General features: G+C 36.3%; 1 pseudogene; it reads left to right on the top strand.

Annotated features, from left to right (window-relative positions):
• Positions 1 to 22,319: 22,319 nt before the first annotated feature.
• Positions 22,320 to 27,745, top strand: LOC113911109 (annotated as a pseudogene).
• Positions 27,746 to 72,089: the final 44,344 nt, after the last annotated feature.

Here is a 72,089-nt window from a genome sequence, read left to right as displayed (position 1 = left end):
TAAATGGGATTGATTCTCTGATTTTTCGTTTTCTGCTGCTTCATTATTGGTGTATAGAGATGCAGCATATTTCTGTATGTTGATTTTTTTTTTTGTATTCTATGACTTTACTGAATTTGTGTATTAGTTCTAACAATTTTTTTGGTGGAGTCTTTCAGTTTTCTACATAGTATCATGTTGTCTGAAATGGTGGAAGTTTGACTTCTTTCTTGCTGATTTGGATGCCTTTTACTTCTTTTTGTTGTGTGATTGCTGAGGCTGAGCTCCTATAAATTCTTAAAGACAGATGCAGTATCACCTCCTCTGTGAAATCTCTACTCATGTCTCCGGGGGCATATTGTTTCCTTTCCAGTGTGCCTTCACTGGAACTACAGTGTACTTATTTGAGCAAATCTCATATTCCATTGTACTTCCTGTTCTCTATTTTTCCCACTACTAGGTTGTGAGCTTCTGGAAAGAAAGGATTGTATTTTACTTAGTTTGTTGGTTCAAAGAGTATGTACTCAATTAAATGAATAAATATAGAAAATTACATGATCTTTTAAACAAATGTTTTTATCCTGGAAAATTTCAAAAACAAAAAAAAGTAGAGAAACTCATACAATGAACCATCGTATACCCCAAATGTAGCTTCAGCCATAAACATAGTACTATTTTTGTTTTTTCTATTTTTTTAATCGAATATTTTAAAGCAAATCTCATATTTTTTTTTTAAAGATTTTATTTATTTATTTGACACAGTGAGAGAGGGAACACAAGCAGGGGGAGTGGGAAAGGGAGACTCAGGCTTCCCGCGGAGCAGGGAGCCTGATGCGGGGCTTGATCCCAGGGCCCTGGGATCATGACGTGAGCCGAAGGCAGATGCTTAATTGACTGAGCCTCCCAGGCGCCCTGCAAATCTCATATTTTTATTTATAAATCCGTAGATACCGTTAATATGTAAGGACTTAGTTTAAACAAAACCACAATGAATGAACTGGCAATAACTCCTTTATTATGTAATGCCCATTTTGTCTTTAGTTTTCCCCAATTGTTTAAAAAATATCTTTGAATTGTTGGTTTAGGATCCTTCCTGCCAAAATCTAGGTTATAGCATTTACTTCATGTGTCTCTAAACTCTTAATGTCAAAGAGCATTCCCTCTTACACCATTTAATTTTTAAATAAAATAGATGATTTTTCCTTGAGCATTTCCCACATTTTGGATTTGGCTGACTCTATTACTGTATTATTTAACATGTTCCTCTATTCCTATATCCTGTAAAATTACATCCAGAGAATTGATTAAATTGAGTTTCAGGTTTTGTAGAATATTTCGTAGGTCCTAGTATGTATCTTCTATTACATAATATCAGTAACATGATGTCAGATTGTTCAATTTTAGTTATAAGATTTCTCAGTGGGGTTTGGGTGGTATCAATCTCATTGTCCATTTTAAAAAATTTCCTCATCATCCTTTAGCTTAGTATTTTAGCAGCCAATGATGACCATTGCCTTGACCCATTATTTCATTAGGAGTTGCAAAATGGTGATTTTTTTTAATTCTCCCATGTCTTCTGCATGTCTTAGCTGTGATTCTTATATAAAGAAGGTTGTCCCTCATTGATTTTTTTTTCCAGTTACCTTAAAATAAAATTCATAAAGGAAGGTAAAGTTAAATGCATCACCTTTCCTTTTGTAAATTTTTACTATGCTAGTATTGTCTAAAGGTGTTTAAGTACAATTTTTTCAACCATGATGTTGACCCCATGGGATTTTATATATTTACTATATTTCATTCAATTGCAATCAGTATTCTTTATGATACTCAGGTTGTTTTAGCATTGGACTATGGGAGCTGTCCAAGGTACTCCTGAATCATTTTGATAGGTTTTCAGAAGTCTTTTTACCCTTGCTTTTAGGTACAGCAAGATAGCCTCTTATTCATTTCTTGTTCCAGATCTGGAATCATTCAATTGTCACATTGTACTTATTTCCTTTGTGCATGAAATGGTATTTAGATATGATAATCTGAGTCCTACAGTGAGATACCATTGCTTCCAGGCTCTTTCAGTTGGCTGGAAGTAGGAAATGTATATTTTATTGAAAAAGTAAAATAAATCATGAGATCATACTTATATTTCCAATTTAAATGAAAGATTACAGGGTTTTTAACCACTTTACTTTTGTTAATAACTCTTGTTCTGAAAACTATGGTTCCTAACTGTTAGTGTAATTATGTAAGTGATTTAATTTAATATTTTATAGTGGTTTTACTTATAAAATGCCTGTAGTACTAATAAAAAAAAACCGAATACATTCTGTTTACCTTTCTGTGTCTGTGCATGTGTATATTTGGTCTTCAGGATATTCAATCGAAATTCTGTGTCTTAAAGCCATTTACAACTATTCATCTACTTTTTTTTTTTTTTAAAGATTTTATTTATTTGACAGAGAGAGACACAGCGAGAGAGGGAGCACAAGCAGGGGGAGTGGGAGAGGGAGAAGCGGGCTTCCCGCTGAGCAGGAAGCCCGATGTGGGGCTTGATCCCAGGACCCTGAGATCATGACCTGAGCCGAAGGCAGACGCTTAACAACTGAGCCACCCAGCCGCCCCATTCATCTACTTCTGATTATGCCTTAACCATCATAAGTTAGATTTTTCTTCAGGTGATTTTTTTTTCCGTTTTTGGTGACCATTGTTTTTCTAAATTTATTTTAAAAATTATGAGGATAGTTTCGTGGTTTGAAACTTGAATTTATAAAGCAAGGAACATTTAAAGATACCTAGGTTCTACCCTTGCCTTTCTCCTCCTTCCACCTTTCTCTTTCTCTATTAGTAGTAATTTTGAAAATATAGGCAAATCTATTCATGTATTTGTCTACTCTTTCACACAAGTAGCATGCATATACTTTTTCAAAAAATATTTACCTTTTTTCCTTTTTTAAAAATTTAAACTCAATTAGCATATAGTGTGTTATTAGTTTCAGAGGTGAAGTTCAGGGATTCATCAATCTTATGTAACACCCAGTGCTCATTACATCACATGCCCTGCTCAATGCCCATCATACAGTTGCCCCATCCCCCCACCCCATTCCCCTCCAGCAACCCTCAGTTCATTGCCTATGATTAAGAGTCTCTTATGGTTTGTCTCCCTCTCTGGTTTCATCTTGTTTTATTTTTCCTTCCCTTCCTCTATGGTCCTATCTTCTGTTTCTTAAATTCCACATATGAGTGAGATCATATGATAATTATTTTTCTCTGATTGACTTATTTCGCTTAGCATAATACCCTCTAGTTCCATTCACATTGCAAATGGTAAGATGTCATTTTTAGAAAATTTTTATTTTATTCTATTATGTTAGTCACCATACAATACATCATTAGTTTTTGATGTAGTGATCCACGATTCATTGTTTTCATATAACACCCAATGCTCCATGCGGTAGTGCCCGCCTCCCATCACCGGGCCAACCCATTCCCCCCAAACCCCTCCCCTCCAAAACCCTCAGTCTGTTTCTCGGAGTCCATAATCTCTCATGGTTCGTCTCCCCCTCTGATATCCCCCCCTTCATTTTCCCCTTCCTTCTCCTAATGTCCTCCATGCTGTTCCTTATGCTCCACAAATAAGTGAAACCATATGATAATTGACTTTCTCTGCTTGACTTATTTCACTTAGCATAATCTCCTCCAGTCCCATCCATGTTGATGTAAAAGTTGGGTATTCATCCTTTCTGATGGCTGAGTAGTATTCCATTGTATATATGGACCACATCTTCTTTATCCATTCATCTGTTGAAGGGCATCTCGGCTCTTTCCACAGTTTGGCTATTGTGGACATTGCTGCTATGAACATTGGGGTGCAACGGCCCTTCTTTTCACTACATCTGTGTCTTTGGGGTAAATACCCAGTAGTGCAATTGCTGGGTCATAGGGTAGCTCTATTTTTAAATTTTTGAGGCACCTCCACACTGTTTTCCAAAGTGGCTGTACCAGCTTGCATTTCCACCAACAGTATAAGAGGGTTCCCCTTTCTTCACAACCTCTCCAACATTTGTTGTTTCTTGCCTTGTCAGTTTTTGCCATTCTGACTGGTGTAAGGTGGTATCTCAATGTGGTTTTGATTTGAATTTCCCTGATGGCTAATGATGATGAACATTTTTTCATTGTCTGTTGGCCATTTGGATGTCTTCTTTGGAAAAATGTCTGTTCATGTCTTCTGCCCATTTCTTGACTGGATTATTCGTTCTTTGGGTGTTGAGTTTGATAAGTTCTTTGTAGATCTTGCATACTAGGCCTTTATCTGATAAGATGTTTGCAAATATCTTCTCCCATTCTGTTGGTTGTCTTTTGTTTTTGTCAACTGTTTCATTTGCTGGGCAAAAGCTTTTTATCTTGATGAAGTCCTAATAGTTCAGTTTTGCTTTTGTTTCCCTTGCCTTTGGAGACCTGTCTAGCCAGAAGTTGCTGTGGCCAAGGTTAAAGGTTTGCTGCCAGTGTTCTCCTCTAAGATTTTGGTGGATTCCTGTGTCACTTTTAGGTCTTTCATCCATTTTTGAGCGTATTTTTGTGAATCGTGTAAGAAAATGATCCAATTTGATTCTTCTGCATGTGGCTGTCCAATTTCCCCAGCACCATTTGTTGAAGAGACTGTCTTTTTTCCATTGGATAGTCTTTCCTGCTTTGTGAAAGATTAGCTGAGATAGAGTTGAGGTCCTTTTCTGGGTTCTCTGTTCTGTTCCATTGATCTCTGTGTCTGTTTTTGTGCCAGTACCATATTGTCTTGATGACAGCTTTGTAATATAGCTTGAAGTCTGGAATTGTGATGCCTCTACACTTTCTATTTTAAGATAATAGTTGATTCACATGTATTTGTAAGAAAGCATACAGAACGATCCCATGTATCCTTTATTCAGTTTCTGCCAATGGAAACATCTAGTAAAACTATGTGACAAAAAAACATCCAGGGTACGGACATTAGTACAGAATATCCCCATCAGTACAGAAATTCTTCAAGTTGCCTTTTATAGCCACACTCACTTCCTTCCTGCTCCTACCTTCATCCTTACCCTCTGGCAGTCATTTATCTCTTCTCTATTTCTATAATTTTGTCATTTAAAAATGTTATCTAAAGGAAATCCTATAGTACATTAACTTTTAGGATTCGCACTTTTCCACTCAGTATAATTCTCTGGAGATTCATCCTCGTTCTTGAATGTATCAATTGTTCATTCCTTTTTTATTGGTGAGTAGTAATCTGTGATAGGGATGCACTGTAGTTTGGTTAACCATTCACCCTTTGGAGGACATCTAGGTTATTCCCAGGTTGTTCATGAATAAAGCTTCTGTAAACATTTATATACAGGTTTTTAGGTGAACCTAAATTTTCCTTTCCCTAGGATAAATTTCAGAGTGCAATTGCTGGGTCAAACTTAGTTGCATATTTAGTTTTTAAAGAAATGTTGTCCAGGTTGGTTGTACCATTGTATATTCCCACCAGCAATATAAGAGTAATCCGGTACTAGCATCCTCATTAGCATTTGGTGTTAATACTGTTTTTTTTGTTGAAGCCATTTTGTGAACTCTCATTGTGATGTCAACTTGGATTTCCCTAATGGCTAATGAATGTTGAACATCTTTTCATGTGTGTACTTGGTGTGTTGGTCTGTTTGGGCTACTATAACAAAATACCACAGACTAGGTAGCTTATAAACAACAAAAATTTATTCCTCATAATTCTGGAAGCTGGGAGTCCTAGGTCAAGGTGCCAGTATGGTCACATTCTGATAAAAGCCCTCTTCCTGGTTCAAAGCTGGTACCTTATCACTGTGTACTCCCATGGTAGAGAGGCTGTAGTGCTCTGTGGGTTCTCTTTAATAATAACACTAATTTTGTTCTTGTGGACTCCACCTTCATGATATAAGCACACCCCAAAGTCTTTACTTTTCTAATACCATCACATTGGGCATCAGGATTCCAGCTTTTGAGTTGAGAGAACACAAACATTCAGATCATAGCACTTGCCATCTGTTTCTATACTGATCAGTTTGTTTTTTGCTCATTTTCTAATTAGATTATTTGTTTTTTTACTGTTCAGTTTTGAGTGTTCTCTGTATATTGCAGATACTGGTCCTTTTATTTTACAAATATTTTATCCCACTCTATAGTTTGTCTTTTCATTCTCATAACAGAATATTTTGCAGAGTAAAAGTTAACTTTGAAGGCAAAATTTATTAGCTTTTTCTTTTATGGATTGTACTTTTACTATCCCATCAAAGAACCCCCTTGTCTAACCCTAGGTACCCCCCCAATTTTCTCTTCCTAAACATTTTTATAGTTTTATAATTTAGATTTAAGTCTAGGATCCATTTTGAGTTTTTGTTTATTTAAGGTGTGAGACTTAGGTAAAGGGTTGTTTGTTTTCTACAGATGTCTAATTGTTCCAGAACCATTTGTTGAAAAGGCTAGCTTTCTTCTACTGAATCACATCAGCACTTTTCTCAGTCAGTTGTTGATAATTGTTTGCATCTGTTTCTGTTCCATTGGTCTAAATGTTAATCCTTTGGTTAATACCATATCATCTTGGTTCCTTGTCTTGAAATCAGGTAGACCTACTCCTACCACTTTATTCTTTCTCAAAATTGTGTTAGGTATTCTAATTCTTTGTCTTCCCATACAAAATTCAAAACTAATTGTCTATATTGACAAAAAAATCTTAGATTTTCATGCAAATTGCTTTAAAGCATATATAAATTTGAGGAAGAATTCCCTTCTATGCTAGGTTGAGTCTTCCAACCCATAAACACATATGCTTCTCCATTTATTTAGCTCTTACTGTTTTGCAGTTTTTGGCATTCAAGTCCCATATCTTTGGTTGTAATTAAATGTATTGTTACATTTAAATCTATTTTTTAAAAAGATTTTATGTATTTATTTGACAGAGAGAGACACAGCGAGAGAGGGAACACAAGCAGGGGGAGTGGGAGAGGGAGAAGCAGGCTTCCCGTGGAGCAGGGAGCCCAATGTGGGGCTTGATACCAGGACCCTGGGATCATGACCTGAGCCGAAGGCAGACGCTTAACGACTGAACCACCCAGGAGCCCCTAAATCTATTTTTTTTTTTAATAGAGCATACATGAGATGAGAGAGCATGAGCAGGTGGCAGGGTGCAGAGGGAGAGGAAGACAATCTTAAGCAGGCTCCATGCCCAGCATGGAGCCCTACACCAGGCTCAGTCTAATGACCCTGAGGTCATGACGTGAGTCAAAGTCGAATTGGATGCTTAACCGACTGAGCCACCCAGGTGCCCCTCTACTTCATTTTTTTGGAAGGGGGGGATTATAAATGTTATTTTTGTTTCTATGTGTTCATTATTAATAGAACTACAGTTGATTTTTTTACTTTGATCTTGTATCATTTGACCTTTAATGAAGTTACTCATTAGTTCCAGAAATTTTTGCTGTTGGTTTTTTGGGATTTTTCTTTATGTAGATAATCATGCCATTTGCCAGGAGGGATAGTTTCCCTAACCACCCCCTTTCTGATTTGTTATTTCATTTTCTGGACTTTCTAGGACTGACTAGGATTTCCACTACAATGTTAAATACGAGTGGTGAGAGCATACATTCTTGCATTGTTTGCAATGGAAACAAGGGAGAAAATATGCAGTCTATCACTATTGAGTGTACTGTTAGCAGTAGGATTTTGTATATATTCCTCATCACATCGAGGGAGTTCCCCTTTGTTTGTACTTTTCAGAGCACTTTTGTCATGAGTGAAGTTGAAATTTGTTAAATGCCTTTTCTACATTGACCTATTTTTCTTTTCATCCTGTCATTTGGTGAATTTTTTTTGTTTGTGGAGAATCTGTACATCTCCTAACAATGGTTAACTGAGTAAAGAAAGTAATGAAATTGTTGAGCTTAGATTTCTACTAATTAAAGTACGTGATGTAATTGTTGTGGTGGATCTCTGCTGAAAATAGAGGATTATAGATTTAGGGGTTAGAGTCAGACCTTATTCTTACAGTAAGAATTTAGGTAGACAGTCTGGTATGTAGGAGTATGTGTATTTCTCTATTTATTGATTTTTTTTTTTTTATGTAACCAAAGCACAAGAACATGTAGTAACAAACTTGTAATGCCTGCCTCTTCCTCTTTTTATTCTTCCTTTTCTCCCTTATCCACTTATTTCTTTAATGAGTAAATGGTACTGCTCTAAAGCATTGCAGACCCTCACCCTAACTGCACTGTTGCCCCTTTCTCCTCAAGAACATGAAATTTTCCCCATTTGCCCACTGATGCTACTTCATTGAAGGTGCTGAAAAGTAATTCTCATTCTTACTAAATAGGTGTTCTGTAAGAACAGTTATCAGTGCTCATGTCTATTTTGCTCACTGTTGTATTGTGAAGTAATAGCCTAGTATTTGGTATATAATAAATGCTTAATTAATACTTGATTAATGGATGAAATAATCCAGGGGTAGCTAGATATGAAGCACTGTGCTAGCCCCTAAAAGTAATTTATTATCAGAAATAGTTTTTGTTTTCTAGGAGCTTATGATTTTGTTACAGAGGTAAAGTGCATTTTCTTAGTTTAATAGGTTATAAAAAAAATGATTGCCATAATTAGTGGGCTGGGATTCAGAGATGGAGCAGAGCCTGTGGGTTGTTCCATAGGGGGATGAGAGAGTGGAATTTGAATGGGAGGGAAAAAAAAAAAGGAAAAATGTGGCAGAAGAGCAGTAGTTATGTGCGGCTCACCTCAGTAGATTCATGCCAAAAAATAGTGATAAGAAAATTTGGATTAGAGGGTTGAATTCCACCCCCCACCCCCGGCCACCAAATATTGAACCAGACTTGCATACCTGGAATAAACTCCACTTGGTCATGGTATATAATAATTTTGATGTTTTGCTGAATCCTATACTTTAACAAAGTTTTTTTGCATGTATATTCTTGAGAGGTATTGGTATATAGTTTTCTTAGTACTGTCTTTCTCTGGTTTGGTTTTAGAGTAATGCTAACTTCGTAAAATTAATTGAAGTATACCCTCTGTTTTCTGGAAGAGATTGTATAGAATTAGTGCTAATTCTTTTCCTTTCTCTTTAATTCTAGAAAAAAAACAAAAACAGATGGACCAGAATATCCTCTTCTGGGAAGTCTTTAAATTATAAATTCAACTTCCTCTATCAATTCTTTTTAGGATAGGTATGCTGGTAATAAGTTCTTTTAGTTTTCTTTCATTTGAGAATATTTTTATTTCCCCTTAATTGCTGAGAGCTATTTTCATTCGATGGAGGATTCTGGGCTGACAATTCATTTCTTTAAGCATTTGAAAAATGCTGTGCCACTTATTTCTGGATTCTGTGTTTTCTCATAAGAAATAAACTGTCATGCAAATGTTTTTCTCCTACAAGTAGGTGTCATTTCTCTCATGCAGCTTTCCAGAACTCTTCTTTGTTCTACTTTTTCAGAATATATAGGTTTATGTTTCTTTTTTTTAATTTTATTTTAATCACCATACATTATATCATTAGTTTTTGATTTAGTATTCCATGATTCATTGTTTGCGTATAACACCCAGTGCTCCCTTCAGTACGTGCCCTCTTTAATACCCATCACCAGGCTAACCCATCCCCCCACACTCCTCCCCTCTAGAACCCTCAGTTTGTTTCTCAGAGTCCATAGTCTCTCATGGTTTGTCTCCCCCTCTAATTTCCCCCCCTTCATTTTTCCCTTCCTACTATCTTCTTTTTCTTTTTTAAACATATAATGTATTATTTGTTTCAGAGGTACAGATTCAACAGTCTTACACAATTCACAGCACTCACCATAGCACATACCCTCCCTAATGTCTATCACTCAGCCACCCCATCCCTCCCACCCCCCGCTTCTCCAGCAACCCTCAGTTTCTTTCCTGAGATTAAGAATTCCTCATATCCGTGAGGTCATATGATACATGTCTTTCTCTGATTGACTTATTTCACTCAGCATAACACCCTCCAGTTCCATCCACGTTGTTGCAAATGTCAAGATTTCATTCCTTTTCATGGCTGCATAATACTCCGTTGTGTATATATACCACATCTTCTTTATCCATTCATCTGTCGATGGACATCTTGGCTCTTTCCATAGTTTAGCTGTTGTGGACATTGCTGCTGTAAACATTGGGGTACACGTACCCCTTCAGATCCCTACATTTGTATCTCTGGGGTAAATACCCAGTAGTGCAATTGCTGGGTCATATGGTAGCTCTATTTTCAACTTTTTGAGGAACCTCCATACTGTTTTCCAGAGTGGCTGCACCAGCTTGCATTCCCACCAAGAGTGTAGGAGGCTTCCCCTTTCTCTGCATCCCTGCCAACATGTGTTATTTCCAGACTTGTTAATTCTAGCCATTCTGACTGGTGTGAGGTGGTATCTCATTGAAGTTTTGATTTGAATTTTCCTGATGATGAGTGATGTTGAGCAGTTTTTTATCTGTCTGTTGGCCATTTGGATGTCTACTTTGCAGAAATGTCTGTTCATGTTTTCTGCCCATGTTTTGAATGGATCATTTGTTCTTTGGGTGTTGAGTTTGATAAGTTCTTTATAGATTTTGGATACTAGCCCTTTATCTGATATGTCATTTGCAAATATCTTCTCCCATTCTGTCGGTTGTCTTTTGGTTTTGTGGACTGTTTCTTTTGCTGTGCAAAAGCTTTTGATCTTGATGAAGTCCCAATAGTTCATTTTTCCCCTTGCTTCCCTTGCCTTTGGCGATGTTTCTAGGAAGAAGTTGCTGCGGCTGAGGTCAAAGAGGTTGCTGCCTGTGTTCTCCTTTAGGATTTTGATGGACTCCTGTCTCACGTTTAGGTCTTTCAACCATTTGGAGTCTATTTTTGTGTGGGGTGTAAGGAAATGGTCCAGTTTCATTCTTCTGCATGTGGCTATCTGATTTTCCCAACACCATTTGTTGAAGAGACTGTCTTATTTCCATGGAATATTCTTTCCTGCTTTGTCGAATATTAGTTGACCATAGAGTTGAGGGTCCATTTCTGGGCTCTCCATTCTGTTCCATTGATCTATGTGTCTGTTTTTGTGCCAGTACCATAATGTCTTGATGGTGACAGCTTTGTAATAGAGCTTGAAGTCTGAAATTGTGATGCCACCAGCTTTGCTTTTCTTTTTCAACATTCCTCTGGCTATTCAGGTCTTTTCTGGTTCCATAAAAATTTTAGGATTATTTGTTCCATTTCTTTGAAAAAAGTTCATGGTGTTTTGATAGGGATTGCATTGAATGTGTAGATTGCTCTAGGGAGCATTGGCATCTTCACAATATTTGTTCTTCCAATCCATGAGCATGGAACGTTTCTCCATTTTTTTGGGTCTTCCTCAATTTCTTTCATGAGTATTTTATAGTTTTCTCAATACGGATTCTTTGCCTCTTTGGTTAGATTTATTCCTAGGTATCTTATGGTTTTGGGTGCAATTGTAAATGGGATCAACTCCTTCATTTCTCTTTCTTCTGTCTTGTTGTTGGTGTATAGGAATGCCACTGATTTCTGTGCATTGATTTTATATCCTGCCACTTGACTGAATTTCTGTATGAGTTCTAGTGGTTTTGGGGTGGAGTTTTTGGGTTTTCCACATAATGTGTCATATCGTCTGCAAAGAGTGAGAGTTTGACGACTTTGCCGATTTGGGTGCCTTTTATTTTCTTGTTCTCTGATTGCTGTGGCTAGGACTTCTAATACTATGTTGAATAGCAGTGGTGAGAGTGGACATCCCTGCCGTGTCCCTAACCTTAGGGGGAAAGCTCTCAGTTTTTCCCCATTGAGAATGATATTTGCTGTGTGTTTTTCATAGATGGCTTTTATGATATTGAAGCATGTATCCTCTGTCCCTATATTCTGAAGAGTTTTGATCAAGAAAGGATGCTGTACTTTGTCAAATGCTTTTTCTGCATCGATTGAGAGGATCATATGATTCTTATTCTTTTGTTAATGTATTGTATCATATTGATTTTGCAGATGTTGAACCAACCTTGCAGCCCAGGGATAAATCCCACTTGGTCGTGGTGAATAATCCTTTTAATGTACTGTTGGATCCTATTGACTATTATTTTGGTGAGAATTTTTGCATCCATGTTCATCAAGGTTATTGGTCTGTAATTCTCCTTTTTGATGGGGTCTTTGTCTGGTTTGGGGATCAAGCTAATGGTGACCTCATAAAACGAGTTTGGAAGTTTCCTACCATTTCTATTTTTTGGAACAGTTTCAGAAGAATAGGTATTAATTCTTCTTTAAATATTTGGTAGAATTCCCCTGGGAAGCCCTTTGGCCCTGGGCTTTTGTTTTTTGGGAGATTTTTGATGACTGCTTCCATTTCCTTAGTGGTTACAGGTCTGTTCATGTTTTCTCTTCCTAGTTCAGTTTTGGTAGTTGATACATCTCTAGGAATGCATCCATTTCTTCCAGGTCATCTAATTTGCTGACTCATAATTTTTGCTCATAATATGTTCTTACAATTGTTTTTCTTTGGTGTCGGTTGTGATGTCTCCTCTCTCTTTCATGATTTTATTTATTTGGGTCATTTCTCTTTAATAAGTCTGGTCAGGGGTTTATCAATCTTATTAATTCCTTCAAAGAACTAGCTCCTAGTTTCGTTGATCTGTTCTACTGTTCTATTGGTTTCTATTTCATTGATTTCTGTTCTGATCTTTATTATTTCTCTTCTGCTGGTTTTGGCTTTATTTGCTGTTCTTTCTCCTACTCCTTTAGGTGTAGGATTAGGTTGTGAATTTGAGACCTTTCTTGTTTCTTGAGAAAGGCTTGTATTGCTACATATTTTCCTCTTAGGACTGCCTTTGCTGCATCCCAAAGATTTTGAACAGTTGTGTTTTCATTTTCATTGGTTTCCATGAATTTTTAAAGTTATTTTCTAATTTCCTCGTTGACCTATTCATTCTTTAGTAGGATGCTCTTTCGTCTCCATGTATTTGAGTTCTTTCCGACATTCCTCTTGTGATTGAGTTCTAGTTTCAAAGCATTGTGGTCTGAAAATATGCAGTGAATGTTCCCAATCTCTTGGTACCATTTGAGACCTGATTTGTGACCTAGGATGTGATCTGTTCTGGAGAATGTTCCATGGGCACTAGAGAAGAATGTGTATTCTGTTGCTTTGGGATGGAATGTTCTGAATTTATCTGTGAAGTCCATTTGGTCCAGTGTGTCATTTAAAGTCTTTATTTTCTTGTTGATCTTCCGCTTAGATGATCTGTCCATTTTAGTGAGGAGGGTGTAAAAGTCCCCTACTATTATTGTATTGTTGTCGATGTGTCTTTGCTTTTGTTATTATTTGGCTTTTATAATTGGCTGCTCCCATGTTAGGGGCATAGATATTTACAATTGTTAGATATTCTTGTTGGATAGACCCTTTAAGTAGGACATAGTGTCCTTACTCATCTCTTATTATAGTCTCTGGTTTAAAATCTAATTTGTCTGATACAAGGATTGCCACCCCAGCTTTCTTTTGGTGTCCATTAGCATGGTAAATTGTTTTCCACCCCCTCACTTTCAATCTGGAGGTTTCTTTGGGTCTAAAATGGGTCTCTTGCAGACAGCATATCTTGGGTCTTGTTTTTTATTCAATATGGTAGCCTGTGTCTTTTGATTGGGGCATTTAGCCCATTTACATTCAGGAAACTATTGAAAGATATGAATTTAGTGCCACTGTATTGCCTGTAAGGTGACTGTTACTGTATATTCTCTGTGTTCCTTTCTGGTCTGTGTTACTTTTAGGCTGTCTGTTTGTTTAGAGGACCCTTTTCAATATTTCTTGTAGGGCTGGTTTCGTGTTTGCAAATTCCTTTAGTTTTTGTTTGTTTTGGAAGCTTTTTATCTCTCCTTCTATTTTCAGTGATAGCCCAGCTGGATAGAGTATTCTTGGCTGCATATTTTTCTTGTTTAGTGCTCTGAATATATCATTCCAGTCCTTTCTGGCTGCCAGGTCTCTGTGGATAGGTATGTTGCCAATCTCATGTTTCTACCGTTGTAGGTTACAGACCTCTTGTCCTGAGCTGCTTTCAGGATTTTCTCTTTGTCTCTGAGACTTACACGTTTTATTATTAGATGTTGGGGTGTTGACCTATTTTTATTGATTTTTGAGGGTGGTTCTCTGTGCCTCCTGGAATTTGATGCCTGTTTCCTTCTCCACATTAGGGATGTTCTCTGCTATAATTTGCTCCTATATACCTTCTGTCCCTCTCTCTCTTTCTTCTTCTTCTGGCATCCCAGTTATTCTAATATTGTTTCATCTTATGGTATCGTTTATCTCTTGAATTCTGCCCTCATGATCCAGTAGTTGTTCATCTCTCTTTTTCTCAGCTTCTTTATTTTCCATTGTTTGGTCTTCTATATCACTAATTCTCTTTTCTGCCTCATTTATCCTAGCAGTTAGAGCTTCCATTTTTGATTGCATCTCATTAATAGCCTTTTTGATTTCGACTTGGTTAGATTTTAGTTCCTTTATTTCTCCAGAATGGGTTTTTCTAATCTTCCATGCTTTCTGCAAACCCAGTTAGTATCTTTAAAATTGTCTCTCTGAACTCTAGTTCCGACATCTTACGAATGTTCGTATTGATTAGGGCCTGGCAGTTAGTACTGCCTCTTTTGTTTTTTTCTCTTTTTCTTTTTTATTATGTTATCGTTTTCTTTGAGGTGATTTTTTTCCATCTTTTCATTTTGTCCAGAGGATAATAGATGAGAGAACAAAATGCTAACAGGATAACAACGACCCCAGAAAAATATACACTAAACGAATCAGAAGAGACCTGAAACTGGGGGAAAAGAATGGGAAAGAAAGAAAAAAAGAAAAAGAAAAAAGATTAAAAAAATATGGTTAAATATGATCAGCCTTGTGCATAGATCAGTGTCACATACTAGATTTTGGCTGTATTTTGGTTAGAAGAACGTGTCTCACAAAATTTTAAAGAAAAACGTATGTGCGAAAATAAGGTGAAGGGAGGGAATATGACTGTAAAGATGAAAATTATAAAGGATTTTATAAAAGGAATTAAGATAAGTTGAATAAAAGAGGAATTAAAAAAAAAGGTAGAGAATGTCATCAGGCAGGAGACTAGAACAACACCATACACTAGAGACTTAGGGTATATTTTGGTCTCTTAGAAGAAACTGTATCCCCAAATTTTAAGAGAACAACTTAAATATATACCAAATGTAAGGTTAGCTATTATGAAGGGATAGAATATGATTGTAAAAATGAAAAATGAGAAAGATTTTTTAAAGGAATTGATAAGATGTTGGTTGAAAAAGGGAAAAGGAAAAATTAAAAAAAGGTCAAGAAAATTAACTTTGAAAGACTAAAGAATCATGATAAAAAAGCAATGAATTGTATGTGCAGTATTCCCATAGCACTGGAATTCTGACGTTCTCATTGATCGGTAAACTTGGTCTTGGCCCGCGGATCTTGCTGATCTGCTGGGGGTGGGGACTGTTGCCGTGGTTCTCAAATGTCTTTGCCTGAGGCAGAATTTCTCCACCCTTCCCTGTCTGGGGTAAGTAATCTGCTTGGGTTTGCTCTTGGGAGCTTTTTTCCCCTGCAAGCCCTCCGTGTACAGGTTTGGGGGATAAGCGTGTAAATGGAGCCTCCCAGTCTCCGCCCCAGAGGAGCGGAGACCTCGGGGCCCTGCTCTTCAGTGCACCGCCAGAGAAAAGTAGTCAATCACTCTGGTCTTCCCGGTCTCTGGCCGCACTCTGTGCTCACCTGGCCTGTGACCGAGCGCTTCTATCTCTGGCACATGACCTCGTGTGGAGTTTCCAAACCCAGCAGATCCCTGTGGTGTGCTCCTGCACTGCTCCTCCCCGGGGAGCAAGGGTGTCTCCCTGGATCTGCCCCTTGTTGGGTCCCTTCTGGAGGAGCAGTGGCTGAACTGTGCCGCGGATCATGGTTTATGGCACCCCCGAGCTGAGAGTCCGCTCCTCGGCTCCATCTTGGCAGCCGGCTTCCCTGCTCCAATCCCTGGGAGCTCTGCCGCACTCAGGTACCCCCGGTCTTTCAGTGACCCCGAAGGTCCTAAGACCACAATGTCCCAGTGAGGGTCCCACCCCCCCACCCCCCCCACCCCCCCTACCTCCCCTACCTCCCCCACCTCCCCCAACCCCGCTTAGCCACTGGAGCGACATCCCTCAGTGGACCCGACTTCTAAAAGTTCCGATTTCGTGCTCCACGTCTTTATCACTTGCCAGAAGTGGGCGACGGAGGGCCCCCTCCCCCGCCGTCTATCCTCCCGAATATTGCCTCGGATTCACTTCTCCGCATGTCCTACCTTCCAGAAAGTGGTCGCTTTTCTGTTCAGAGAGTTGCTGCTATTCTTTTCTTCGATCTCCTGTTGAGTTCGTAGGTGTTCAGAATGGTTCGATCACTATCTAGCTGAATTCCTGGTACCAGACGAAAGTTAGATCTCCACTCCTCCTATAAGTTTATGTTTCTTGTCAACTCAGTAAAGTTTTCAGCCATTATTTTTTCAAATAATTTTAATATTTTCTTTTTTTTAAATTAAAGTCAATTAACATGTAGTATATTATTAGTTTCAGAGGTAGAGTTCAGTGATTCATCAGTTGTTCAGCCATTATTTTACTACTATTTTAGCCTTATTCTTTCTCCTCTGATTCGGGGACTAGACTTCTTGAATGTTAAATATTTTGCAATAGTCCCAGAGATACCTGAATATAATTTTCTTTCCTTTTTGATCAAAGTTGGCAGTTGCAAACAACAGAAACTCTTTGAATTTCTGAAAGAGAATTGTTTTTCCTTTTTTCTTCTCCATCTCACAGAATTATTGGGAGGACTAGAGATAGGAGCTCTGGGGTAAGCTTCCAGAACCACTCCCAGATCTACACTGCAGATTTGTCCCATTCATGAAAGTGTGGTTGTCCCTGACATGAGAAACCACAGAGCCTTTGCTTCCCCTGGACTAGCGAAATGGATGCCCCGTATCCATTGTGAGTCCCTACATATCTTACTTCTGAATTAAAGTCTCATATTAGTGTATTAGGTTAATATACCTATGCATCTCTCTGGTCCCCAAGCAGATAGTGCCCAAATGCAAGGGGGCCTTGGAAATGTAGGCTTTCCTCCCCCAGAAAGTGCTTTGAGATATAATTGATATATAACAATGTAAGTTTAAGGTGTACAATGTGTTCATTTCATAGACTTAAATATTGTGAAATGATTACCATAGTAAGGTCAGTTACCATCTCCATAACATCATATAATTATCACTTTATTTTTGTGGTGAAAATGTTTAAGATTACTCTTTTAACTACAATTGCCATGTGTAAGTTACCAACTTAGTCATCTTTTAACTGAAAGTTTGTAGTATTTGACCAGCATCTCCTATTTCCCTCACACCCACCCTGCCCCAGCCTCTGGCAACCATCATTTTACTCTCTGAATTTAGCTTTGCTTTCTTAGATTTCACATATAAGTGATAGCATACAATATTTGATTGTCTCTTTCTGACTTAATTCACTTAGGATAATGCCCTCAAGTTCCATCCTTGTTGTTGCAAATGGCAGAATTTCCTTCTTTCTTTTGGCTGAATAACCTACCATTGTACCACATTGTACTACATCCTTTTTAATCATTCATCCATATTTGGATACTAGGTTATTTCAATAACTTGGCTATTATGAATAATGCTGTAGTGAGGTTGGGCATGCAGATATGTCTTGAAGGTGCTTTGAAGATTTCCTTTGGTTATATACCCAAAAGTGGGATTGTTAGATCATATGGTAGTTCAATTTTTAAGTTTTTGAGGAATTTTCATATTGTTTCCGTAGTGATTGTATCAACTTAAATTCCAACCAACAGTGCACAAGGGTTCCCTTTTCTCCACATCCTTGCCAATACTTATCTTTTGTCTTTTCTATGATATAACCTCACCCTGTTAGAATGGCTATCTCCTATCACTGGTTTTAATTTGAATTTAACTGATGATTAGTGATGTTGAGAATCTTTTCTTGTGCTTGTTGGCCATTGTCATCTTTGGAAAAAAATATCTGTTTAGTTCTTCTACTCATTTATTAATCAGATTGTGTTTTGCTTGTTTTTCTTCTAAGCTGTAGTAGTTCCTTATGTATTATGGATATTAGCTATTTATCAGATATATAGCTGGTAAATACAGTCTGCCATCATCTGTATGGGAGACTTTGTATGGTTGTAAGGATACAACTGTATGGTTGTTTTTTCACTTTGTTAATTTTTTTCTGTGTAGAACTTTTTAATTTGATACAGTCCCACTTACTAATTTTTACTTTTATTGCCTTTGCTGTGGTGTCCTATCCAAAAAATCATTTCCAAGACTAATTTTAATGCATCTGAATTGGAAAGGCGGAAGTAAAATTGTCTGTTTGCAGATATGATCTTCTATAGAAAATTGTAAGGATTCCACCAAAAAAACTGTTAACTAATCAAAAATTCAATAAAGTTGCAGGATTCAACCTCAACATACAGAAATCCATTATGTTTCTCGTATACTAACAATGAAATATTTTAAAGAAAAACAATCCTGTTCACAGATAGCATTAAAAACAATGAAATATTTAGGAATAAACTTGACCGAAGTGAAAAATCTGTACACTGAAAGCTACAAGAAATTGAAGACACAAAGTGGAAAGGTCTCTCCTGTTTGTGGATTTGAAAAATGCATATTGTTTCCATCTTAGATTTTGTTAATTTGTCCATACTACCAAAGGCCACTTATAGATTCAATGCAATCCCTATAAAAATTCCAAAGGCATTTTTCAGAGAAATAGCAAAAAAAAATTCTAATATTTATATAGAACTGCAAAACACTTTGAATAGCCAAATCAGTCCCAACAAAGAAAAACAAGGCTTAGAGGTACCATGCTTCATGATCTCAAACTGTACAAAGCTATAGTAATCAAATCTGTATGATACTGGCATAAAATAGACACATGGACCAATGGCACAGAATCAAGAGCCTTGAAATAAGTCCTTGCATATATGGCCAACTAATATTTGACTAAAGATACAAGAATACTTAATGGGAAAAGGATAAATAAATGTGTTGGGAAAACTGGATAAATTCAGAATAATAAAATAGGGCCCTTATTTGACACCACTCACAAAAATTAATTTGGAATAAATTAAAAACTTAAACACAACTATTTATTTTTAAAGTATTTTTCTCTCTGTTCACGTTGAATAATTTCTATTCTATATTTCAGTTTACTGGTTGTTTTTCTTTTCCCTCCATTCTACTGTGGGATCCATCCATCAAGTTTTTTTTTTTTTTTTTTTAGTTTTGGTGGTTGTGTTTTTCAGTTCTTAAAAAAAAAATTTTTTTTTTAAGTACGCTCCACGCTGGATGTAGAGCTCAATGTGGGGCTTGAACTCATGACCTTGAGATCAAGACCTGAGCTAAAATCAAGAGTCGGATGCTTAGCCCATTGAGCTACCCAGGCATCCCAGTTTGAAAAATTATGTCTGATTCCTGTTAATGTTCTTTAAATATTAGAGTTTGTTCTCTCTATTCCAGGAAAGTTTCCTTCCATCATAGTTGTCAGTATTTTGTTCCACTGATTGTGTTTTCTTTTAAGAATTTCTTCGATATCTTCGTTGCATGTTTTTTGCTTGTCTTCTGTAGTTATTACTTTCTCCAATTTTTAAAATTCATTCCTTTATTACATTCTTATTTTGTCCTCTTTATTTCTGCAGAGGTTCATTCTATGATATCTGGTTCTTTTTGTATGCCTTATGGTTTAATCTACAATTCTCTGCGTACATCTACATCTGTTCCTTAAACATCCTTAAATGCCTCAACATTTATGATGGAAAATTCAGATTTGTTTCATTTGACAGCTTCTATAATTTTTTTTTTTGTAATAGAATCTCACTTTTTGTTCTCTAGTCATGTTTTTTTCTGATGTGATTTCATTTTTATAAGTATGTAATTTAGATTCCATCTTAGGTCTTGCAATATTTTTAATTGGGTTTAACTGCAATTTTTTTCATTGTTTATATTAAAGACAGTTTCCTGTATTTTAGGAGGAAGTGCCTGTTTAGCAGAAATGAAGGTCAGGATTGCTTTCCCAGCTTCAAAACTAGGTTTCCTCTTTGGTTTCACTGTAATAAACTTTAGAAAATATTTATCCGCATAGCTATATTTTTCTGAGATGACATTTGCAGCTTTTTTCTTTGGTTAGAATATAAGTCTCTTTCTTATACACAATATATATTTTTTTTTTTTAACCTCGAACAAATAGCTCTGAATGTACTCTGACCAGTTTCCGTTCATTGCAGGGTTTTGACTATTTTGACATCCTGGATGGTTCAGGCTGCCCCAACACCTTCAGAGTTGTGCAGTCCTCTTATACATATCTACAAATAGGAAACTGGGAAGCTTCCCAGTGCTTATGACTATCCCATGTGTGGCCATTTGAGTTCTCTACTTTGAGTGGAGACCTTCTCTTTGAGAATGAATGTGTGTTGGCAATTCCTGGCTTTCTTGGTTTTTAGAGCCCACCAAATTCCCTTTGTATTCCCTTTTGCTTGTTCTAGCGTAGCTGCTGTTTTCTTTAGGGTCTTGCTGCTGTCAGTGTTTTAAATATACTTGCTCTTTTACTGGGATTTATGGGATAATTTATCATCTTGTTTTGCAATCTCTTCTGTTTATTGCTGCCTAACATATGTCCAAAGTATATTGCCTTAGAACAACAATTTATTGATATTTCTGGGTCATGGATTGAGGTGTGGCACAGTATGGGTGTTTTGTTTCTGTTTCACGTTGTTGCAACTCCAGGTGAGATGACTGGAATGGTTGAGAGTTGGAACGGCGGGGCGGGGTGGGGGGCTTGCCAAGCCTCTTTCTCTCTCCACATGGCTCAATAGGCTTCCTCAGACTAGAGTGGCCTCAAGATATTTGAAGTTCTTGCATAGCAGCTGAAGTCTCCAGGAGATCAAGATGAAAGCATCCAGATCTCTTAAAAGCTAGGCCTGGAAATGGCATAGTGTCTTTTTTGCCTACTGTTATTCAAAGCATTCACAGACTCAAGGGCAAGGCAAATGGATCTGTCTCTTGATGGCAGGAATGCCTAAGAACTGTGTCCTCCTTTAACTCACCATAATAACCTAGTTAGCCTTTTAAAAATAACAGCTCTGTTGAGATCTAATTCATATATCCTGTAATTCATCCATTTAAAATGCACAATGTAGTGATTTTTGGTATGTGAACAGAGTTGTGCAACTTTTGCACAATTTTAGAACATTTTAATCACCCCCAAAAGAAACCCTGAACCAATTTAACAGTAACTTTCATTTCTGTTGGTTTTTTAAAAGGGAGTGGGAGATTCAAAAAATATGACACAGGACCACCACCATTTTGTTCAAACTTGTGATGTTTTTATTTAAAGGGAATATTTCTGGTTTGAGATATGTATTATTGAGACCAAGGCACAGATGCAATTTTAAAAATACATCAGTAATATGAGATTTTATCTTTCCTATTTTCTACCAGATGTTATAGGGAACAAATGATGAAAATAAAAACTGTTTTAGAAAGTTGAAAGTCTATTCTAAATGTATTATTTATTATTCCTTAAATATTAAACAGAGGAAAACAAAGTATTTTGAGAACATATTACCGTAGATTTTGTATATTTCTCAGTAGTTATAGTATCAATCTTCCTGTATTAAATTATGAATATATATATTCCTCACATTTAAAGGAGTGAAAGCTAAAAATTTTTCCAGCAAAGTGAATGAATATTCACCTATATAGTTCTGTTTTTTCTTGAGAACCAATTTTAAAACTGAACTTAGGAATGGAGAAAACACATAAGAACAGAGTTGGAGTATGGGTTGTATAGCAGAGCCTCGGTAGTAAGAACTTGATCCTCTAATGCCGCTGCCCCTACCGTGTCTTCTCCTACACCTTCTCCTTATCCCAGCCTGGACCTCTGCGGCAAGGCTGCCTCGGTCCCAGGGATGGATACTGTATGACTGCCAACTTTCCTAAATTGGGGGTTCCCAAAAGGGAAAAACTTGATCTTCTCTCACTTATGATTGGGGTGATCATACGATAGATACTACCAAGTGGTGATGCATTTGTCTTGGAGAGATGTTAAACAGGACAGGCCATTGGGATAGCAGGGGTACACTGGGCTACTCCTGAGCAATCAAGGTGTTTGGTCCCTACCTAAAGATAACATCTTACTTGTCTTTGAAACTTTCTCTGAGTCACTTGGTAACTGAAGAATTGGGTGCTTTTCTCTCTGGGTATTGTCTTTCAACAAAGACTAGTCTAGTTGAGCAATGGCAGCTTGGGAGGAAGATGGATTTATAGTGAGGTATGCCTCCACCAATATGTAATGTAAATACAACATACTAATTTGAAGAGAGAGGGTCAGTGACATGCACCTTCCAAACCTGACTAATTGAAGGACTCTTTTTTTTTCTCTTAAATGGATTCACATATAAGTTATTTGGTTTTCCTTAAAATTATGCATAAAAATCCCTCATAAAACATGAGAGAGTGTCTACTATGAGCAGTTTAAATTCTCTACCCAAACTTGATTCTCCATTTCTCTAATGCTGGAGATTATCATGGGTTTAACCTTAGTTAAACGTTAGTGTCTAACCTTAGTTTCTTTTCTTAAACAGTAAGGATGATACTAGTCCCTACCTCTCAGGGTTGTTTGAAGGCATACTAAGGTAAAATATGCAAAATGCCTTCTATATACTTAGTCTTATTTAAAGTCTTATATTAATCATATAGCAGGTATTACTGTTCACTGGTAAAGCATTTGGGCTCCAAAATGAAGATTCTTGGTTCTAAATTGCTGTTTCATAACTTACTTAGTGTGTGGCTTATATACTAACCTCACTAAACCTACGTTCTAGCTATAAGATGAGGATAAAACCAATACCTTCTTCTCAGGATTGTTTTAAGAATTGAAGTATAATAATATATATATAAATATTGTAGCCTAGTGCCTGGAAAATGCTAAGCAATGATAGATGTTAGTTATTATTAATAGGATGACTGGTCATATTAATGCTGACAGTAGAAAACTGGATAAGAACATTTACTTCAACAGGGTTTAATCGAGATTGTTCTTTGTGACTTTTTTTCTACAGAAGTCTGACAAAGATTTGAGGGTTTTTTTTTTTTTTAAGGCTCTGTGTCTTCTTTTCATGTATAAATATGGTTTTCTTTGCTACATTAGCATCTTAAATTCTGAAGTATTAAGAGACCAGTTGGTGAGGAAAGGCTTATCTCTTCGTTCTTTCCTCAAACTGTGCATGAAGCCCTGCTCTGTCAGGGCCCCCGGGCTTGTTGGATTTACTGGCAGAGGACAGTGTACTTGCTCTGTCTCCACTCCTGGACCCAGCACATATTTTGCCCCTGAACCTGCACAAGCCTGGACTCTTGGCCCAGACAGGATCCAATTCCCAGAAGGAAGAGGTGCCACTGACCTAGAATTCTGGCATTGTGATGTTCGGCTGTTTGATCCTCTGATTTTTCTCAGCTATGTCATGAGCATCTCCTGTTTGATGGTCATTCCTGCAGTGTGGTTTCATCTGTTTTGTGCCAATGACCTGGATCTTCTTCAAAACAGACCATAATGTCGGAACTCTGTTTTTAATTGAAGATTCGAGACTGATAACATAGCTGGGGTAAGGCTAATCTGGACTCACCTGTCTATAAAGGAATCTATAACTCTCTATAAAGATATTTTCCTTTTTTGTTTAAGCACTCAGTGTATGCTCTGCCTTCTGATGTCTAAAGAAACAACTTGTTCATTTCTTACAAGTGATCTGATCTTTGTCACAAGCTACTTGGCTGGGTTAAAACTGTCCTCTTCAGGTTTATGTTCAGTTTTTCAGAATTCTGCTTTTTTTAATTTCTCCCCAAGATGGAGTCTGCATGTGAAAAGGAGCTCCTGGTCCCCCTTGGCTTCAGAGAGAGGGCTGAAGTTGTGTGTGTGTGCGCTCTTGTGTTGCTCTCTGGATCTTTGCTGGGTTCCGTAACAGTTCTTATCAGCCTGTCGTAGCTAGATGTGTCGGCATCCTCTGCTGGAGTTCGAGCCTGAAGAACATGGGATCTCTCCCTTTCTTGGCCTGGACAGAACTTATGGTCCTATCTGCCATCTTGACCCAACTTCCGTTCTTCTAAGTAGAGTGGCTGCCGCAGAGGTCTGGCTGTGATTCTCTTTTGCTTACTAGCCTATATGCTCTGCTAGTAAAGTGTTAACCCCTGCTAGTCATCCCATCAATTACCAGACATCTCATCCATTAATTTCCACGACTCTCGTTAGGGCATGTGAGAATTTCTGGATTCCTTCCATGACCTTACAGCCAAACTGGAGATGTCCACTCAGGCTCTTTCTCTACCCAACCCTGCTATGTCTCTGACTTGACACTGAAATGGCTTCCCTGGGTTGGCTGCTCTCCCTCCCAACTGCCAAAGCAAACGTGGAGAAAAAGCCCTCCAGAGTTCCTGAGAATGAAGAAAAGTAGGGCTTTCCTTAGCTCCTTATTGGTGGATATAGACTATTTTCCTTCCCTCCTACCTAAAGAAAGGAACTCCAAGTTTTGAATCTCCTGTTATACATTTTAACACTTATTAATTCTGCTTTTTTAAAAAGTCATCTACGTATTTCATTTCTCTTTTCCTGAAAAATTCAGCTCCTGTGTATTAATTTCTTCTTCCAGCACCACAACTGTCCTAATTCTTGGTGATGCCAGCATCACCGAGATCCTCCAGTATCTCTGGCCTCATATCCTTCAGTGATAATGGCCTTATTTCTGCCACTCACGCCTGTTTACAGCCTAGATTTTTTTGTCCTTATTATTAATGATATCTCTTCAATCATTTCTATTTCCAGCTTCTCCTTCTCTGACCATCACTTTTTCTCTCCAGCTGGCTCCCTTTAATGGTCCAGCTCCAGCAATCCTTTTACGCTCAGGGACTTGAAACTAGCTCATCTCCCACCTTTTCCATGTCCTTAAAATATGTCCTTATACCCTTTCTTCTGTTACAGGTCCATGTTTCATCATTATAATCATTCCTTTGCTATAAAACCACCGCTCCCTGTATCTCTCTTGTTTTATTATACTGCCTGGCTATAAGACTGTTTATAGCACCCATGCCCATGCATGAAAACTTGAACATGGCTGGAGAAAAACTTGCCATCATGCTGATTGGTCTCATTTTAAATTTATGACACCCTCAAGTAGGCCCTAATGATGCCCAACAACCATTTATATTTCTCTTGTGTATTCACTTCCTCAGGCCTCAGATAACTTTTCAGACCTTTTCTTTCCTCTAGAACCTTTACCACATCTTCTCTTACTCTCATTCTCTGCTAATGATAATAAAATAAAAGCAATCAGAAGACAGTTTGCCTTGGTTTACCCTTCTCGTATTTCTACCAATGTATATCAAAGCTTGCGTGTTCTCCCTTAACTCCTTTATATGAATGAACTGTCTAAATTCCTAGCAAAGAACATGCCTCTTTTAGTGCTCAAGGTCTCATGCCCTTATCCTTTTAAGAACTTTATGGTTATTCTCCTTTCTCATTCTTGCATCATCCGTTCTCTTCCTGTTGAACTTTTGCACGAGCATATTAGTGATTTCTCTTAACAAAACAAACTGCCTCTATTTTTTTTTTTCCAGTTACTCCCCTCATTTCTCTGATTTATTGGAAAGCTCCTAAACATTTGACTCTGTGCATTTACTCCAATTCTTCTCTTCTGGACTGAACCTACTTAAGTCAGATTTCACACCTAGACCTCTTAAGAATGCTTGTGGTGTTCACCAGTGATCTCCAGGTTGGCTAAATCCAGTGCGTTTCTTTGGATGTCTTAAAGATGATTCAGAACTAACATATCTCAATCTGAACTCTTCATCTTGTTCCCATCTCAAAATCAACATCCTCCTTTACTTCTTCAAAATAACTTTTCTACATGTACTGGAGTGGTGGATACATGACTATGATTTGTTAAAATTCATACAAAGCATTTTTTTCTTTTTCTTTTTTTTTTCAAAGCATTTGTTTTTTAATTTCATAGGATAAAATACAAAGCTATAAAAATTCAGTGATGGCACTTCTTTATTCAAACTCTCCAAAGTTTGAGCCAAAGTCCTTACAATGGCCTACGAGTCCATTCTGCTTTAGTTATAGTGCACCGTCTGTACCTCAAACATGTAAGACACACTCTCGTTTCAGGATCATTGTACCATAGTCAAAGAATGTAGACTAATATTGTTAATTTAAAAAAAAAGACCAATTTTCATAATTGGTCTAATATGTGGCCAGTTTTTTTAATGGTCAAGGGACATTTTAAAAGAAGTATTATCTCTAGCATAAATTTTCAAAACCAAATTTATTATTAGTCGTTCTCTTACCTAGCATCATTTTACTTTTGCTACTTAATCTGTCAGATAATGAGAAAGGATAAAATATGTCACAACAGTGGAAGTGTATTATCCAACATGACCAGGACTGGAATGAATCAGTTAACCCAAAAGATCTATTAAGACTGGGGATAGAGGGCGCCTGGGTGGCTCAGTCATTAAGCCTCTGCCTTCGGCTGGGGTCATAATCCCAGGGTCCTGGGATCGAGTCCCACATCGGGCTCCCTGCTCAGTGGGAAGCCTGCTTCTCCCTCTCCCACTCCCCCCCTGCTTGTGTTCCTTCTCTCTCTTTGTCTCTCTCTGTCAAATAAATAAATAAAAAAGACTGGGGATAGAGTTCGAACGGGAGGGGGAGTGGAGAGCGGACCCCAGTGAGCCCTGAAGCTGCCCTCCCCGCTTTCCCCCTCCGCCCCCACTTCCCTAGTTTCCATCACACCCTGGGAAGCGGCCGCAGCTGCAGCTCCCTCGGCCTCACATCCGGGTACCTGCCGTTGGGGACAAGAAGGTCATCGCAAGGAAGGTTTTGGGAACAGTAAAATGGTTCAATGTGAGAAACGGATATGGCTTCATCAACAGGAATGACCCCAAGGAGGGTGTATTTGTACACCAGCCTGCCAGAAAGAACAGCAACCCCGGGCAGCGCCTTCACAGTGTAGGAGATGGAGAAACGGTGGAGTTGATGTTGTTGAAGGAGAAAAGGGTGCGGGGGCAGCAGTGGTGACAGGCCTTGGTGGAGTTCCAGTGCAAGGCAGTAAATATGCAGCGGACCGGAGCCATTATAGACACTGTCACGGCGCAGGCGTCCTCTATGCAATTCCCAGCAGAATTCCCAGAATAGTGAGAGTGGGGAAAAGAAGAAAGGATCAGAAAGTGCTCCAAAGGCCTGGCCTCGAGAGCAGCGGCCCTGTTGCAGGCGACAGTTCTCACCTTACTACATGCAGAGACCCTCTGGGCGGCGCCACAGTATTCCGGCCCTCCTGTGCAGGGGGAAGGGATGGAAGGTGCTGACAACCAGGGTGCGGGAGAGCAAGATGGACCAGTGAGACAGAATGTGTATTGGGGTTGGAGACCATGATTCCGCAGGGGTCCTCCTCGGCAAGGACAGCCTAGAGGGGATTGCAAGGAGGAGGATAAGGAAAATCAAGGAGATGAGACCCAAGGTCAGCAGCCACCTCCGTGTCGGTACCGCCACAACTTCAGTTGCCAACGCAGACGCCCAGAAAACCCTAAACCACAAGATGGCAGAGAGACAAAAGCAGCCGATCCAGCAGCTGAGAATTCCTCCACTCCTGAGGCTGAGCAGGGCCAGGCTGAGTAAATGGCCAGTTTGTCATCTCTACCATCACTACCATCATCCAGCATGAAGGAATGAAGATGATATTCCAGCAATAAGTAATAAACAAAAGTTGGTACTGAAGACCTTAAGTGCTTGCTTTTTTGCCCATTGTCCAGAGAAATAGAACTATCTGCATTATCTATGTAGCATGGGGTTTTTATTATTTTTGCCTAAAGACGTCTCTTTTTGGTAATGACAAACGTGTTTTTTAAAAAAGCCTGGTTTTTCTCAATACACCTTTAAAAGTTTTTAAATTGTTTTGGGTATCTGGTCGAGTTGAGATTTTTAAAAACTTCATTTTTAATTCATAATAAAAGTTTACAATTTGAATTTTTTTTCCCAAAAAAGTCAACAAATGGCAAGCAGCCATTAATAAAGGTCTTAATTAAAAAAAAAAAAAAAAGGACTGGGGATAAAGAGAAATAATGTATACATATTGAAAACTTTTTTTTGGTTTTGTTTTTGGTTGAAAACATTACCTGTATTTACTTGTTAATCTCTTGATGCAGGGCCAAAGCCTTAGAATGTGGGCCCTAAATTGGAGTTCTATTATTTGTGTGGCTTAACCACACCTCTTAGGTAAGTTCTGTCATTTTAAATGAATTTTTAAAGTGGAGAGTTCAGAGACGTTTTTGAAAGTCATCTGAGCATAGAATAGTATGTCTAGGTTTTTACAATTAATATTTGATCTAATAATTTACATTTGTGTCCCCACACTTAATTTGACAAGACTGTTGAGAGTCACATTGATTGAGCCTTTACAAACTCATTAAGTTTTAATTAAGTATAAACTTTCTACATATATTCAATACATAGTATTTAATATGCAGTAGCAGGTTCAGTATCAAGTACTACAGATGTAAGCATGTCTGGGAACAAATATGACTGACCCTTGGTAAGCGTACAGTTCAGTTTGTGGGAATGGAAGGATATGAGCAGTGGGAGCAACCCATCCGTGGTTAGTGTTTGCAATGCTGTGGATATGTCAGCATGTTTTGCAGAGGAATGGAAATTGTTAATTTAGAGAGTCAGTTAAGAGAGCTCTTACTGCATTACTGTGTTTCTGTTAATGTCAGCTTTTATTTTCAACCCATTTTTTTTGCTTTGTTTTATCCTTCATTTGATGCATAAAAGTTGATGACAGTTATAGCCTTTGAGCTTTGCTATTTCATACATAAAAGTAACATTCTTCTTTTGAAGCTTTCACCTTAGATTTGAATTTATCTCTTACTGTAACCTTTCTTTAGTACTCCTTATCTCTTTGTTTTCTGTTGTAGCTAGAGTTTCTTTGATATTTTTCCCTTTTGTAGCTTGGAAGGCCTCCAAATTGCTAGAGATCAATTTTAAGAATTTAAAAAACTTTCTGGATTCTGGATTACTCGAAAGTATCAGTTTTAATAACTCTTGGCTTTCCTTTTTGAGATGAAGTGTTGGCAAACTTTCAATTTTTTTCACTCTCCTATCTAACTTATATTTTGTAATATATTTTCCATAATCATTCTTCACAAATATTTATATATACATGCACACGTACACGTATATGCATGCTTAAACACACATGCACACACTCAAACATATTTAATGCCCACTAACAAATTCCTCTTTTATTGGCTACTTACTTGGATTAGTTTACTCGTGTATGACTTCAAATAGCTTCCTCCCCCTGCAGTGGCACATAAACAGTGTACTTTTCACACCATGTTTTTATCTGAGAAATTTTCTTATATTGCTTATTTTCCAGAATAGCAATCTATTAGACTGTAGGTTTCATGAATCAGAGTCCTTTCCTTTTAATATTAACAGATGTTAGTAGACAATAAATAGCATTTAATGTAGTCAAGGAGAAAAACCTACATGATCAAATTGCTTTTCTTTGTAGGTGAATCTCCCCTCCTCCACCCAGATGCTTGGAGGCTTTTTTTAACTTGCTCTCAAAAACGACTAATTTCATTAGGTGTGGAGTGAATACTTTTTAGCTGTAGATTTGATCATAAATATGTTCTTTTAGTACACCTCTGGTTATTCCATCCCATCTGTTCTGTTTTCTCCTGCAGGAAATCTTATTCCCAAATGTTGGATTTCTGCTTTCTGTTCTCAGTGTCTCTCATTTTTTCCTTAGACTGTTTTCTGGGTGATTCTTAAAGTCTCTCTTCCAAAGCAGTGGTTTGATATTTAATATTACTGATTCTACTTTGCCTTTCAATAGCGTTTAAGCATATATATCTTCTAATACCTTTTAGAACTCTTCAGAAACTAAATTTTTTTAGTGTGACCCAGGCATCCCAAGCTGATGACTTTCTATTTTTGTCTACTTTTGAACATATCATGACTTCCAATCCATTGAAATACCACTATTAAGGGAAACTAAGTCCTATGACTAAAACATGAAGCACAGTGCTTGCCATGTTAGACTTAATAAATGTGAGTTCTAGTCCCCTTGCCTTCCCAGGTGCTTTTATTGTCTAGCTCCTCTTCTGTTCTCTACATCCTGAAAATGATTGCTGAATAATTCTCTTTACAAGATAGCTCTCTTGGTACTTGAATCTCGGATTGGTTACAAAACCACTAACAAACTCTGTAGTCAGCAATTGTTTTATGTTTCATAAGCATTTCCTTGGGTTTTTTGTACATTCCTAGATGATATATAGCTAGACCAGTTAAAAGAACAGAATAGATACTCATGAATAGAATTCACTAATAAAATGGGAATATTCTTTGCTTTTTTGCTCTTTCTTTTTTTATTCTTTATCATTACTTTTGGATTCCTTACACTCATTGGCACTTGCTTTCCTTCCACTCTTACTCAAGTCTCAATGGGGGTTGAGTTTCAAGCAATATTGAAACTATTGTGTTTTTTTTTTTAAGAAAATTCCATGGAAAATAATATTTGCTTGACATTTTTTTGGTTTCAGTGGAGGGTTTTGTTTGTGTTTAAATCTGAATAAAATATTTTCTGCCACTTTTGAGTTATATAGAAAAGTACATTTCTATAGAAGTATGGTTATATGGAAAGTACAGTTATTTTTTCTTTAAAAGGTGTACTGAGTCTTCTAAAAACTCTGTATTTATGCTGAAGACAATTCTGTATTTCAGATTTGTTTCAGGAAAGAACCTAGAGCTAAAGAAAAATGAGGCATTAGGTAATAATATCTGTGTTATGAAATAATGCATCTTAGTTTAATGTAATCTCAGTGCCTTGGTTAATGTTGAAAGCATTGAAAGAACTAGGTTCAAGTTAGATTAGAACAAATTACATAGTGAGTCAGAAAGGAGATCTTGCTAGTGAGAAATGTACGTAACACCAAAATGATCTTCCTTCCAAAGTCTTCCTTTCAAAAGTTTTCAGTGTAGAGGATTATCTTTTCAATGATTTCTTTGCGATCTAAGCTAAACTACTCTTACTGCAATTTAAACTTTTTCCTATACCATTATAATTCTGTGGTATTGGAAACTTCATTTGACTCAACTAGATGCCGTCTTCCCAATAAATGGGTTCATTTAAAGGAATCTGAGAAGAGTACTTCACAAAATGCCTTTCTGTAAGACTTTCCTTCTTTTACACTGGTTACAATTAGATATTATTTTCTTTCTATACTCCCTTTTATTTTAGAGTCTTGATTTTTATGTAGCTTAATATAGATAATCAAAAATCTAAGGGAAAAGTTCAAGTTAGTTAAAGAATAACTTTTGTTAGAGATATGGGCTTTTCAAAATCCTTACTGAAAATTGATCATAATTTTCATTTATTTTGAAGTATGCCTTTAGGTTTTTGTTTTTTTTGTTGTTGTTTGTTCCTGAAGAGCATCTGTGTGGACATGCTGGTAAAATTCTGCACACTAATCTGTCCCTGCATTACTGAGCATTTTAGAAAAGTATAAGAAAAAGATCAGTATAGCATAGCAATTAAAGGATTCAGCCTCTGGAAGAGTTGGCCTTGGTCTGAATTCTAGCTCTCCACTTGGAGCTGTGTGATCTTGGTCAAGTCACTTAACCTCTCTTCCTGTTTTCTCACCTGAAACAGATCATTGTGTCCATCTCAAAGGGTTATTAACAATTGTTGATTGAGTTATTATAAAGTACCTGTAAGAACTGGTGCATAGTATATACCGTACAATGTTAAATACGAATAATGATGGAATAAAAAGGTTTTTCATACTATAGAGGAAGGGTTGATCTTAAATTATCGTTGATTTTTATGATTCATTTAAAAGGAGCAGAGAATATGCATAGAATGCTGCTTTTTTTTTTTCCCTGTTGGTAGCCAAATTACTCTTCATCATGACAAAGTTTAGGCTCAGCACAATCTTTAATGATTTTCTGATTCACCAGCTATTCTATTTTAGAAATACCATTTTCGTGTTACTTTAGTGGACCATTTGGGTGTAAGACTTTGGGTACCAGCTAAAAAGGTTTAATTCTCATCAACATTAGATCTTTTTTCAGTCCTTTAAATTACAGGAGGGCGCCTGGGTGGCTCAGATGGTTAAGCGTCTGCCTTCGGCTCAGGTCATGATCCCGGGGTCCTGGGATCGAGTCCCGCATCGGGCTCCCCGCTCAGCGGGAAGCCTGCTCCCTCTGCCTCTCTCTCTCTCTCTCTCTCTCTCTCTCTGTCTCTCATGAATAAATAAATAATCTTTAGAAAAAAAATCTTGAATTACAGGAAATTTCTTACAAATTTAAAATCTGGTACAGATAAGCTTAAAAATTAAAAGTCTGGTTTTTGACACATGCCATGCACTTAATACAAACAGGCCCTACCTTTTTTATTAGTCCACCATTGTTTATTTTATCCCCTCTGCCACAAAGAATTCTCTTAAGCATTTTAAAGAGAAGCGTATAGTGGCAAAGGCTTGAAATGGTAAAATCCCCCTTTCAGTGTTCAGTGTACTTTGTGGAGTTTTGGCCATAAATTCTTAATATTATACATAGCCTTTGACTTTATAACATTTATAATAAGAAAAATGTGTTTTTAAATATGTATTTTTCAAAATTGAGAACTCAATTTTTTAGCCTGCTGTTTTTCTTCAAGGCTCCTGTTGAAGTAGCTAAAATCTAGTTAGTAAAACTTGTGAAATCACACTCCACCATTTAAAAAAATTAATCACTTTATGTCCACAGGTAGGAAGCAGTGTAGCTTTGGAGATATTAATCATTGCGTTTCATGTCATGAATAATACATTTATGTTCTTTGTTGGACTTAAGCTGATGATATACATATGTAGCATGTTTACCCTTTGCAAGCATATTGTAGCTCTTATGACGTATTATGTATGTATAGGCAGTTCTGTTTATTAGAGCTTATGCTCAGATCTTGCTGCAGTGAAGTGAAAAAGTTGTAGTTACGTTCAACAATATTGGGGTCTTCATTAAAAGACAAGACTGGTGCTGGTCCTAACTTTTGCTGGGCTGGAGGTACAACTATAAATAGTGATTTATATGCCATATGTATAAGATCTTAAAGTTATAAATCAAACTAAAAATTATAACATGTGCTATCCTCCTACCTTGATGAAGGCATATTCGTGAATTGCAAGATTGGTTAGAATTTGAAATCCTTTGAATAATTGGAGCTTCCCAGAGGGAGCTAGACATGTGGCCTATGATGGCTTACTCAACCCACCAAGCTCTGTTCCACATCACAGGTACCTGGTGCCTTACATACACATGTGTGCATCTTCTAGTCCCCCTAGGCAAGCTTCATCTATAGCTGCCTCTTTGAACAAAAGTCTTCTTGGCCACTTTTCAGCTTTGCAATGGTGGCTTAGCTCACCCTTTGGAAGATGTAGCTAGTGAGAGACCTATGTAAGCCTCACTAAGGATATTTAGGTAGCTGATCCCAGGGCCCCAAGTTTCCAGAGCCTTGGCCTTACCAGGCCCTCATCTGTGTGGAGTAACATGCCTGTAGGAGGGTAAGAGCAGACTGCTCATACACTGGCTTAGGATAGGAGCCTTCTTGTCTAGGTGGTACTGCTGAGAGTCCAACCCAGAAATGTAGTCTTCATTTACTTTACTTGATGACTACATTGTTTTGAGTGTTGAATTTCTGCAGTTTCTGTGATCCAAACAGAAAAGAGAAGCTCTGTTTATTTACATGCAGGTATTTTAAAAACAAAGGTGAATTACCAAGGAGATTGTGAGTGATACTAATATATATTACAAATCCTGGCACTTAAGGAAACTTTTAGCATGACAGTAAATATACTTCTGTGGTTTTGTACAATGTAGGTTTTACTTGAAATAGCAAAATTCAGCAGTTTCCTGTTATCTGTAAGTCATCTGACATTTGTAGAAACCAGAAGAATAAGTCACCAGAAGAATTCTATGACTGTACTTTAAATTAGATCTGTGATTCATTTGTCTTCATACCTAAGCACAAAGTAACTAAAAATGATTTTTCAACTGCCAGTAATTCTGAAATAGAAATAACATTTCTTTTGGAATTATAATGCAGGAAGAAGCCGCATCATTTTTTTTTTCCTCTCAACTTTGCTGAAATATACTATCACTGCTGTTACCTAATCAGTCTGAGGGAATATTTACCCAGATCAACTGTAGATTATTATATTTCACATCAAACTGAAAGTTTTATTACAAGTACACAGGGATTTAGTTTTCCTTCACTCCTCATGCTTTACCAAAGCACATTTAATACATTCATTTGAAAGACTATCTCTTGTCAAATAACAAGTTGTTTTATGCTTTACAAATGACAAAGACAAAATCAACTTTCTGTCAGGTCTGCCAAAGGCTGCTTGTGCTAAGTAAGAAGGCAGAGGAGGTTCCTCAAGCAAAGGCAGGTTGTAGTTTCACCTTTACTACTATGTAGAGAGATGTGTGAAGCAAAACTCTGAAATGAGATCTAAAGGCATAGAACCCTTTGTAAAAATTATTTTGGGTGAGGTATTATTTCTCCTGTTGGGTTTTGCTGTACAGTTGTGCTTAGTGACTGCTAGTTCTACTCCCCGCATGCCAAAATCTGTTGGAAAAAAGTGCACTATTTGGTGTTGCAGTCATGGTTTTAAAGAGCCACTAAGGGGCACATGCACCCCAGTGTTTATAGCAGCAATGCCCACAATAGCCAAACTATGTGAAGAGTCCAGATGTCCATCGACAGATGAATGGATAAAGACATGTGGGTGTATATATGTACACACACACAGCGGAATATTACTCAGTCATCAAAAACAATGAAATCTGGCCATTTGCAATGATGTGGATGGAACTCTAGAGGGTGTTATGCTAAGCAAAATAAGTCAGAAAGATAAATATAGTATGATTTCACTCATGTGGCATTTAATAAACAAAACAGATGAACTAGGGGAAGGGAAGGAAAAATAAGATGAAAATTGAGAGGGAGGCAAACCATAAGACATGCTTAACTCTAGAAAACAAAACTGAGGGCTGCTGGAGGGGAGGGCGTCGGGGGATGGGGTAACTGGGTGATGAGCATTAAGGGCACTTGATGTAATGAGCACTGGGTATTATATGCAACTGATGAATCACTAAGTTCTACCTCTGAAATTAATAAAAACAAAGATACATATGATTTACAAAAAAAGCCACTTCTATAATTTGTGGAGGTATCACAGAGATCATGTTAGAACAGGAAGTTGGGTCTCAATAAAGTCCCGATCTCCTCTCCGTGGTCAGAGGATCTAATGGGAATTTCTTATTAATAACATACTCTATTCAGTGCCTCGGTCCACACATGTGCTGCAAGAGAAATTTTGAATTTGGAAGGTAAAAATCCTCCCTCAAAGAGTAAACTCATCTGTCATTAACTTCATTGACAGTGCAGTGACATTTATATGCACACATTTCCATCACTGAAAATAAATTACATGAAGTAATTTCAATTACTTTATCAAACACATTTGCAGGATTTCATAACATTTAAGTAATTACACACGGGCAATAGTAAGGAACATGTGTCTGAAATGAGATTCAGTCCTAAGGGAGTAGCACAATTTTTTCTCTGTAGAGTTCCTGTACTGAGAATGAAGATAAGTGTTCAGTCTTTTTGAATCTTAAGTGCCATTACATTTCAGAAATAGGCCAAAAATCATGGATTACAGGTTTTTTTTTTTTTTTTTGCATAGGCGCTACCATAATTTGAGTATTAGTAGATGAAGTGACCAGCCCTCTGATTGCAATCCCTTATGAAGCAGTGTTGCTTTTTCCATTTAAAAGGGTCAAGAAATAACTAGAAACTGTGCTTCAAATTTTTGATATACGAGGCCAGAATTGGTTAAATTTTCTGGGCAATAAAGGTGGTGGGATAGCAGTCCCAGAATCAGCCTTGAGGAGTTTGCGGTCGTCTTAAACTCCTTTCCTTCTATCAAATCCAAGTTGAAATGGACACAGATATTTTGAAGTCAGTTGGAAAGGCTGTTTGGAAAGGTATGGTAATAGTGGTGATGTGAGGTCCTAGGTTGATTCTGACCTTTTGAACATTAATAGAAAGATTACATATTATTTCTCCCAACTCCAGGAGCTGAGAATCAAGCTCAGCCCCAAGCCTCAGTCTACTATAACCATATGAAAGCCTACTTGTTCCACTACTTACTCTCTTTTCCACTAGTGACTGTTTCCTTTGGATGTTGTTTATCTAAACTTCAGTTTTTTTAACTGCCTCCAAAAGAGACCCTGGTAGACGTTAGCAGAGCCTCTAACTTCAAGCAAATGATTTAAGATTATCAGTAAGAAGAAATGAAGTAATGATGTTATACAGGGAAGTAGCGTTTAATTAAATACCCAGTAAGAGTAAGTAATGGTGAGGAAAGGGGATTTGTAAAGACAACCTGAGGAGAAGACCTGGGTAATCATTCATGAAAAGTTGCATCTTGCAAGGACTTCGGATTCAGGACAGGTCAGAATCCAAATTAAATTAGGAAAGTCCCTTTCTTTGAACCTCAGTTCCCTTTGAAGTAGAACGAGGCTAATGGCATCTATCATAATATTGGTGAGGTTTGCAAATAATGTATGCAAAACTGTTTTTTATGTAAGCATTTAATAAATTGTATCCTCAGATGACAAAAATGCAGCTAAGGTGCAACTCAGAGAAGAAGTGAGCATTTACAATGAAAAACCCAGATAGCTATTACATTTGGGAAGTCAGGGTAAAGGTTAGGAATGTTAAGATTTGGGAGAGAGGTATCGTGAGAAAGTAGGTAAGGATGAAGGCTTGAAATCCAGACTACTTGTTTTCAGATCCTAGTGCTACCATTTAACAGCTGTATTTTATTAGACAAATGACTTAAAGACTTTGGATTTCAGTTTACTCATCTGTAAAGTGGGAATAATGATAATCCTACCTGCCTGATAGGGTTGTTCTAGGGATTGAATGAGTTGATATTTGTATATCTAAGTCCCAGCACGTAGCAAACACGGAGTAAACATTTGTTTTCATTATGATTGCTTGGACTCCTGGGCACTATTTGGTACCTTTTTATTGTCTCAGAGTGAAAGGGAAGATCGGTGATATTTTTTTAATAGTCGTAAGACTGTTGATTTTTATTTTGGATATAAAACCTCACAATTGACCATCAGTCTCAAATTTGCAATTAAACAAGCCAGAGAAACTATAAAAATCAGAGTTAAAATCATAAAGCCAAGCTTATAAAGAAACCCAAACAAACCAAACCTCAGAGGGCTAGAAGATCTTTATTAGGTAGAAGGGCTGAGCACTGCTCTCATCACTGACGAAATGCTTACCACAGATAAGAGAGGGAAAAACCACCGGAACTGCTAACACATGTGAAATAGCTGTGTGTGGGCTCTTGTAATAGATCAGAGCTACAAGGGACCACAACCAGAGAGCAAGTCTCTACTCGCCACCAACTGGAAAGTAGCATTTTAAAAATGTACAGTTGCATTAAGAAATCAGATAAGAAAACAAATCTAATGAAAGATGCCAAAGATCTCCCCACTGAAAACTATAAAATATTTACAGAAATTAAATAGGACCTGAAACATGGATCTAGCAGGTTCCTCATTTAGAAAATAAAACGTTGAAATGTCTATACTTCCTCAATTGATAATACATTCGATGTAATCTTTATCAGAACGTCAAAGGCTGTTCTGAAGAAGTAGACAAGATGGTTCTGTATTATATATAGAAACGCAAAGAAAATAGGATAGCTAAAACTATGTTAAAAAGGAACAAAGTTGGGGGACTTAAATGAGCTGGTTTCAGAATTTACTATAAATGTACAGCAGTCAAAGCAGTGTGGTTTTGGCCTAAGTATAAACAAATAGAATAATGAAATAGGGTTTAGAAACAGACCCATACATATCTGGTTAACTGATTTTTAACAAAAAGTGCCAAGGCTATTCCTTGGGGGAAGACCTTTCCACAAATGTTGCGGGAACAACTTGGTATCTATATGGAAGAAAATACATTTGACTCGGATCTCGTGCCATAAACAAAAAGTAATTTCAGATGGATCATAGATCCAGATGTAAAACCAGATTCAACAAGTTCTACAAGAAAACAGAAAAAGATTGTCATTACCTCAGTTTAGGCAAGATGCCCTGTACGGGACAGAAAAACGCAAATTGAGCACTTTTAAAGTGTACTTTTTTGGTGAAGTGTCTGCTCTATGGCACATATTTCAATGGAATTACTTGTGTTGATGGGTAAGAATTCTTTATATAGTCTTTGTCTTTTGTCAAATACTCTAAATTTTATTTTCCAGCTTGTGGTTTATTTATTCATTTTTAAGGGAATCTCTTAATGGGCAGAATTATAAAGAACAAAGAAATATTTTTTAATTTTATTTATGTTAGTCACCATACATTACACCATTAGTTTTTTTATTCTTTAACATTTCTTTTTTTATTATGTTAATCACCATACATTACATTACATCATTAGTTTTTGATGTAGTGTTCCATGATTCATTGTTTGCGTATAACACCCAGTGCTCCATGCAGTACGTGCCCTCCTTAATACCCATCACCAGGCCCATCCATCCTCCCTCCCACCCCACTCCCCTCTGGAACCCTCAGTTTGTTTCTCAGAGTCCATAGTGTCTCATAGAAGAAGACAATATTTTTGTCAAGAACACAAATACTCATTTGTTTTGTTTGTTTGGCAGAATAGAATCCTCCCTCAGTACCAAACCCTTTTGTCCTGAAATATGTCACACTACCTAAGTGCAGCCATCCTGAACCGTGTCTCTAATCCCCAGTGTATTCTAATCTCTAGTGCAGCTGATTTCCTATATTGAAATTGACTAACATTCCTGCTCTCTTTGTGGTAAATAAAACAAATGCTGCAACAAGGCAACATTTTATGCATCTGAGATTTTCATAAGAAAGCAATCCCTTACAAAGCAACCCGTCATGTTTTCATTACTTGGCACCCTATTTTGCCAAATACATGATGAGGATCTATGTGGAGGTGTTGAGGAGGTAGAAAGTTAGGGTGGATTGAACTTCAGTGGGCTTGGATGAAGGATATTTTAGTCCCTTAATAAGGAAAAGCTCAATAGAATGAAATTATCTAATGGAACATGATAAATTCTGAGTCTGTAAATGTCCTATTGTGGGTTGATAAATTTATGTGCCCCTCTAACTTAGAAACACGGTTACCTGCTGCATTTGAAAGAGCTGTAAGTTCTACTTTCAAAATATGTGCATCCTTAGTAGTCAGCTTGTTTTAAGGGCATGTAATTGGTTAAATGCTTTAGAAATATCTTTATTACTATCTTGTTATAATTATGCCAAGAGCTGATCAGGAGTGACCACTTTTGCGATGCCCTGAGTGAGTTTTCTTTATGCCACTGTCAACCCAGTTGAACTTTGAGCCTGATGAAAAGATATTCTCCCTGTCCTGGCATAGCTGAAAAGCATCTAAATACATAATTCGTGGTGCTGTGCTCATTTTAATCAGATCACCTTGGAATTCAAGTTATATATAATTCTTAGCAAGTTTTTTCTTGCTACAACTTTTGAGGAAAAAAGCATAATGAGGGCTGATGCTGTTGTTGAGCTCCTACATGGACTTAGGATGCATCAATTAGATATTTGTAGCCACAACTATTCTGAGGGAGAATTCCTGATGTGAGAGAGTGAGAGAGTATTCTGCCTTGGGATGATCATGGCACTGGGTCAGAAAGCATGACGGATACCACCTGTTTTTAAATTAAAAAATTTTTTTTTTTACTTTTTTCTTCACTACGCCCCCAAAGGGGGATCTCTTTTCCCTTCTTTGAGGGCCCAATGATCCTAACCCTGGGTGGGTTAAGATAAGGGCATCAGTGGCATTTTTCTTAATTCATATAACTGATGCCGAGTGGCCTTCCATACACCAGGATAGTATAAAAAGTGTGTGCTGTATACTTCTTACACATCTTAAAATGTGCATATACATAAACATGCATACACACACATACACACATAGCCGTTTGACCAGGTAAGAATTATTCTTCAGCTTAATTGGCCAGTTCATAGAGCACTTTTGGAGAACAAATTAGCAGGCTCAACCAAATTGGAAATGTGTATAACTTTTGCAAACAAATTTCACCTCTGAAAATCTATCCTACAGAAATTTTTGCACATTCTTAAAGGTATGTAACCATTGCAACCTTTTTTATAATATGAAGCAACTTAAATGTCCACCAGTAAATCATACATTCCTTCTATCAAATATTGTGTGTTTAGAAAAGTAAAGGAATAGGGCTTACTGTAGGAAGATATCTTTAAGACATTGATAAAAGAAAAATGCAGTTGACTAATACGTATAGCATGATTTTGTGGTAAGACAAGTAACTACCCTTCATGTGTGCACAAAATACTCTGAAAGGAGTTTTAAAGTGTTAGTTGAGAAGAGAGGAACTAGGCAAAGAGTATTGAAGGGGAATAATTCTTTTCTCTATACTTGTGAATTTTAAGATTGTATACAGGTATTACTTGTTTAAATAGCAGGAAAAAAGTCATTTGTAAGATTTTTTTTATAATGGTGATCTATTAATTAAATAGTACATGCTCAAGTTAGAATATCATTAACAGTAATGTGAAAATTACATGATATAGAACATATTGATAGATTGAAAATATTGCTATTTAAATGGGTAGTTTCACAAGATATATTAAAGCACTGAGGTGCTATCTTTTGTCAGTAGTTGAAAAATTTGCTATTTGATTATCCTTTTCAGTATGTGAGATGTCTAAACCACGTGTATTCTATAAGTGAGTGACTGTTTATGTAGCTGTCTATAGTGCGTTCATGAGTGGCTTCCCAAAAGGTAGATCTAAGTCCTCATCCCTGCAGCCTGTGAATGTGATCTAATTTGGAAATAGTCTCTGCAGATGTAACTAAGTTAAGGATCTTGAGATGAGATCATCCTGGAGTATCTAAGTGGCCCCCTAAATCCAGTGACAAGTGTCCTTAACAGAGTTAGGCAGAAGTAGATTGTAGACAGAGGAAGAAAAGATAGAGGCAGAGATTGCCGTGATGCAGCTACAAGCCAAGTTAAGACCTGAAGCCACCAGAGCTGGCAGGGGCAAGGAAAGCTTCTCCCCTAGAGCCTTCAGAGGGAATTGGGTCCCACAGATGATTTGATTTTAGACTTTGGGCGTCCAGAGACGTGAAAGAATAAATTTGTTGTTTGAGCTACCAGGTTTGTGGCATTTTGTTATAGAAGCGCAGGAAACTAATATACCATACATCTAAGTAAAAAATGATAGGTTTAACATGCAGAAGACATCGGAGAATTTTAAAGCTTGGATTATTTCAAATTTTCTTAGTGTGTGTTTTTTTTTCTTCATTCCAAAATTTAAGTCCTTAGAATATTGACTACTAGAGGAATGGAGGTTATTCCAAGTGTTTCCCCAGAACCACTGAATGTAGGAATCAGTCAAGGTAGGGATCATCTGGTCCAGTGGCCATACACAGAAGAGCCCATAGGTGTCAGGAGTGAGTCATGAATGTTGGAGTTGGGCTCGGTTAGAACAGAAGTGCGTGGTGAAGGTAGAAAAGTAAAAGTGTCTTATCTACCCAAACAAAGGCACTGCAAATCAAACAATTAAAAACCCTGTGAAGGCACAAGACCTATAGCTCTGTCTGGCTGCCTGTGTGCCCAGGGGCATCTACTACCAAAATGAAGGGGTAAATGGAATTGGGAAGATCGTTGTCTGTCCCTGCCACAATATCTAACCAGCTACTGAGCTAGGATCATAATCCCTGGTTCCTCCCTTCTAATCGAATGTTCTGCGTCTGATTTGCTCTTTATCTCTGCTAGCCAGGATGGAAAGAAACTAAGATGTATTGACTAGCATGTGTTGGGCACCATGCCAGGTTTTTTTCAGATATGTAATCTCATTTAATTTGCACAACACCCCCGTGGGGTTGGTAGGTTTCCTCAAGGTTGGGTAACTTGCCTAAGGTCACTCAACTAGTAATGCAGGTGTCTCTGGCTGTGAAAACTCAAGCTGTTTCCAAGATATAATACTGCTTCCCAAGGGGGGGGTTCAACAAGCCATGAGACTTGGGGGAAATATGAATATGTTCTCCTTCCAAAGACAGGTCATGGTTATTTTTAATAGTCCTATTAATTTTTAATATGCTTGAATTGGGAAAAAAATAGTGTTTCTGCAGTGATACAATCACCTTCACTATTTTTTTTTTTTTTTTTTGCTGTTACATATCCTGTAGGTTTTCCTGTTATCTTTTTGGTTTTATAAGAATTTCCATTCTCTTAATAAATTCAAGGCAACAGCCTTACTGCTTTTTTCCCCCTAATTATTCTGTAACTGCCAAAATTATCAAATTACTTTTGAAATGTGATCTGATTTCCTCTGTACTTGGTGAGGCAATAATTCTGTATATCTGGCTTTATTTAAATAGTTGTACCTTTAACAATTCTGTCTTTTGGTTTTTACACATGCTTTAAGAACTAAGTTGGGCTATGCTAGAAGACAGTCATTATTTTCATTGACACATTGGGAAAATGCACTTTTGGAAAATAAATTTTGGGAAGGAGTCTTTGCTTGTAGTCATTTTACCAAATGACATGGGAGTTTTCTAGTTGTTTTCCTTATTTAGTTAACCAATAAATATTTATTCATGGCCTATTATGTGCTCAGCATGTTGCATGTTACTTATGGACTATGTTAGGTGTTTTAAAAGAAATAAGAAATGTAAAATATGACTCCAGTCTTCAGAAGCTTGCAACTTAGCTCTAGAAACAGGTCTAACACATGAAGAATAAAAGATATGGATGCCTAATCAAGCATTAGGAACTCAAAAATCAAATAGCCCAGTATGAACTAAAGTAGTTAGAAAAGATTTCATTGAGATTGTGGAATTTGAGGTAGACCTACAAAAATTGGGAGGATGGAAGAAATGAATAAGAACAGTGTGTGTGTGTTTTGGGGGCAGAATAGAATTAAAAAGGCAAATGTGGAATTTGTGTATTTGAGGGACAGTGAATGAATCAACCTTACCGAAGAGAAAGAAAGGGAATAAGAAATTAGGTAAGGTAGCTAAATGGGAAAATAATAAATGCTTTAAAAGCCAGTCTAAGGAGTTTAGATTTAAAAGCAACTGATAATGAGTCCTCTTGTGCTGGAAAATGAAAAGATAAAAGGAATTTCTCAGAGAGCTAGCATCAAAACACATGACGGATTAGAGGAGAAGCAGGGTCCGTGTTAGAGTCAAGTAAGTATAGCAGCTAAAATACTGCTATTTTAATCAAGTTGTCGTATAGGGAGGACCTAGACTCGGGTAGTAGTTGGAATGGATAGAATAAGGCAAATTCTTCCAAGAGGCATTAAAGGGAGAAACGATGATGTTTAGAGATTAGAGAATGGAGATGTCCGTAGGCAGCTAGAAAGGACATAGTATGCCTGAGTATGGAAGGAAACGCGGATTCAGTAGTGACCAGGTAATACATGCCATAGCTGAAGTAGTGAGTGAGTATCAGCTCAATTATACTTAGATAGAAAACCAGAAGGATGAGCTTAAAGAACATTACACATTTAGGAACCTGGTAAGGAACAGGAGAAGGGAAATTGCCTTAGGAAGATGGGAGACACTCTTAAATATGCCAACGAATTAGAGAATTTCATGAGTGGGTAGTTTGTAACATCAAACATAAGATATTGAAAAAAATGAGGAAAGTTCAGGGTCATCAGTTTAGCAGGAGATCACTCGTAATCTTCAAGCAAATAGTTTCTATGGAGTGGTATGCACTGAAATAGGTGGTGAAGGGAATAAGAAGGAATTTGAATAGTGGAAAAGAGGAGAGGAAAGACGTAGATCAAATGTTGGAATAGTCTGGGAGCAAAACCAGAGAGGGACACTGTTTAGTAAGTAGAAGAGATAGAAGTAAAAGAAGGATGTTATGATGGCTGGCATCCAAAATGGCACCCAGTGATCTTCACCTCCAGCTATTTACACCCATGTGTACTTTCCTCTTACATGCCATGGTGCTGACCTGTGTAACCAACAGTATGTTGCAAAAATAATGGTGTGTAACTTCTGAGACTAGGTCATAAAAGATACTGTGCCTCTGCCATGTTTTCTTATAGATTGCTCATGCTTGAAGAAGCCAGCCCTCATGTCATGATGACACTGAAGCAGCTAGTGAAGAGGAACTGAGGCTTCCTTCCAACAGTGGGCACCAGGTTAGTGAACTGTCTTGGAAACCAATCCTTCAGGTCCAATTAAGCCTTCACGTATTTGCTGACATCCTAACTACAAATTCATAAGGGATCCTCAGTCAAAACCACCCAGGTAAGCCACACCTGAGTTTCTGACCCACAGAAATGGTGAGATGATAAATGTTTGTTTTAAGCCACTAAGTTTTAGAGTACAATTGACTGTTGAACAACGTGAGAGTTAGGGGTGCCAACCTCTAATGAAGAAGGAATGTATCCCCTATCTGTCTTCCCTAGTTTCACTTCTCAGATACAGCCACTTTTAACTGTTTGTTATTGTAATGCTAATAATACACTTCCATCAATGTTAATTTATCAACTCTTGGTATCCTTTGTTAAGTATCTCCTGTAAAAACTAGGGCAATTAATGCATATGTGCTTTTTTTCTCCCTGACAGATTCCACTTTTGGTTTACTTACATATATTATTTTATAAAGAAGCTCTTCTTATGCTATTTAAAATACTTAGACCTCTATTTTTTGATCCCGATAAGACTGATGCTTTTCCAATTTGAGCATGCATCAAAATCACTTGAAGAGCTTGTTAAAACCCAGATTCCTGGGCTCCATCCCTAGAATATGATTCAGCAGGTGTTATGACTTTGTTAAATTAACATTGCTATTTAGAGCTCTGGGCTGGGCTATCAGGCTGCCATAAGGTGAGTCACCACTGGTCACCAAAAAACTAAAAAGTAATTGACTTATTACTCATAAATCCTGGAGGGACCGTGAAAGGGGGTCAAGGCAGGGTGCAGGCAGAGAGAGAGGTGGGATGTGGGGCATATGCCTTTATTAGGGTCTGAGGGTGGAGTGCTTTGAAATTCCTGGGCTAAAGCAAGATTAGTCAATTCAAACTAAAAAGAACAGTGTTTTACTAAGCTTCATGGGGGGCTTTGGGGGGCCTGTGGGGAAGGCCCTGGGATGCAGGAGAGAGTGCTTAACACAAGGTGGCTAAGGGGAGTCCTATCAGGAACATATTTATTCATGACTCCAGGGACTTCTACCTAGGGCACGCACTCTGGGTGTGCTAGTGCAAGTTCAAGGCCCCTGCAGGCCACAGAAGATGAATGACAAAGCAGCACTATCAGGGAGCGGCTTAGCTAAACTCTAAACAGGGCTCTAGGATGAGACCTGAGAATTTGCTTTCCTAGGAAGTTCCCAGGTGATGCTGATTGTGCTTGTCATAAGGTCCATACTTTGAGAACTAGCCCTTTAGATTCAGTAGTGACCAGGTAATGCATGACATAGCTGAAGTAGTGAGTGACTTCTGAGTCACTGATATATAAGATGAAGAAATTTGTGAATCTACCCTTCTCCTTATTCTTCATTGCTTTCACCTCAACTTTTGTCAGTTGTACCATTACTTTTATATTGTCAATATTTACAAAATTGCATTATTTCTGGTTATTATAGTTATGCTTTCTGTCCTGTGCATTCGGTTGATAGAAAAATTTGAAAACTGATAATGTGATACACGATCTGTAGAGAAGAAAACCTGTGCCTATGTAACAGGATCAAAATCATTAATATTGTGAGAATCTTTCTTTTCTTTTTAAGGTCTGTATTTCTGTATCTTTTGTTGATTGAAAGGTCAAATGATTTTTATCCTCTTATTATTAAGTTCTGGACCTTTAATAAACACAATTTATATACTGCAATTTAGCTTCTTTGTAAAGACACTCCTCACAGAGAATTCTGAATTCCTTTTCTTCTATTTTACTCTCAGAAAGTTGTTTAAATTCATAGAAATATTTTTTCCCTCAGGTATCACTGTTATGAAAACATAAAACAGGAAGTTGTAAGTATAATATATTGGTGATTACAAAACTATCTTTTTGGTCTCAGGACCCTTGTATACTCCTTAAAATTATTAAGGATCCCAAAGAACTTCTGTTTACATGAGTTGTTTTTTTTTTTCTTTTTCTTAATTTTATTATGTTAATCACCATACATTACATCATTAGTTTTTGCTGTACTGTTCTATGATTCATTGCTTCTAATTCAACAGTACTACACATGTGGTCAACAGCACCTGAAAACTGGAGAAGAAATGAAGTTGGGTGGAATCCATTTATGTTCAGGAATTTCACCACAGACTGCCTCCAAGTCTTCAATACTTATGTATTTATCTATTTCTTGAATCACCCACCACTAACACTTACTACATGGCAGACATGGCTCTAAGTGTTTTATTAATGTTAAATATCATTTAATCTTTACAATCATCTATGAAGTGGGATTATCATCATCCCCATTTCTCACATCAGGAAACTGAGATGCAGAATGGTTTAGTAACACAGCTCATAAGAAGCAGAGCTAGGATCAGCTTGGCTTTGGATTCCATGTTTTTTTTTTTTTTTTTTTAAAGATTTTATTTATTTATTTGAGAGAGAGAAAATGAGAGATAGAGAGCACGAGAGGGAAGAGGGTCAGAGGGAGAAGCAGACTCCCTGCCGAGCAGGGAGCCTGATGTGGGACTCGATCCCGGGACTCCAGGATCATGACCTGAGCCGAAGGCAGTCGCTGAACCAACTGAGCCACCCAGGCGCCCTGGATTCCATGTTTTAAATCACTATGCTTAGTCTCCAAGAACCTACAAAAAGTCTAAGTCTTAACCCCAAACTTTGCTTTTCCCAACCCTACAGTCCCTAAATGGCCCTAGTATCAAGGACATTCTCTCAATTCTCTTAACAGTTCACACTCCTTCCCTGTTCTTTTTTTTTTAAATTTTTTATTGTTATGTTAATCACCATACATTACATCCTTAGTTTTTGATGTAGTGTTCTATGATTCATTGTTTGTGCATAACACCCAGTGCTCCACGCAGAACATGCCCTCTTTAATACCCATCACCAGGCTAACCCATCCCCCCACCCCCCTCCCCTCTAGAACCCTCAGTTTGTTTCTCAGAGTCCATCCTCTCTCATGGTTTGTCTCCCCCTCCGACTTACTCCCCTTCATTCTTCCCCTCCTGCTATCTTCTTCTTCTTTTTTTTTCTTAACATATATTGCATTATTTGTTTACATGAGTTTTATCCATCAGTATTTACCATATTAAAAATCACAAGTGAGAAAATTTAAAAATATTTATATATTTTAAAATAGCTATACTAAAACTATTATTTATTAACATAAACACAGTTTTAAAACTTAACTATTTTTCCAGAATAAAAAATAGCCATTAAAGTAGCATTATTTTATGATTGTACAAATTGCTTTGATGTCCAGCTTAATAGAAGACAGCTGTATTCTCATATCTGCTTTTGCATCAACCTGGTGCCGTATATTGTTTTGGTAGAAATATATGAAGAAAATATGTTTTCACACATGTAACTGGAAAAGAGAGGGATATTTTAATAGCCTTTTAAATGTGAATATTCCTTTTTTAATGCTACACTGAAACTTACTAAATGGCAGTTTCTTAAAGGTTAGTTGGGATGTGGAATCTGAAACTATATTGTATTATTTTCCTATTGCTACTGCAGCAAATTACTGTAAACTGAGTGATGGATAACAGAAATTTATTACCTGGAGACCAGAAGTCTGAAATTTGGGTGCCAGCTGGGTATTGCTTCCTCGAGAGGTTCAAGGAGAGATTCTGTTCTGTGCCTTTTTCATATTCTGGTGGCTACTGGCATTTCTTGATTTGTGATCTCATCACTCCAGTCTCTGCCTCTGGGTCGCATCTGCCTTTGCCTAATTCTTATGACTATTGTCATTGGATTTAGGACCCACCCACATAATGCAGGATAAGCTTCCCTCAAAATCCTTAATATATCTTTGACATGTAATTCACTCTTTCATCACATAAGGTCCTGGTTCTGGGGATAAAGACAAGGACTTACCTTTTGGGGGGCCACCATTCAGCCAATGAGACATATCAATAACCTTGTCCTACACTATTTCATTAAAATTCATTGTTTTGTCTTGCAATCTGAATGGTCTTTTACCATGCATGATATTATTACATCATACATTAGTCATTTCAAATATACTCATTTACCAAGTTAAGAGGATCTTCCAAATATTGATAAATCTTACTATATAGTATAAAAAAATCTCACTAATATCACCATAAAACTCATCAATAAAGTCTTTGAAGATTGGGAACATGCATGGAGGCATATAAAGTTTTTCTAAAATTATCATTTTCCCTTGAAAGTTCCAATTTTTATCATTGGCAGCAAATCTAGTCAGTTCTCTTTTTTTGAAGTTGACAGGCTCACTTTGTTCATTGTTAGAAAATGTTCTACCAAATATCCCCAGTCTGAATAACTATCATTTGTTTGTCTGTCATTCTTGCAAGTAAAAATAGTGTTCTGTAAAAAAGTAGCTAGTTCAGCTCACAAGTCAAACAATTGCATGGGTGCTTTTCCCAAAGGCAACCATCCTACTTCAGTATGCAGAGAAGTACTTTATGTATAATCCCCCCTCATCAAACAGAGTATTTAAAAGATGCATACCAAAGAGTTGAGATTTAATAATATTAATTTCTACTGGTTCAAGGATATTTTTAAGTGAAATTGGATTTTTCCCCTTATTTTTTCTTTTTTTCTTTTTTTGGTACTGTGAGTGTGTGGGAGTGAAAAATATGAATACTAGTACAGCTTGGTAACACTTGACTCATGTGGAAGTGTCAGCAATTTTATCCATGATTGCTCTTGTACCATCAGTGCAAATGTCAACGTAGTGAAAGACAAATAACATTCTAAAAATGATTAAAGTAGTTTTGACCTTGCATACCCCTAAAAGGTCTTGGGAACCCTTGAGAACTTCTGTGTTGAGATACTCTAAAACAGCTTTGCATTTAGAGTCCAGCTCTTTTAGATGTAAGGTTTGCGATGCCTGTCTTCTTTTCCTTCCAGAATTATACTCTGTATCATCAATAGCATCAGCAATAGAGCATTTCTCTAAAGGCTGCTCCATAGTATACTCTGCAATTTCCTTCCAAGTTCAATATCCATCCAGTATGTTTTGATGTTGAACTTTTCATTATTTCCAGAAAGTGTCAACAGAAGAATTTCAGACAAAAAGCAGGATGCATATTAAATACTTCCAAAGTTGTTTATGATTGAATAGTTAAGGGGTTGCAATTGTCCAGTCATGCTACTAGGACTGAAAAATGAGGTCATGCTGTGCAAGCAATGATTCACATCCTTGTGATAGTGAATTGTATATGCATGTATATGGTATATCTCCCCTTTTGTTCTAGCTGCTTTTCTTCCTTTCCAGGAGTATGTTATGTCTTTCCTCATAAAAATTTTGAACATTCTAAGCTTGCAAACAAATACTATTATAATGGGATCCTTTCTTTCAGTATGTCCTCTAATTGGTTTTGTGTTGTGTGTTTACATACTACATTTCTTCAAAGAAAGACTTAACATTATAGATACTAATGTTTTCTAAATTAATAAACTTAATGCAGTCTCAATGGAATTACAAGAATTATCAAATAGTTTTCTCTCTCTGGGTGTAAAGGTATTGATGAGGACTTTCATTTGCAAAAGCAAATAAGCAAGTATAGCCATGAATGTCCTGATAAGAAGAATAGTGGTATGTGGGGTGAACTAGCTCTATCAGATACTAAAACAATAAAGATTAAAGTAGTATATTATTGAAAGCCAAAGAGACATTCAGACCAAGGGAAGAGAATAAGAAAATCTATGAATAGATCCTAATCCTTGTGAAAATTTTTTGTAAAGTTCAGTGTATCAAGTCAGTGGGGAAAAGATGTTTTTAAATAAGGGATCTTGGGATAACTGACTAGACATAAAGAAAAAGATAAAATCCAATTCATTCTCACACTGTACGTCAAGATAAATTTCAAATGGACCAGAAATGCAAATTTAAAGAACAAAATGTACAAATGTACTGGAAGGAAATCTGGATATATTACTCTGTAAACTGGGAGTAGAGGGAACTTTATTGCTTCTGCATTTAATTATAGTTCAAGGAAAAACTGGTATATTTGATCACTTTTAAACAAGGAATGGCAAAAGAATTATAAACAAAATCAAAGATAAATGATAAATTAGATAAAAATTAATTTCAGAAACAAAGGTACTGACACAGAGTTTGTAAAAATAGGGAAGGAGAATTATAAGTTTAGAAAAAAATGAGCAGTTCATAGAAAGAGAGAGGCAGGACCACAAGGGAAAGGAGGAAAACTGAATGGGAAGAAATCAGAGAGGAAGACAAACCATGGGAAACTCTGGACTCCCGGAAACAAACTGAACGTTACAGGAAGGAGGGGGTGGAGGGATGGGGTAACCAGGTGATGGGCATTAAGGAGGGCACGTGTGGTGATGAGCACTGGGTGTTAAACGCAACTAATGCATCACTGAATGCTCTATCAAGAAGTAATGATGTACTTACTTTATGTTGGCTAACTGAACCTAATAGTAATTAAAAAAAAGAGGCAAATGACTCAAACGTGGAGGAGTCTCAACTTTGTTCCCAGTACGTAAAAGGTAAATTGAAACTACAATGAAATTCCACTTCTATTAGATTGGCAAAAAGTCCAATTTGGCAACTTACTCTTGGATCAAACCTGTGGGGAAACGGGCACTCTCATATGTTGCTAGTGGGAATACAAAATGATACAACTATTACGAAGAGAAACTTTGCGATATGTAGTAAAATTATGGATGATATTAATTTTTGACTCAGCAGGTCCTCTGAAATCTGTCTCACAGATACTCAGGCAAAAATGCAAAAAGGATATTTGCATAGGACTATTTTTCCAGTCCCCTTTGATGGGATATTTGAGTTTTGAGACTGTGTAAAAAAATTATTACATCCACAAAATGAAGTTTTATTTTTTATTTTTTTCACAAAATGAAGTTTTAAATAAAAGTTATAAAAGAATGAGGAACTTCTCTAAATACTGCTGTGGAGTAAAATAATATGTTAGAAAAAACTGTATAGTTTATTAGTGCTTATAGCTAAATATATAGATTTAGGTTTATAAATATACATACATTTATAAGCCTACATGTGATATGTACATCTATGCACATATGAATAAATGAATATATAATGTGTAAACATGTACATTATATAAAAATATGTATAAATACATAGGTACATATTTATATATTTTTCCTTGTATTAAAAGGATTTTTCAAAGGTGAACAATATGTGGAGGGCATATAAATAGAAGCTGAACTCCTTGAATATGCCACATTTTATGGGTTTGACTTTGAATCCACTTAAATGTGTTTACTTTTACATAAGCCTAGAAAATTAATAAAAATACATACAAAGGCAGTACATAAAATAAAACCAAAATGAACTAATGAGCCTAACTTTGACTCATTATAATTGTATAAATCACATGGAGAAGAATTATAAGTGATTTAAAATTATGGTAAATTTACTAGAGACACAGGATTATATTCTAAGGAAAAAATTACATAAGAATTTTTTTTTTTTTACCAATTGTGCTATTTATTATAATATTGGAATTGTTATTCTCTTATTAGTAGAATAAGAGAACTAAGGGGTATGTTAATATCACAAGGAAGTCAAAGTTTTCACATTGAGGGAACAACAGAGTAATTTAAATTTGAATAGGAATTATTGGTATGAATTCACACTTCTTGCTGTATTTTATCTTTTAAAAAATGCATATATCCTTTATCTACTGAAAGACCTAGAAACTATAATTAACTCTCAAGCAATAAGCACCCATATTACTTAGATTACCATCTCTAAATACCATTTTTTATCCTTTTAGGAACCAAAATATCTTGGAGAAATGAGAAACTTCAGTTTAGAGAAATAAAGCTATCAAAGACTTGTGTTTCTGTTTTATTCTCCTTAGGATGCACTGTTGTTTGATTGTGTTGATATATATTTTTCTTCCATTTCAGAAAATCCTCTAGCTCTAGCTCTTTGAATAGCACCCCTTCACCATTTTTAGCTTTTGTAATTCCAGCAAACATTTGATTTCCTCACTCTGTCCTCCATGTCTCCTAAATTTGTTTTACATTTTTCATCTCTTGATCTCTCCCTGGTTTCATTTCAGGTAAATTATTCATATGTGTCTTCTAGCTCACTAACTATCTTTTCTACTCTATCTTTCCTGAGATTATAAACATTCAGTGATTATTTTAAATTAACTTTCTGTATTTCTATTTTTTTATTTTGTTGTATTTATTTCTGTTAGTTTCTTGATTTGTGCTGATCTTTGCCATTGCTCAGTTGGTTCATGTAAACATTTCATTCATGGTTCTTCTAAATATTGGGACTTAAACAATTTTCAAAATCTTTAAGCCTTGCAGCTATTAATTTTTACTTGATCTGTTATCTTTTTGTTTTTGCTAGATTTAATTCAAAGTGGTTTACTTTCTTGTGTGTGTGTGTGTGACAATCTTTGTAACGTTATGCTTGTTTTTTAATTCTGGAAATTTTGCAAGATGACTATATGCAGTCTTGTGCTTAAGGATTTCGGGTTCAGCGCAGGTAGTTAAGACTCTGCTTCTTTTCCAAGAGTCAGTATCCCCAAAACTGTGTTGCTGGAAGACTTGGCCTCTCAGATTCTGTGCTGCTTCCTGCTGCCATACATCTAGACAAGCCCCCCTCTTCCCTACTCCTTGCCTCTCTGACTCTTAAGTACTGACTCCACTTTTCTCTCATTGTCCTCTGGGGTATAGCTGTTCCAGTTCTCACCTACCAAAGCCTTGGCTTTGGAATTTTAAGGTATTAGAACACTTGAGTTTCGATCTGTTTCATCCCTTACATACTGTTTATAGTCAGTATTCACTATTTTCTTTAACTCCACAAATTTGACACTATAATCATAATTATTATTTTATCTAGACATTTTAACATTTTTTTTTGCTTTTTTTTTTCTTTCTTGTGTCTGTCCTGACTGGAAGAATGACTAATTTGGGGTCTGCAGGACACTTAAAAAATTTTGAAACACTTTGGGGTCTTCATGGTGGTTATTGCCACTTAAAGGTCAGTGGAAATTTCTCTAGTGTGTTTTAGTAAGTAAACATGGTAAAATATTATAGTGGGTGTGCAGGGGGACAGAAAAATTGTGTGCTCAATAGAGCATTTTGCTTTGTACCAGGGGCCTCTCCCGTAGACTTAATTGCAGTGAGGAGATCGTGGCCAGTAGCTTGAGCCAGCAATTTACATATTATTAGACAAGAAGATTTATTGAACTAAACAATAAAAGGGAAAAGCCATTTTATAATTTGTGATAGAAGAGTCTAACCAAAAAATTGTTGTCTCCTCTGGCCTATACATAAATCAGTGCCTTATCATTTCTGTGCAGTCATGCCTAACATTTTTTTACCCTGGAATTACAAGTAAAATCTTTGTAATACAGGCCCTAGAATACATTTTTTATGTCACATCTAATAAGTGTTTTTAAAATGCCATTTTTCCCCCTCACGTTCTTTCTCTGTTAGAAACTCCCAGTCTAGTAACTCATTCTTTGTATCATGAACAGATCCTAAGTAGCCCTGTGCAGGTGGCTGACCCTCTGATGAGACACATTACTTTGCATGGAGAAAATAGGAAATGCAAAATAAATACTTCAGCCTTAATGTTACCAGAGTTTTTCTGTTACAGGAAATGTTATTATAGTGGTTATTATTACTAAGGACAGATATGAGCTATTTGAGGCTGGTTTGGTTTTGCTATTCTCAGTTTGACCCTTAATGGGTAAGTGTTTTTCTATTGCTCATAATTCCATTCTTCACTTTCTTCTTTGTCTTTATTTCTACTGCTGCTCCAGCCTCATTTCAGAAATTGCTGTTGACAAGAAGAGCTGTGTACATGATTACCTGTTGGGGTCAGATTGCATCAGCATTGTCATTAATATTGTTTTGAATCAGCTTTAAACATTGCTTTGTAATTGTGAAAAAGAGTGGGAATGGGAGACATAATATCCAAGACTCTCATATCTTCATTTTTTTTTTTTTAGGCGTAGAAGAAAAACCCTGTGTTTGGGAGATTTCAAAAGGATGTGGTTTTTGAGAGAGGAAATCATTTTCTTGTTTATAAGGAAGTGATAAGTAAAGCAATTAATTTAAAAGTGAAAGAAAATAAGTCATATTTATACCCCAAGTTTGTGGAGTATTTCATACAAAAACTTTTGTAAAGTAGAGAAGATAAAGTGTTAAGAGGTATATGCATTTTGGAGGCAAAATAAATCCCCATTTCCCCATCACTGAGGCTAAGAAATAGGATATTACTACCATAGAAGACCACGGCCCTGCCAGATGATTCTCCTAGCTTCCGTGCCCCTCTTAGGTTCCAAGAAGGCACTGCCATTCTGAAATTATGATTTCTGTGTTTCTGAAATTGTGAATTCTCACTTTTCTAATTTTATAAAAAAATTTTCTCTAAATTTACCATTTTACGTTTTTAAAAAAATCACAAAAAATAAAAATAAATCACATAAATGGAATCATATTGTATGTATTCATAAGTTTCTTATTTTGTTTTTTTTTTTTCTATTAATGAGGTAGTCCACTTTTACTCTCCTATAGTATTCCATTGTGTTGATCTGTGTATACATGGGAATATACGGAAGTATATTTTCATGTATGTATGCATGATGAATGGGTTATTTGTTCTACTAGTAATAAATATCTGCAGCATTTTGGGGCTTTTTGTGTTATAAATAATGATGCTGCTGCGAATAATAATAACAACAGCTTACTCTATAATACTATAGCTAGGCACTGTTCCAAGAACTTTATGTATATCAACTCCTTTAAATACCAGCATAAACCTGTGAGCTAGGCACTATTACTGTCAACTTACAGATGAAGAGACTGGAGCATCAAAGTGTTAATAAATTAATACTGTGCTTTGTTGCTTGATTTTTGCAATGCTTTTGAAACACATCTGCAAGGATGTTTCTATACTTGACATACAGACATAGAACTGCTGGATAAGTAGAGTTTGCACATGCTCTGCTTTATTAGGTAATGCCAGACTTTCCCATAGGGTTGTTCTAATTTCCCTCCTCCTAGCACTGGATGAGAATTTTCATTAATGCACAACCTTGCCAATACTTGGTATCATCTGATGTCTTAAGTTTTACAAATCCTGAGGGTATGAATGAGTATTTGAAAGTGATTTTCATTTTCATTTCTTGATTATTAATAAAGCTGAATGTTTTTCATACATTTCATACATACAAGCATCATTTTGTGTTCCCTGTGAAAAGTCCTTTATTTTTTGTCAACTTTTTCCTATTTGAATATCTTTTCCTTATTGATTGATAGGATATTTATATTTTTTGTGATTTGTGTATGTTAATATCTTCACCTAGTTTGTGACTTATTTTTGATGAACAAGAGTTCTTAATTTTACTGTAGTCAAATTTATAATTGCCTTTAGGGTATGTACTTTTTGTTATCTTATTGTAATGAACATTTTTCTTCATATTCTAATTTTTAAATTTTCCTTTCAATTATGTCTTTAAACTGTATTTTTTGTTTGTGATAATCCACTTTTTTTTTCTATGTGAAAACCAATTGCCCTTGTACCATGTATTGAAGAATTCATCTTTTTTTATGTCTGAGTAATATTCCCTTATGTGTGTGTGTGCGCGCACGTGCACACGCGCACACACAGTCCATTCGTTAGTCAGTGGACGTTTGGGCTCTTTCCATAATTTGACTATTGTTGATAATGCTGCTATAAACATTGGAGTGCATGTATCCATTTGATTTAGTATTTTTGTATCCTTTGGGTAATTACCTAGTAATGCAATTGTTGGATAGTAGGGTAGTTCTATATTTATCTTTTGGAGGAATCTCCATACTGTTTTCCAGAGTGGCTGCACCAGTTTGCATTCCCACCAACAGTGTAAGAGTGTTCCTCTTTCTCCACATCCTTGCCCGCACCTGTCGTTTCCTGTGTTAATTTTAGCCATTCTGACTGGTGTGAGGGGGTATCTCACTGTGGTTTTGGTTTGTATTTCCCTGATGATGAGAGATGTGGAACATCTTTTCATGTGTCTGTTGGTCATCTGGATGTCTTCTTGGGAGAAATGTCTGTTCATGTGCTCTGCCCATTTCTTAACTGGATATTTGTTTTTTGGGTGTTGAGTTTGATAAGTTCTTTATAGATTTTGGATACTAACCCTTTATCAGATATGTCATTTGCAAATATCTTCTCCCATTCAGTAGGTTGCCTTTTAGTTTTGTGGATTGTTTGCTGTGCTGAAACTTTTTATCTTGGTGAAGTTCTAGTGGTTCAGTTTTGCTTCTGTTTCCCCTGTCTCAGGAGACATATCTCGTAAGAAGTTGGTATTTCCCAATGTGAAAGAGGTTACTATCTGTGTTCTCTAGGATTTTGGTGGTTTCCTGTTTCACATTTAGGTCTTAAATACATTTTGAATTTATTTTTGTGTATGGTGTAAGGAAGTGGTCCAGTTTCATTCTTTTGCATGTTGCTGTCTAGTTTTCCCAATGCCATTTGTTGAAGAGATTGTCTTTTTTCCACTGGATATTCTTTCCTGTTTTGTCAAAGATGAATTAACCATATAGTTGTGGGTTTATTTCTGGGCTTTCTATTCTGTTCTATTGATCTATGTATCTATTTCTGTGTCAGTACCATACTGTCTTGATGACTACAGCTTTGTAATATAACTTAAAGTCCAGAATTGTGATGTCTCTAGCTTTGACTCTCTTCCTCAAGACTGCTTTGACTATTCAGGGTCTTTTGTGGTTCCATACAGATTTTAGGATTGTTTGTTCTAGCTCTGTGAAAAATGCTGGTGGTATCTGGATAGAGAGAGCATTAAATGTGTAGACTGCTGTGGGTAGTATATACATTTTAACAATATTTGTTCTTCTGATCCATGAGCATGGAATGTTTTTTTCATTTTTGTGTCATCTTCAATGTATTTCATCAGTGTTTCATAGTTGTCAGAGTATAGATCTTTTACCTCTGGTTAGGTTTATTCTTAGGTATCTTACAGTTTTTGGTGCAGTTGTAAATGGGATTGATTCCTTGATTTCTCTTCCTGCTGCTTTATTGTTGGTGTATAGACACGCGACAGATTTCTGTACGTTCATTTGTATCCTGCAACTTAATTCATGTGTCAGTTCTAGCAATTTTTTGGTGAAATCTTTCAGGTTTTCTATATAGAATATCATGCCATCTGCAAATAGTGAAAATTTGACTTCTTCCTTGCTGATTTGGGTGCCTTTTACTTTTTGTGTTGTCTGATTGCTGTGGCTGGGACTTCCAGTACTGTGTTAAATAACAGTGGTTAGAGTGGACATCCTGTTTGGTTCCTGACTATAAAGGAAAAGCTTTCAGTTTTTCCCCCATTGAGGATGATATGAGCTGTGGATTTTTTTTATATATGGCCTTTATGATGTTGAGGTATATTCCTTCTAAACCTACTTTATTGAGAGTTTTTATCATGGATGGATGTTGTACTTTGTCAAATGCTTTTTCTGCATCTGTTGAAAGGATCATATGGTTCTTATCCTTTTATTAATGTGGTGTATCACATCGATTGATTTACAAATATTAAACCACCCTTGTAGCCTGGGAATAAATCCCACTTGATTGTGTTGAATGATTCCTTATTATATGGTTGGATTTGATTTGCTAGCGTTTTAGTGAGGATTTTTGCATCCATGTTCATCAGGGATATTGGCCTGTAGTTCCCTTTTTTAGTGCGGTCTTTATCTGGGTTCGATATCAGGGTAATACTGGCCTCGTAGGATGATTTTGGAAATTTTCCTTCCATTTCTATTTTTGGAAAAGTTTGAGAAGAATAGGTATTAACTCTTCTTTAAATGTTTGGTAGAATTTACCTGTGCAGCCATCTGGCCCTGGACTTTAGTGTGTTGGGAGATTTTTTATTGCTGGTTCAATTTCTTTGATGGTTATTAGTCTGTTCATGTTTTCTATTTCTTCCTGTTTCCATAAAAAAAATGAACTCTTGCTTGAAATAATGATGTTGATGGAGCTAGAGAAGTATTATGCTAAGCAAAGTAAGTCAGTCAGAGAAAGACAAATAGCATATGATTTCACTCATATATGGAATTTAAGGAAAAAAACAAACTAACATAGGGGGAAAAGAGTGGAAAATGGAGTAATAGACTCTTAATTATAGAGAAAAAACTGATGGTTACCAAAGGGGAGGTGGTTGGGTAGGAAGAATGGGTAAAATAGGTGATGGGGATTAAGGAGACTGCTTGTGATGAGCACCCAGTGCTGTTGTATATAGGTGGTGAATAACTAAATTCAACACCTGAAACTAGTATTATATGATAACTAATTTGAATTTAAATAAAAATTTGAAAAAAGATTCCATCTTTCTCACTAAACAGAAGCTCTTGTTCTATTACTAAGAATGACATGTGTTTATGTGATTGTGTATGTGCATGAATAGGATGTATGTTACTGGATTCAGGGCCTATCTTTCCCTTTATATTTACTTTATGAAAATTAATAATTTTCCTTGTAATAATTTTCCTATTTTTGTTTATTTCTAGGTACTTGGTATATTTTGTGTTATGGAAAAATATCATTAAAAAACTATTTTCTATTGATACATAGAAATAAAACTATTTTTATTTAAAAATATTGTTTTGACTTCCAACAACATTGTTACACTCTTACTAACAATTGCCTGTATAGTGTGTTGTTTTTTAAGTAGCTAAGTATATTATCTTATGACTTGTTTTCTTTCCAATCGTGATCACTTTTAATTTTCTTTTTTCTCTCATTCTAATGGTTAGAACTTCCAATACAATGTTGAATAGAAATAGTGTCACAACCGTTCTTATGTCATTTCTATAAAGAAAATGACTTCATAATGTTACCACTAAATATGATATTTACTAAGGATTTCCCTAATTCTTTAGTCAGATTAAAAACAATGTCCGTTTTGTTTACATTTTGAAGTTTATCATAAGTAGCTATTGAATTTTAAGGACTGATTTTTCTGTTTGTATTCAAATTGTCATATCATTTTTCTTTTCAGTCTATAAATGTAAGTTATATTAATTGATTTTATAATATACTAACTGGGCATTCTTTTTTTTTTTTAAGATTTTATTTATTTATTTGACAGAGACACAGCGAGAGAGGGAACACAAGCAGGGGGAGTGGAAGAGGGAGAAGCAGGCTTCCTGCCGAGCAGGGAGCCTGATGTGGGGCTCGATCCCAGGACCCCGGGATCATGACCTGAGCTGAAGGCAGACGCTTAACGACTGAGTCACCCAGGTGCCCCCTAACTGGGCATTCTTAATGTTCATATATTCCTTCCTCCAGAGCAGTTCATGTAGTGTTACCATATAAAATGTAAGACATCCAGTTAAATATGAGTTTTACATAAGCAATATATAAAAAACAGATTTTTATTTGCTGAGTCTGTCAAGTCTAAATTCATGAACATAAGAATAACTTTACCTCATCATTCTCCTCCTAACTATATAGACCTATAGTTTATTTTGAGCCTGTTCCCACTCACCTGTATGTGGGACATTCTTATTTTATATTCAGTGTTTCTTTAGATTTACTCACATATTTACCTGTATCATTTTCCATCATTCTTTATTTTATCTCTGCTCTCTATCTAGAATCATTGTCTTCCTGAAGCATAGCTTAAAAAATTTAGTCCTTTGTGGTAACTCTCTTGGTTTGAAAATATCCTTTTATCTACCCTCATTCTTGGATGATATTTTTGCTAAGTATAAAATTTTAGGTTGATAGTTGTTTCATCTCAGCACACAGAGTGAACTGTCATGACATTTTTTTTCTTCCTATTGACAAGTCAGCCACCAATATAATTGCTTTCCCTTTGTGAGTGATTGGCTTTTTACTCTTTAACTTTTTTTTTCTTTTTTAGCTGCTTAACTGTTTTTCTATTATGTGTATTTTGTTGTAATGTCTATTCCCGTTCACTCTGCAGCTAAATTTATATATTGACTTCTTAATATTAGTTAGTATAGCATTTATTTATTGGAGTTTTGTTTGGTTCCTTTTCAAATCTGCATGTCATTATTTAGTTTCTTGATGCTGGTCAAATTATCAAATTTTTATTTCTTTAAACATGTAAAATACAGTTAGTTTTTTCTTTTTTAAAAACCATTTTATTGAGGTAAAATTGACATACAAAAAGCTGTACATACTTAATATACACAGCTTGATGAGCTTAGAGATAAGTATACATCTGTGAAATCATTGGAACAATCTATGCCATTGTTATATATATATACATCACCTTCAAAAGTTTCCTCCTGCCCTATTTGTTGATTCATTATTATTATTATTATTATTATTATTATTATTATTATTTAGAGAGAGAAGGTAGGGGAGGGAGCAGAGAAAGAATCTCAAACAGGCTCTATGCCCAGTGTGGAGCCCAATGTGGGGCTGTATCCCACAACCCTAAGATCACCACCTGAACTGAAATTAAGATTCAGACACTTGGGGCCCTCAGGGTGGCTCAGACAGTTGAACATCTGACTCTTGGTTTTGGCTCGGGTCATGATCTCCCCATTGTGGGATCAAGCCCCGCATCAGGCTCCATGCTCAGTGTGAGTTCTGCTTCAGATTCTCTCTCTATGCCCCTCCCCCCACTTGTGTGCATGCTCTCTAATCTCACAAAGAAATAAAATCTAAAAAAAAAAAAAGTTGGACTCTTAAGCAACTGAGCCACCCTTGTGCCCTGATTTATTATTATTTTTTCGTAACACTTAACATGATACCTATGGTCAGCGAATTTTTAAAGTATACAACATGGTATTATGAACTATAGGCTATATTTATCTTTCTTGCATAACTGAAACCTTGTACCATTTGACTAATACTTGCCTATTTTACTTTTCCCCAAGCCCATGAGCACTGCCATTCTACTCTTCCATGAATTTGACTATGTTAGATTCATCATATAAATGGTGTGTCATAGTATTTATCCTGTGTCTGGTTTATTTCACTTAGCATAATGTCCTACAGGTTTATCTGTGTTGTTATAAATATTAGGATTTCCTTCTTACAGCTGAAAAATACAATATTGTAGGTATATATCACATTAAAAAATCCTTTTCATCTATTGATATTTAGGTTGCTTCCATATGTTGGCTATTGTGAATAATGCTGCAATAAACTTGGGAGTGCAGATAACTCTTTGAGATCTGATTTCATTTCCTTTGGGTATGTGCCCAGAAGTGGGTTGCTGGATCATATGGTAGTTCTAATTTTTTGAGGAACTTCTATACTGTTTTCCATAGTGACTACACCAATTTATATTCCCATCTTCAGTGTAAAAGTGTTCTCTTTTCTCTGTACACTTAGCAATACTAGTTATCTTTTGTTTTTTGATAATAGCCATCTTAATTGGTATGAGATAATAGCTCATTGTGGTTTTGATTTGCATTTCTTTGATTAGTGATATCAGCACCTTTTGTATACCTGTTGGCAATTTGTATGTCATTCTTGGAGACATATCTATTCAGTTCCTATGTGAATCTTTAAAACAGGTTATTTGGTTTTTTGCTATTGAGTTGTTTGAGGTCCCTATATAGTTTGGAAATTAATCCTTTATAAGATGTATGGTTTGTCAATATTTTCTCCCACTCTAGTTTCTTTTTTGATTCGGTTAATTGATTGCTTTGCAGAAGCTTTTTAGTTTGATGTAGTCCCAAGTATATGTTTTTCTTTTGTTGCCTTGACTTTTGATATCATATTAAAGAAATCATTGCCAACATCAATGTTAAGAAAATTTTCCTTAGGTTTTCTTCTAGGAGTTTTATACTTTCTGGTCTTACATTTATTTATTTTTTATTTTTTTTAAATTTATTTATTTGAGAAGTGAGTGAGTGCAAGTGGGGAGAGGGGCAGAGAGAAAGGATCTCAAGCAGACTCCCTGCTGAGCACAGAGCCCAACCTAGGGCTTGATCTCAGGACCCATAAGATAATGACCTGAGCCGAAATCATGAGTCAGATGCTTAACCAACTGAGCCACCCAGGCACCCCTCTGGTCTTACATTTAAATCTTTTAATTCATTTTGTATAAGTTTTGTATAATGTGAGATCAGGGTCTAATTTTACTCTTTTGCACGTAAATACATGTGGTTTTCTCAGCACCATTATTAAAGAGGTTATCTTTTCCCCATTGTGTATACTTAGGATCTTTGTGGAAGATCAAGTTGACTGTATATGTGTAGGTTGGTTTCTGGAGTATTTTGTTCTCTTGGTTTATATATCTCTCTCTTTATGCTGGTACCATACTGTTGTGAATACCAAAATTTTGTAACTCGAAATCAGGAAATATGCTTCCAGTTTTGTTCTTTTTGTTCAGACTTTCTCTGGCTATTTTAGGTTGTTTTGCGGTTCCATATGAATTTTTTTCAGCTTTATTAAAATATAATTAACAAAATTCTATATATTTAATGTCTATAACTTGATATTTTGATATTGCATAGAGGATGTGAATGATTAATCTTTTTCCTTAATGAACTCCTTCCATAGAGAATCAACCAACAGATTATTCAAAGTTTGAATTAGAGCTTTTTCTCTTGCTTAAAAAAAAAATACACAAACAATCATGGAACACTACATCAAAAACTAATGTGATATATGGTGATTAACATAACATAATAAAATAAAGTAAAAAAAACCTTATATACCAAGAATTTTTATTATCTAAACAGAGTTTTAATTCTAGTGCATATCATGCTAACCTTTTCTACTTTAGACACCATTTTGTTTCAAATTAAACAAATGATTGTATTCTGGTTTGTTTTCTAACCATCAGTGAGAAGGTACTTGATGTGAGAAGAAGCTATGCTGGTCCTGGCACTTCTGGGTTAGCCAATTAGTATGTGATGTCTGGGATAAAAACAGTAACTAACAAGTCCAGGCCACACATACTTTCTCACATCTATAACCGGACACAGTTAAAGAATCAGCCATCCAGTGATAATTTTCAATCACTGTTGGTCTGGTTTGAGTCCAGATTGCTGCCCTGGATTGGGCACTGCTGTGCGTTCCATACTGGCTCTCTGCTGTTACATTTCCCTTTAATCCTGTGGTTTCTGTGCCAGTGGATGCCATGTCTATCTCTAGGAATCTCATAAATAATTATGTTCACTCTTAGATTGTCCTTTATTGATGCTTCTAAAATGTTTTGTTTCCTATCCCTTCAAGCTTTAGCTTTTAATAATTACAAAGAAACCTTTTCACTGGTGGAGCTTCCATTTAAAGGTGTTATTATTATGTTGCTTTTTTTCTTGTAGGGCCACTGATCATTTAGTCAAATCATTAGCAAACTCTGGAATTGAATGTGGAATGAGCATTTTAAAGGTCCTTAGCAGGCTTTTAAATATTTATGAAGTTTTCCCACCCAATTTTATTAAACATGGCCTCTGGCTTTGAAGTAAATAATTATTCGTACTGTCATGCTGTTCTGAGGAGAAACAAGTGGGTACTCCTATATGCTTTTCTGAAAGTACACATGGGTATAGTTATTTATAGAAAAATGATTGGAAAAAAAATAGGTACTGTTGAAGCAGAAATGTTTTAGACTTTTTAAACCTTGAGTCCTAAATTTTAGCGTATATTTTATGTGTTGTACCTATGGTGTGGGATCTGTTTTATAGCATAATTATGAAGGGAAATGGGATTCTGGAAATAACTAATATCCATTGTAGAATTTCTGTGGGGTCAACCTTAATTGGGTGGCTTAAAACTAGCTGTTGTGGATTTTCTCTGAGTATAGCCAAGGAAGAGAAAATGAATCAACGTTTTAGATTTTGTACTTTCTAAATTTATTTGACTATTGTTGACATACAATATTATGTTAGTTTCAGGTGTACAACTTAGTAATTTGACAAGTTCATACCTTATGCTATGTTCACCACAAGTATAACTAACATCTGTCCCATTACATCACTCTTAAAATATCATTGACTGTATTCCTTATGCTCTGCTTTTTTTCCCCTGTGACTTACTCATCCAGTAACTGGAGGCCTGTATCTCCCTCTCTCCTTGTCCCATTTTGCCCAGCCCCCCAGCTCCCTCCACTCCGGCAACCATAAGATTGTTCTCTATTGTTTATAGTTCTGATTCTTTTTGTTTGCTTACACATTTTTTTTTTTTTTTAGATTCCATTTATGAGTGGAATCCAACAGTATTTGTCTTTCTCAAAGACTCAAAGTAGTATACTACCTTCTAGGTCCATCCATGTTTCAAACGGCATTATCCCATCTTTTACGGCTGTGTATTACTCCATTATGTACGTATACCACATTTTCTTTATCCATTAATCTATTTGTGGACACTTAGGTAGCTTCCTTGTCTTGGCTATTGTAAATAATGCCACAGTAAACATAGTGGTGCATAAATCTTTTTGAGTTATTCTTTTCCCTGAATAAATACCCAACAGTGGAATTATTGGGTTATACGGTACTTCTGTTTTTTAATTTTTTGAGGAACCTCCATACTGTTTTCTGGTGGCTATACCAATTTACATTCCCACCCAGAGTGCATGAGGGTTCCTTCTTCTCCACATCCTCACCAACACTTGTTTCTTATCTTCCCTAATGAGTGATGTTGAGCATCTTTTCGTGTGTCTGTTGGCCATCTGTATGCCTTCTTTGGAGAAATGTCTGTTCATGTCTTCTGCCTATTTTTAATTGTATTATTTGGTTTTTGGGTGTTGAGTTGTATAAGTTCTTCATATATTTTGGATATTAACCCCTTGTCAGGCAAATCATTCAAAAATATCTTCTCCCGTTCATTGGATTGTCTTTGGTTTATTGATGGCTTCCTTCATGGTGCAAAAGCTTTTTATTTTGGCTTAGTCCCAACAGTTTAATTTTGCTTGTGTTTCTCTTGCCTTAGGAGATACAGAGAAATGTGGCTATGACTGGTGATAGAAAAATTACTGCCTGTGTTCTCTTCTAGGATATTTATGGTTTCAGATTTCCCATTTAGGTCTTGAATCCATTTTATTTTTGTGTAGTGTTAGAAAGTAGTCCAGTTTTGTTCTTATACATGTAGCTGTCCACTTTTCCCAGCACCATTTATTGAAAAAACATCTTTTCCTTGTTTTATTTTCTTGCCTCCTTTGTCATAGAGAACTGAACATATAAATGTGGGTTTATTTCTAGGATCTCTCTTCTGTTCCATTGGTCTATGTATCTATTTTTGCGCCAGTACCATACTGTTCTGATTACTGTCCTCTTGAATTTCTTCCATCAGTGTTTTATTGTTTTAGAGTATGGGTCTTTACCTCTTTGGTTAAATTTATTCACAGGTGTATTTTATTCTTTTTCATGCAATTGTAAATTTTTTTTTCTCTATTTTTCTCTGACTTCATTGTTAGTGTGTAGAAATACTACCAATTTCTGGGTATTAATTTTGTATCCTGCCACTTTACTGAATTCATTTATTACTTCTAATAGATTTTGGTGGAATCTTTAGGGTTTCCTATATATATATGTGTGTGTGTGTGTGTGTGTGTATTATCATGCCATCTGCTCATATTGACAGTTTAACTTCTACTTTACCAAAATGGATGCCTCTTATTTCTTGTCTGATTGTTGTTGCTAGGGCTTCTAGTGTTATGTTGAATAAAAGTGGTGAAAATGAGCATCCTTGTCATGTTCCTGACCTTAGGAGGAAAGCACTCATATTTCACCATTGAGTATGATGTTAGCTGTGGGGTTTTCATATTTGGCCTTTATTATGTTGAGGTATAGTCCCTCTAACCCCATTTTGTTGAGGATTTTTATCATGAACAGATGTACTTTGTCGAATGATCATTTTGTCATATGATATTTATCCTTTGTTTTGTTGATGTATATGACATGGATTGATTTGCAAATACTGAACAATCCTCTCATCCCAGGAATAAATCCCACCTGATCATGGTGAATGATCTTTTTAATGTATGTGGTTTGCTAATATTGTATTGAGGATCTTTGCATTTATGTTCATCAAGGATATTGGCTTATAGTTTTGTTTTCTGTGGTGTCTTTGTCTGATTTTGGTATCAGGGTAATGCTGTCCTCAGAGTGTGTCTGGAAGCTTTCCTTCATCTTCTATTTTTTGGGAATAGTTTAGGTATTAACTCTTTAAATGTCTGGTAGAATTCACTTGTGAATCCTTCTGGTCCTGAACTTCTATTTTTTGGTAGTTTTTTGATTGCTGATTCAATTTTGTTACTTACAATTGGTCTGTTCACATTTTCTGTTTCTTCCTGGTTGAGTGTGGAAGATTGTATGTTTCTAAGAATTTATCCATTTCTTCTACATTGTCCAATTTGTTGGCATATACTTTTTTACAGTATTATAATCCATTGTATTTCTGTATTGCCCATTGTTACTTCTCTCTTATTTCTGATTTCATTTATTTGGGTTCTTTCTCTTTTCTTCTTGATAAATCTGGGTAAGGGTTTGTCAGTATTGTTTATCTTTTCAAAGAATCAACTCTTGGTTTCATTGATGTTTTTTTCTTTTCTTTTTTCGTCTCTAGGTCATTTATTTCTGCTCTAATCTTTATTATTTCCTTTCCTCTACTCACCTTAGGCTTTGTTTTCTTTTTATGGTTCCTTTAGTATAGGTTTGGATTGTTGAGGTAGGCCTGTATACATCCCTCCCCACTGCCACAGCGCTGGGAGTGGGAATTCCCTTTGTTACCATGTCTCTGTCTCTCTTGCTGTTGTCTTGCCATTCTATCTTTGATTGTTCAGTAGCTGTTCAGTCAGCCCTCAGTTCTTTTTCAGGAGGAATTTTCCTATTAATAAGTGTAATTTGATGTGTTCCATGGAGGAGGTGAGTTCACAGTCTTCCTATATAGCCATCTTGAACCAGAACCCCATAATTTTTTTTTAATGAAAGAGAAATGCTTCCCTTGACAGATCACTCCTTTTATCCTTAACTCAAAACTAGAATAGTGTTTTATTAGAAAAATGGTGCATAAATTGCAATATTGATCTTTGACAGTAAGAATTGAGACTTGCAACTAGTAAACTATATAACCTGCCCTTTTTTTTTTTTTAGTTGCATTACCAATTTTTCCATGAGCATAATTACATAGCAAGAGCATTCATTCATCTCTGCTGCCAAGGGGACACTCTTCTGTTGGGAGTGGAGAGGCTCCTTCTGTGTGGTGGAAATTGAGGTGTATACCATTTGTTCCATTCTTGGCATTTTACTTCCGTGAGTTGGTGAGAAGTGGTAAGTTAGTGATTAATCTAGAAGAATGGATTCTTAATATAAGTACTAAAAGAAACATCTTACAACAGTTACAATGAAGAGGAAATAGAGTCTGTAAGAAATTCCAACATTATTGAACTTTTTAATGTGCCCTCTACAGCTGGCAGAAAAAGAAAAGCTGTCACTGATATTTTTTTCCTTTGGGAAGAATTAGGAAATAGAATGCTTCTGAAATACAACATGACATAAATACGGTTCTACTCTATCTTATCACGTTATTCTAGGCAAACATTTTACCACATCACAAGAATTGTCAACAGGGCCTGTAAAGATTAGACAAACACACCAGGAGTATTGACTAAGAAGCAGGAACAGAAATAAAAATCCTACAGAGTGAATGTATTAGATTTCTTATTTTTTTTTCCATCAGAACTTCTGAAGGTGAATGGATTTTGTTGGTGGTAGTTTAGGTTTCAAAGAAAACCAAAGACCAGAATTAGACACACAAGTCAAAAGAAGTTAGGAGGGAGCCAGTGTTCTGGAAAGAAATAGCAAAATGTAAATTAACAAAAGAAAGAGACATAAAAATGATGCTAGGTGACTTTGGCTTGTATTCTCTGGGTCTCCAACCTCTTCATTTGTATAAAGAGCAGTAGTAATCCATGGGGGAAGGGAGGGTGATTGGAAGGTTTCACTGGACACAGGTAAAGGGGGATGTCTTCTCTGTGGGAAACTTAAACTAAATTCAGTTTCTTTTCTTCTTCTCTTCCTTCTCCTTTTTTTTTTTAATTACCATGCACAGGCAATTCTAAGTAATGTTAGTGATAAAATACCCCTTCCCAAAGGGGAAGGTTACTTCCACTCACCTCCATCTTAGTAGGCCATTCCATTCTCAAAATCTACTTACATTGGTCTTAGCAGTGGAAATAGTGCTGAATAATCATAATTTCACTGCTACATTTAAAGAAATGGGAGCTAATACCTTTCTATTAATAAAAAAAACTACAACATGACAAAAACAACAATAACAGGGAGTGTTTATTGAATAATTTTGACATCCCAGGCACTATACATAAGTAATTGCGTTTTTCTTCACCACAATCATGAAACTAATGTTACTATATTTTTCAGTTTTGAAGTTTTAGAACTTAAGAAATTTGCTTAGGACATACTCATGGAAGAGCTAAAATTCACATCCAGGTCTGTCTGAATATAAATTCTACATTGTTTTCCATTGAAATACATCAATTCCTACTAACTCACTTGGTTGTCTTTGGAGAATGATTTTTAAAGAGACTTTGGTAATGATGATATTCTTTGTCTTCTAGCTCCTTATTCCCCTTTCATTTTTCCATTCTCTTAAGAGGACTTTCATACTATCTTTACCTTTTCTTGATTCCTTTTGCAAGTCTTTACGATTTGTACTAAGTCAGGTGTGGCTTTCTTGACAGATCCTTTGAGGCACTTGTGTAAGTTTGGGGAAGAGACATGCAGTGTTTCATTTTCTAACCTATTGGTAGGGGAAGCTAATGATGAAAATGGTTCTATGGGTAGCTTATAAACTAGTTTCCTCTGTTAATTGTGACAGGCCTGGTGTTACTTTAGTCACCAAAAGTGCCCTAATGCTGAATTCCAATGTCACTTGTTATGGACTACATATTTATGTCCTCTCAAAATTCATATGTTGAAAACCTATTCCCCCCCATGTTAGGGTATTTTGAGTGGGACCTTAGGGAGGTAATTGGGTCATGAGGGTGGAGCCCTCATGATGGGATTAGTGCTCTCCTAAGAAGAGACATGAGAGCTCTGCTCTCTGCGTGAAGACACAGGAAGAAGGCGGCCATCTGCAAACCAGGAACAGGGCTCTCATCAGAAATCATCCATGCTGACACTCTGATAGCAGACGTTCCAGCCTATGACATTCTATTATGCCCAAACTAAGACACAACCCATTAAGATTCTACTTGGAGAATCAGAATCACAGAGGATGGAGAAAGATAGTTATCACTCTTTATTAAGACTTTTTTTTTTTAGAGGAGTTTTAGGTTTACAAGAACATTGAGAGAAAGGTTTAGAGATTTTCCCACATACCTCCTGCCCCCATACATTTGTAGCCTCCTCATTACTAACATCTCCCATAAGAGTGGTACATTTGTTATAATTATATATAACATATAAATATGTAAATAAGTAATATAAACTAATATATAGAGCTTATCTTCGGGTTTGCCTTTGGTATTATGCATACTATGGGTTTGGACAAGTGTATAATGATATGTGTGCCTCATTATAGTATCAGAGTATTTTCACTGCCTTAAAAATCCTCTGTGCTCCACTTACTCATCTCTTTCCTGAACCAAACCCTTGATGACCCCTGATCTTTTTACTGTATCCATAGTTTTGTCTTTTCCACAATTTCATATGACTGACATTACAAAGTATGTAGCTTTTCAGATTGGCTTCTTTCACTTGGTAATATGCATTTAAGCTTCCTCCACAGTTTGATAGCTCATTCCTTTTAAGTGCTGAATAATAATTCATTGTCTGGATGTACCACAGTTAATTCATTTGCCTACTGTAGGACATCCTGGTTGCTCCCATGTTTCAGCAATCAGGAATAAATCTGTTACATGCATACATGTGCAGGTTTTTGTGTGGACATAAGTTTTCAACTCCTTTGGGTAAATACCAAGGAGCAGAGATTGCTGGATCTTATCTTAAGAGTGTGTTTAATTTTGTAACAAACTGACAAACTGTCTTCCAAAGTAGTTGAACCATTTTGCATTTCCATCAGCAAAGAATACTAGTTCCTATTGTTCTAATTCCTTGTCAACATTTAGTATTGTACATGTTGAAGATTTTAGCCTTTCTCATACGTGTGTACTGATAACCCATTACTGTTGTAATTTGTATTTCCCTGATGACATATGACAGGGGGATCTTTTTATGTGCTCATTTTCCATCTGTGTATCTTCTTGGGTGATGTGTCTCTTAAGATCTTTGACCAATGAGGACTGACACATCACTCCCCCTTCCTCACTGATTGCAGGTTGGGGAGAAAGAATAGGAAAAGCTCACTCAGCCTTTAGCTTTCTATTTTTAGGAGTAGCTTCATACACTTTTGTTTTCTCTCCTGTACTCAGGTAAACTCGCAGAGATGGCAAAAGCCTTCATTGCTGCCTGTCACTGGGCTGTGTGACCCTGTCTACATAAGGGATGGATGGAGTGTTGGGTAGTCCTTTAGATGCAAGTTTAAAGCCACATTCTCTAATCTGCTTTATCAGCAATAAACCTGTTTTAAATCTCCATCTGTCTATCTTCTGTGCTTTATTTTTAATTGGTTCTGAACCTAAGATGGGAAGAAAGGGGTATTATTTATTGACCCCATAAGATCTTGAAGGTGATACTGAAATCCTTGAAGCATATGTTTCTATGAAATGTGGAAAACAAGGCCATCCTGTCATAAATTCAAATGAAAATATAGCTGAATTATATCCAAATGAAAACAAAAATCCTTTTAGAATTTCTAAAATATGAACTAATTGAACATAAAAACCAAAACCTAAAATAAGTTCATTTTGGTTTTCTTTATCCAGATCAGATAGAGAAAAATCATTCAATTTCATTGTATGAACCCCATCACTTATTACTTCAAAGATAGTGATACAGATTTTTGCCTGTGTTGTGGTCATTATATACTTTGATCATTCAAAAAAATGCATCCTATGAAAGACCTTTCCCATTGGTTCAGCCTTGTGGCCTTTCTGTAATACCCAGTTAATCTAAGAATTAGTGCATGATATTTACATATGAAAAATTCCAAATAAAGAAATATTTGTGCTAGGGATTTCATGAGTTTTTACATTGATTTAATTTTAAGTCACAAAGAACTGAAACTCTTGAGAGGATATTTTTCAAGACATGTTTCAGTACTTAGGGAGCTTAAGGCAACTTTACTAGTGTTCCTTTCATTAAATTTCTTCTTGAATTTTGAGTTACCTATTCTTTACAGACTGGTACCAAATTGAAACATTTGCTTTTGTTGTCAAAGAATTGAGAAAGTTGAGGAATTAGGATTGTCTTACCTTTGAATTTGTTGTGTCTTCACTATTTCTCTCAGTGAAGAGTGTCCTTAAGATGCCAGATTTTTCGGTTCTGTTTACCAAATTACATATGCATTATTGCAAATGAGTTCTGCCACAAAAGAAATCTATAATGAAAATATCAGAGGGAATTAAAGTGCTCTTTATACGCATCAGCTTGCTTCATTAATCTGAGGGCAAAAAAAGATTTAGCTATTATATTCCCAGATGGCATCAGGCAATAAATGGACAGTCTCTGCTGAAGTGTTTTTAAGTTTTTTGTTTTTTCCTGAAGGTTGGGTTTAGTAGGAACAAATTGATGCTGGTTAAAGTCCCTGAGAAGCATTTTAGCTCAAGATTAAATCTTTAACCCCCAAGTCAGCAGGTCCCTGTTAAACTGCAAGAGAGCCTTAAAGTT

Source organism: Zalophus californianus, chromosome 12, assembly GCF_009762305.2.
Source record: "Zalophus californianus isolate mZalCal1 chromosome 12, mZalCal1.pri.v2, whole genome shotgun sequence".
Classification (NCBI taxonomy): Eukaryota; Metazoa; Chordata; class Mammalia; order Carnivora; family Otariidae; genus Zalophus; species Zalophus californianus.
The sequence above is the reverse complement of the archived record's forward strand: the minus strand, read 5'-3'. Positions and strand labels throughout refer to the sequence as shown.